A 50,675-nucleotide genomic window follows, 5' to 3' on the forward strand; every position below is an offset into this window, starting at 1 on the left:
AACTAAAAATAAAACTCTCTGTCCAGATCGAAAACAGCTCAGGATTAGCCAATCTCAACAGTAAACACGAATTAAATTAGTCATGAAATTATTCAGCGATCTATTTCCCAATCAAATTAATTAATCTAATCTTCTGAATCGAATTAATAATCATTTTTCCTTAAAATTCAACAGCTGAGGGAAGAGAGAGGAAAAAAGTCAGAGAGAGGAGATTTTACCTCACAAGGTTACCAAATCTAGAGAGAGAAAGGGAGAATATAGATATAATAATAACCAAAAATTGAATACTGTAATTGCTGATTTTTATGTGTGACACAGATATTAGTGGTTCTGTACGTATAATTGTATCTATAGGCGGCGAGGGAAAGAGAGAGAGAGGGTCGCAGTGAGAGAATGCGAAAAAGAGAAGGTTTCGAGGGCTATTTATAGGTAACAATGAGGGCGAAGTTACCGGCTACGGGTGAAGCCGGTGGCCAGATGTTCAATTACTCATCGAGAATTAAGCGGGGGGTGTTTCGGTAATTTCGCAACATGGTAGTGTTACATGCTTTTTGCTAGAGCGGGGTCAATCATGAATTTCGGTGAATTTTCTTTTTTGCTGAGGATAATTTTTTTGTTTATAAAATTATATCATTCTGAAAATTAATTATATTGAGATTTAATTCCGACCAAGAAAAATGATTTTATACGTGGATGGCATATTTTCAATGCAGGTATAAAGAGATTGATTTAAAAATGAGAGAATATGAGTGAAAAAAAGGAGAAAAAGTGGTAATAAAGTTTTCAAAAAATTAAAGGTCAATTTGCCTTTAAATTTTGATTTTGAATATCAGTTTTAACATTAGCTTGTAAATTACTACTATTACAACTAATCAAGATTTAAGCAACGTTGACATAATTTCATGACTTATTTACATGATATTATCAAAAATCAACCAAGATTGCATGACATTTTAAATGAAATACTATTATATTATACTAAAATAAATCATTTCATTTATTTAATTTATATTAAATCATGTTAGCACCAAAATCTTGATTGTCGCAAAATCATAACATATCAATAATTTGATAATTTGCAACGGATTTTAAAAGTGGTATACAAAATGAAAAATTGCTTAAAGTTTAAGAATTTACAAGCAAGAACAAAAATAAGACTAGTTTGGTAGCTCAAACTAAAATGGAGAAAATGAGACAGTTTTTTTGTGGACACAGTGCAAATAATATTTTAATATTTCTTAAATGCGTGAACTTATTTAAATATAATCGACTAAATTTGATTAGAATTTAAACTATATCATAAAATAATAGTATTGTAACATGATTAATTAAAGCAAAATAATAAGCACATTTGCATATATTTCTAAATGGTTTTAACTCCATTAATATGTCATGGTATCGCTGTATCGCATATCTTGGTCATCGAAATTATACATAGTAACTTTTATTAAAGAAATATCCTGTATTATTCATAATATGACAAAGCAGTGATAAAAAGTAAGTAGTGGTAAGGTTTAATTTATTTTTATTAAATGTTTGGCCGATTGGTTTTGTGTTTAGGAAACATGTTATCATTTGTGCATTTACCTGCGTTAACAGTTTTACCAATACGCCAATTAGACGACTTATAGTTATCAGTATATTCATTAATAAAATATTATCATGATTAAGAATCATGAGTAGAATAATTATGTTAGTAAATATAATTATATAGCTATTGGTACCTAAGGCTAAAATTATAAACATTGACAGAAATTTGATACTATTTCTTATAAATTTAAAATTTGGTTGAAAATTTTATTAGCTTGTGGAGTGCGGTCACTATTTGCCGTACAAAATATTATTATTTTCTAATACTACTATATTCTACAATCTACATTCATGCTATCCATTAATTGGTATATGCATGTGTTAAAAGTTATTATCGTTTAAATTATGAATGCAAAATTAAGTGTGCCATATTATAAAATCAAATTAGCTTTGACCAGTAATTAAGCTAAATTTAATTAGACTAACATTATTATACTACTATATCGTTAAATACAAATATACTAATATTGAGTTTATTCTTTTGGAGAGATTTAATATTATAATTCTATCTACCCGAATAAATTCCCCCGCGTTGAAAATGCATCATCCACATTCGATAGATTCAAAGCCTTTAATATCTGATTTTTTTTTTTAGTCAAATGAATGTAATGAATAATGACGGATTTCTAATCTAATTAGTCCATATAAATTTTAGTTTAACTAATTTAATAAAACTATATGAGCATTACAAATTTGTTATCTAATACTATCAATAAAATGAAAATAATCAGATTTAAGGTATAATAGCCAAAATTAATTACTCCGTATTTTATAAATATATTGTAATTTTTAATATTGATAAACTTGTTTTTATGTCACTTTTTATTCACATATTCTTTGTAAATTTTTATTATATTTCACTTACATACAACAAATTAAATTTTGGTATATGATATATTCATACTAATTGAGTTTAAGGTTATGATTTTAACATTTTAATAATTTCATAATTTCAATTTCAATATCTTTAAATTTCTTATTTTGGAACGTTAAAGATTGAACTTCGATCAAAAAAATAATCACATGTTCTTAATTAAGTCACCTGTTTAATATTTTAAAGATATATAGTATATTTTCTGTTTATAAAATATTAGAATTTTTAAATCAGTAAAACAAAATTTCATAACACAAATAATAATGTTGTTCAAATCACAATGTTAATAGAGAATTCTTTATCTTCTACCACCAAATACCTATACCCTTCTTCTATCACCACTGAACCATCTATTTTGGCTGTGGTCAGATGCTCACATGGATTCAACACGAACTCGATTTCATCTCTCTGTCTCGGATCTAAGCTCACGCCTCGAATCCCACCAACTGCTTCATAGGCCTTCCTCGCCTGTCCTTTCGTGCCTAGCAAAGAGAAGAACCGTGTGCCTCCCCTATCGACCCAGTGTTCTCGACTCCTACATGAGCCGAGAACTTGAGCATTTCACAGTTGTCCGCTCCAATTTGGCAACGGACAAGGCTCTGATCGAACTTGAATTCGAACTCAAACTTTCATCCATGGCGTGGAAGCGCCCGTGAGATGGTTCAACCTGATGGTGTTGGGAGTCGACTGCTTGAATTCGTAGTAGTAGGTAGTGTAGCTTAGCCCGTACCGAACTCAAACACCTTTGGCCCTTTGTAGAATCGGTAAGTGCTCCTGGATAGCCCGACTTTAGATCTGACCTCATCCTCATGTCCGTCATTGGTACGTTAACGAAATTCTTCGGGTACCAAGTCATAGGTAACTTCCCACCTGCAAAATCAGAGACGAAGAAATTTTCTCAGTCCTCTCGATGAGTGTCCAAGTAAGTACATGGAAACACACATATCTTGAAACATTTCCAATAGTGGAAATATTGCATAAAATCTCGTCGAAAAGGATCAAGTAAGTAAACACAAAACTTAAAGACAAAAAGGATAATTTCTCACCAGGATTGTGCTCCCCAAATATGATCTGAGACAATGCAACCCTCCAGCTTCTCCTGGATAGCCAGCCCAAAGAATGCTGCCGATTTTCGGGTCATTTTTCGCAAAACCAACGTCGACGGGTCCACCGCAGATCAGCACAAGGACGACGGGCTTCTTGGCAGCAGCAGCAACAGCCGTGATGAGGGTCTGCTGCTGTCCCGGGAGGCCTAACTCGACGCGATCATGATCCTCCTTCTCCTGATTCTGGTCCAGCCCCATCACTAAACGACGTAGTCCATCTCCTTTGGGTGCAGCCACTGCGCTGCTAGTCGAGGCCGTGGCGCAGTCAGCGTTACTAGCAGCCCTGTACAAACAGGGTGTTGTGTACATAACCTTTTAGGGCTGTAACAACATCCACATTCTTGCAGGAGGGCCATCATAGTCCCCACGCAGCATGTAGGGATTGCCGCATTGTGGCCCATGACAGCCAAGGACCGTGTTTCAACTTGGACAGAGGAGCAGGTTGGCATCGTTCTTCAACAGAACAATGCCGTTCTCGCAGCCTCAAGGGCTAGGTCTTGGTGAGCCTGGCTACATACATCGCTCGGCCAATGTTTCCGTACAGGCTGCGGCTCGGGAAGCCCTCGAACAGCCTAGCCGCATCCGGATCTCGAAGAGGTTGTTGAGGGCTCGGTTTACTTGGGATTCAACCACTTTTTTCTGCTGAATTGCTGATTTGGTGTATTTCTTCAAGTATAAGCCACAGTTCACATCCATGCCTGCAGTTTTTTAGTTAGATCTCATATTTTAGTAATGGAAACAAAATGTGTAATGGAATTTACAACAAGAGCACATTATTAGAATCAAGATCAGAACATCATCAGCAATGCATTTTAGTTTATAATATAACATACAAAGTGACACGCAACAACTAATTTTGGGTAAAGTTTTGATAAATCTATTCCACCAATTAAAATACCTCACAACTATTTCACCATTACCCTAAAAATGGAGTAACATGGACAGTTTATAACTTTTTGTTTAGGTTTTTTTTTTCTGGGGCCACCAAGCAAGATTCTGGTAATTATGATCACAATCACAAGTAGGTGAAAATAGGCTCATTCAAATTTCTATTTGAAATGTTACAGCTGGTATGAACATTCACTGGTAGACAATATAAATAAAGTTTAAAATGTAAAACAAAAGGCCCACAAACCATATAATTCAATGTATTACATATCTAAATTAAATATGCAATTCTCAGTAGCTTAATTTTGAATCAAAACTATGCATATCCTAAAAACGAAGGAAAAGGGGTACAATCGTACCAGCCTTGAGTGCAAGTGCCACAGCATCTTCAGGTGTACGTACATACTTGTGTTTTTCATAGATGGTAGAAACCGCATCACAATCAGACACTATGTACCTGATAAAAAAACACAAGTATGCATATAAACAAATTTCAGTAATAATTGTAAGGGCTCGTCGATGCACACCTGAACTCAACATTAGTATGCTATTAGACGATTTGGACCAAGCCCTCAAACGACACTAAGAAGAGATGAAGTAAAATAATTTACCCATGGAAACCCCACTGCCCGCGGGCAGTTTTGGTGAGAGGTTGCGGTCAGCACAGTTTGGGACTCCATTCACACTGTTGTAAGCACACATTATTCCACTGGCCTTGGCTTCTAGCACACAACTTTTGAAAGGTGGCTGATACGTGTCTGCCAAATCTTGTTGTGTCACCTATATGGGTATATTGATTTTTCATTTACAATGGCAAAATATAAGTGGATTCAAGCAAATAAGATAAATTTGTGAGGTTCTAAATATACACAAAATAAAACAAGTTTCCGTGATAGTGGATTTATTTTATCAACTTATTAGTCACGCCCATAAATATAGGAGTATGTTTCTCATGAAAATAATACTGACCAAATCAATTCTTCAAATTTTTCCTTGACTGAGAAAGATATTTGATGGTTTTGTGCAAATGTAACCAACAAAATCAAGTCTAGCTAAACAATTAAACATGACACGTATCCAACATATTTCAAATTGTACAGTTTCACAATAAAACAGGAAGAAGTTAAATTAAAATTAATTTTTTTTTACTAAAAACCAATAAAATACTTATAAATATGCAATTATAGTTTTTCCTACAATTTTGATAGAACATAATTTTACTCCACGATTTATGCGACACATCTCCTACGTCATTGAGCGCATTAACTAATCTTGAATAGTGGGTCATAGCAAATTTTAGTAAGAAAAGATTTGTCACATGATCAACGTAGACCGTGATTAGTGGACTATGGTTCACCAAATTAAATTCTATTGATTAGAAATTGAAATAAAATCTCTTGGAAAAACCGAGACGTAAGACCTGTGTATACTACTACTAATATTCTTACTTTATTGATGTATCAAGACAAGCACGCTGCCTAACAAAAGCATACAACTTTATTAACCAAACAAGGAGACAGCTTCAATAAAGGGCCTATGACATATGTACCACCAATTATTTTCTAACTCTACTATTGGGAATGCATCTAAATAGAAAATTCCTAGAGGAAGAACTTTACTTAAAGAGTACTACTCCTTGCGAAACTTGCAAAATTATTAGTACTACTACTTTTAAATCAAGAATTTGATACATTCAAAAGCAACAAAATCTGACAGATGCTCACATTCACATAGTCACATTTTTTAATATATGGTGTACTAATCTCTTAATAACATAATTTGCGTTACTACAAATTGCTGACTAGGTAGATGAATTGACACGCTACTACAGATTCCAAAAAAACTAGAGTCAAAATTGGGGTTAAATTATCATATCCATACACATTTTTTTATTTTGGAACATTAATACTTATTGAACTATTATCAAATCTAGAACGGATAATTTTTTTACAAATAATTCGACACATAAAATTTGAAAGGCCAAATTGCAAAATCATGATCAAATTCTAGTTAATCTAGCAAATTAAAAAAATAACTAATCATATCATAACGTGACATTTTTCTAACTGTCTCATAACGAATATTTCCGGTATGTAAGTGTTTGAATTTAAAGATAGCACATACGAATATAAATCTGTTTGGCACATTATATATATGATTAGTTATTTGGAATAGAGAAATTACCTTGGCATCAAATTCCATGCGATCAACACTCTTCCAATTGTCCAAATCATAGGCAGTGAAGTGTTTACAGCAAGCGGATGCCAGAAGATGACCATTTTGCCCCCCTCGTATTTATCACCCTGAAAACCTCTAACGTGCGCCACTGCGTATTTTGCAACGACCGTTGGATCTTCGCCAGGTGTCTCCTGGCCTCTCCCCCACCGTGGATCCCTAAATATGTTTATGTTTGGCGTCCAGAATGTCATCCCTTGCACTTGCCCCTCATTGTACATTCCCTCGCCTCTCTCCCAATCGCCTACACCATATAACCAATAATTTAACCTCATATTATGATTGATTTCACTAAATTTGTGAGACATTATACCATAATTAGAGCAATTGCTTTTGCAATGATTAACATTTATGACTCATTATGATAATGTCACTATAATTTACCAATGAGCATATTTCGAAGATTTGAATGAATTGAATATTACGGAATATAGTATAATGCGATTATCTACCGACAACAGAAAACAAGAGGAATGGCGAAAAAGTTACATACAAATATTAAATTCGGAAAACAAAATAATGGAGTAGATAAAAATTAATTAATTATACACTCGATTAACGAATTTTGACCGTACCTGACCAATGCGGTACCAAAGGCGTGAATCGAAGGTGGATGCGGCGAGGATAACTGGGGGAAGCTGGTGGCGCCTTTGATTGCGCCGCCGTAAGTGACGCCGCGGCCGTAGCCGGAGACGCCGTGCAGCGCCTCGGACCACCACTGGTACGCGGGGATGCCGAGCCGCGGAATGGCGGCGGACGAATCAACCAGCTGCGAAATCTTCTCGTCTAATGTCAGCCGCGAAACTAGGTCGCGAGCTCGCTGCGCAATCGGCAGAGATTTCTGGCAGAACTTGAACGATTTGGTTTTAGGATCGGCTGAATCGCACGAGAACGGCGGCGGAGCTGAATCGCCGCCGCGCGGGAGGCGGAGGAGGAGGAGGTATGCGGCGAGAAAATAGAAATGGAGCTTCATTGTGAGTGAGTATTGATTCGAGGGAAAGATAAAGTCGGTATTTAAAGGAGTAAAGTTGTTGAGTGAAAAATAAAATATTTTATTTATGCATTGCGAAAAGTTATTTTATTATTTAAATTTGGAAATGTTTTATCGATGGATACACTTTCTTATGCTTTCAGGTTTCTACTATGATAAGCAAACAGAAATTTTAGAAGTCACGTATCCAGCATTAATCATTTTATTTATTACTTGATATATTACTAATTATTATTAACTGACCAATAGTCTAATGTGGCAATTTCGTTGATTTGTGGACTAGGATTTCTGTAAAATACATAATTACATATTTGAAAAAATCTTAATAAAATTATATGAATTGATGGCCATATAATTAGAATCTCTAACTTGTCAGGATAAAAATACTTAGTACTAATTATTAAAACAATCACACGTCCTATACTTAAATGAGTAATGCTTTTGTAGGTATAATGTGATGACCAACAAGAACATAATAGTAACTACATATACTCCTTCCGTCCCAAGATAAGTGACCTACTTCTTTGGGCTGAGATTTAAGGAATGATATTTAAATAAGTTAAAGTGAGAGAGTAAAGTATGAGAGAGGGAAAAGTAGAGGAGAGAAGAGAGAATAAAGTAGGTGGAGAATAAAGTAAGAGAGATGACTTTTTGCTAAAAATAGAAATATGTCACTTATAGTAGGGCACCCAAATGAATCTAGTCACTTATCTTTGGGACGATTGAGATTAAATAAGTGTAGTTATCAGTGCTGTAGCATTTTTCCATAATAAACCTTGCGTATTGAAATCTTTTTACTGCTTACATTTTATGTTACTACTCCTACTATTTAGTTTCAATACAATCTTTTTACTTTTTACAGTTTTAAAATGAATCTAACGATAAAATCAATAACCCTTTCGCCTATTCTTTACCAACAAATTTAAATGTGGTTTGGTTTGGACACATCTGGGTAGTCGGAAAAATTTATAAAATTAGAATATTTGAAAAAACATTTTATAAAATTATATGATGGCCATATAATTAGAATCTCTAACTTGTCAGGATAAAATACTTAGTACTACTAATTATTAAAACATCACATGTTCTAATATTTAAATTCCAATACCAATATTAATGCACGTATTTATGAATGGGGTATGCCGTACAATAATGATAACCATATGTACACATTAACATTATTGATATCAAATACTATCAAAATCCAATTCTGTGACGTATAAAATACAAGATCATTATAATATATACAAAGTACAATTAAATGAGTTTTAATTTTATATGAATTGAACGCATATCTTTGATTAATTAAATTGAAATGAAGTCACAGATAAATTTTAGTCATTTCCAATTTCATCATATTAATATGGCAATCAAACTAGTTACATAAATCACCACCATTAATTATCGTTCAAACTACAATTAATTATTCTCAACATGATAATTGATCACACGTTTATAGTAATAGAAAACTCTTGATCTCCCACAACCAAGAAATGCAGCCCTAATTCAATCACCATCACTCCATCTTCATCAGCACTAGCAAAATGTTGACATGGATCCACTTCAAACTCAACATCTTCCCTCTCATTCCCCTCCAACCTCACTGTCGAACCCGATCAACTGTTTGATCGGACCATCAACCGACCCTGATCCCTCCCTAACAAAAAGCAGCACGGGATGCTTCCGACCATGCTCCCTTCATTCACGACACCAACTAGAGCCGAAAACCTCGCCTTATGACAAGAATCCAATCCGATATCCGAAACCCTAAAAAACCCCTAGTTTTTTCTCAAGCTTGCTATTATTCTCAGTGGGTGATGATGTCTTCAAATTGAGCTTGCTTTGGCTAACCGAGGCGAACTTGTATGTATAGTTTGAGTAGCTAAGGCCGTATCCGAATTCAAACACTTTCTCACCTTGGTAGAATCTATAGGTGCGCCCCGGGTAGCCTGATTCGTGGTCGGGCCTCATCCTCATATTCGACATGGGTATTTTAGTAAAATCTTGTGGATACCACGTCATGGGGAGCCGTCCACCTGCAGTGAAACATGAGATGTAACATAGGAGGTCGAGGAAGATGGATCAAGGGCATGGGTGGGCGAAGACCCCTCAAAATCACATATTCATTTCTCCCCTACCCATCACTACTAAAAAAGGGCTTTTTAAATATATCCCCTATGCTTTAAAAAATATTTTCAATTTAATTTTCCCAACTAAAATTAAGGAATGCAAATAAAAGCTTCCTAGAAAAACAAATGGCTTAAAATCAACCGGATTTGGGGTCTATTACTACGGCTTAAGTTGAGGACACAATTGTCCATTAACAGGCATGTGCCCTCTCAGAGAGCGGTATGCCAGCGGACTTTTTATACATTATTTTATCTTTAAATCTTTGTATTCTTCTTCTATCATTGTACTCAGTATTTTAATCTATGTTATTTTTTCTAAATAAAAAATTAAAATAATAATATACGAAAAATTGTGAAATAAGTTATGGCAATTGCAGGTGCTATTGCTGGAATCTATAATCTGACGTGACAAAGAAAAAATTGGTTCTATCGAATTTTGGGGCGGTTTTTATGTTCAGCATTGTGGATGCCGTTAGGGACACTTTTCTTTGCACCCTTAATTTTGGCTATTTAAAAAAAAATCAACACAAGTAACTGCGCGACTAATTTTGCATCGACAAACCCTAAAGATGTATCGTTAATCAGGCCCAAATCCGTTGGTAAACGAAACATACCTGGATTATGATGACCAAAGATAATCTCCGCCACCGCTCTCCCTCCTCCCTCACCGGGATACCCAGCCCACAAAATCCCCCAATCCTCTCATCATCTCTCGCAAACGAAACATCCACCCCTCCACCACACATCACCACCACCACAACCGGCCTCCTCGCCGCCGCCGCCACCCTCTCCAGCAGCACCACCTGCTCCCTCGGCAGCTCCAAACCCTCCCTGTCCATTTCCTCGCTCTCATCCCCCTGACTCAGCCCCACCACCACAACCACGTGGTCCGCCGATCCCGCCACTCCCTCCGCCCCATCGTAGTCGCACCCGGCCGGATCACAGCCGCGATGAAACACCGTCTCCTTACGTATCTCGTGAGGCCCTGGAGTGGGGTGATGGGGCGCAGGGCGGGCCGGCGTAGTTTCCGACTAGGGTTTCGGGGTTGTTGGCGTTGGGGCCGATGACGGCGAGGGTTTTGGTGGAAGAGGTGGACAGGGGAGGAGGTTTTGGGAGTTTTTGAGGAGCACGATGCCGTCGCGTGCGGCGGTGAGAGCGAGGTGTTGGTGGGCGGAGGTGCATACGACGTCGTTGTGGCGGAGGTTGGTGTAGGGTTGGGTTTTGGGGCTTCCGTCGAAGAGGCCGAGCCTCATTCGGACGGAGAAAGAGGTTGTGGAGGGCTCTGTCGATGTCGGATTCCGATAGCTTGCCCTTTTCGACGGCTGATTTTGCGTGGTCGGATATGTAGGAGCCGCAGTTGAGGTCCATCCCTGTGTTTTTTGAAGGAAGAAGAAACCATGTGAAATGGTCATCATTTCATCATCTTTTTTTTTTTAATAATTATACTAGTATTATGTGTTAGGATGGAAAATTAAAGTTTTTCACAATAGATAATGGATGATGATATACGGAAATTAATGGTAATAAATGATTGTTTTTCTTATTTAATTGTGTGTGAGTGAAAAAAGTGGTGAAATTGTAGTCTAACTTAGTAGGAGTATATTTTAGTTTGATATGAGTTAGCATAAAACTCATTCCCCAATCATTAAAGTTGAGACTACTAATTGGGATAGATCAAAATGACAATTGAAACTTTTAAGTTCTATATATAAAAAATAGCTAATTAATTTTGAAAAGATATTTGAGTCAATATTTGTGTACTTATTTTTTTCTTAAATTGTAAAAAGAATAATTTTCATGCGAAAATCAAAGGTTCATGCAATTGTGTGAACTGAATGACTACTTAAGATTGAAAAAGTTGCCAATCACTTGAACTTATAATTTTCGCATGAGTCTTCAACTTGATCATATTTTAAATTACTAGTAGAGGCAACTTATAATTTTCGCTTCTAATTGATCAAAAAAAAAACGGTTAAATAAGTTGCCCGATTTTTTACCATTTTTAGAAAAATATACTATATCTAATCTAGAGAACATATACTACCATTTTCTTCATAGAGAACATAACCAGAAAATATGAATGAAAAAAGAGGATAATTAAACTACTCACCGGCTTTGAGAACTGCGGCAAGGCGTCTTCATGTGAGTCTGTATAGTTCTGCTTCTCATGAATGAGCGAAACCGCGTCACAATCTGAGACTATATAGCCATCAAATCCCCATTCTTAGCGAGCTGTCTCGGTCAGAAGATGTCGATCAGCGCCTGGGACGCCATTGACGAGATTGTAAGCACACATTATCCACTGGCTTTCCCCTCTTGGATGCAGCTTTTGAATGGTGGCTGGAATGTATCTGCCATATCTTGCTTTGTAACCTTCATAAACAAAAAAAGAAGATTTAATATATATGGTAAAAATAAATTTGAATTAAATTTAAAAGTTGGTGTGAGAGAGTTAATTACTTGGGCATTGAAGGTGAAACGATGGACTCCCCTTCCAATGATCCAAATCATAGGCAGTGAGATGCTTGCAGCAAGCGAGAGCGAAGCGGCCGTCATCCGGAGACGCCGCGCCTTGAGGCCTCGCACAAACGCCACAGCGTACCTGCTCGCGACCAGGGGGTCCTCTCCTGGGTCTCCTGGCCCGCCCCACCTCGGGTCGCGGAAGATGTTGATGTTTGGTGACCACATTGTCATGCCTGTGGCCTCCCTGCATTGTATATCGCTCTGCCCTCTTCTCAGTTGCCTTCAAATTGCATAATAAAATATAGAGTTAATATCTATTTAAATATGGAAGTTTGGTTAAATTCTGGTATGTCCCATGAAGTTTAAAATTAAAATATTAAATCATGACATTTCAAATTTTCTTAATTGTCACATCTATATATAAAATATGTCTTTAAATGATAACAAAATGACGTATTTGATTAAAATATATTTTCTTTTTGTTTTCCTTTTTTGCCTTATTTTAATAAAAAAATGTAAGAACATCATAAAAGGACGTCGACATTTTGTATATAAAAGGGACAATTGAGAAAAACTGTAACTTATGATTTAATATTTCAATTTTATACATCGTGACAGAACCATAATCTAACACTAATACTACAAGTCTGCAAGAAAATAAAAAATTTTGTATACATGATTTTAGTTTGTTCTATAAAGATTACTAAAAGCATATTAATTAATTTTTTCAATCATGTTTAAGTCCTTTGAATAAAGTACTATAATATGCACAGATAGTGACTAATCAATCACTGCTTTTGGACAATATAATATATACAAACAAATACCTTTACTAGAGTACGATAAATATCATGTTGAAATAAGCTAAATAATTACCTTATCACGAGACAAAATATTCAGAGAAAAGATTCCACATCACATGATCATTGTCGTTATATATGGTATAGTGAATAAAAAAAATAATATTAATTAATCAAATTAACCTTACATTAAAAAATGAGTAATTTGTACCAACCTTAGCTATTTTGTACCAAAGTTGAGGCATCAAAGGTAGCCGAAGTGAGTATGACTTGAGGGAAACTGGTGGCGGCCCGGATCGTCCGTTGAACGGAAGCCGTTTTCGACTCGCCGCCATGGCGACGCATGCAGCGCCTCCGACCACCACTCGTGTAGGGATGCCGAGCCGGGGATGGCAGCGGCCTTGTTCACGAGCTGGCCGATCTTCTCGTCGAGGTGAGGCGCCCGACTAGGTCTCGGGCGCGCCTCTCGACGGGGAGACGGGCGTCGCAGAAGGGGAGGAGGCGGTGGATGGGGTGGTGGTGGGGCTGCATGAGAATGGTGGGAGGGTTTGGGAGAGAGGTTGTTGAATGTTAGTATGAGAGAGATTGTGATTGCTAGTGTGAGAGGAATGATGTAGTGGATGAGATGTCTCATGTTTTGATTAGGAATTTTTGGGAGAAATGTGAATTTTTGAGGAGAGGCTAAGTTTGTGAATAGAGGGTGTTTGATTATGAGGAGATTAGTATAGTGAGATTTTGTGTGTAGTAGGTAGTTTTGTGTGTGTGTGTGTGTGAAGAGAGAGAAGCAAATGCTACGAGGATTTATAGAAAAATTTCAAAATGTGGTAATTATATTAGAGCATTTCACACCGTTCAAATAACATCCACATCACATTTTATTTCAATAGTATTCATCATCAAGCTGCATAAAAGTCTTGAACACAATTGACAATTCTTTAATTTGTCAAATACTTATGGTAATGGGATGTTCCTCATCTCCTACAACTAAACTCCCATCTCCTGATTCAATCACCATCTCTCCATCCTCATTGGCCCTACTAAAATGCTCACACGGGCTTACCAAAACTCACACTCACCTTCTCTTTAGCATCGGTCCTAACCGTCTGAAACCCGACCAATTGTTTCATCGGACCACCACTGCCACTTTGAGCGCGCCCTCAGAAACAAAAGCACCGGGTGCTTACCCGCCATCTCCCCCTTTATTCTCAACACTAACGATAACGAAACCTTTGCCTTGTCGCATGACCCCGGTCCCAACTCTTGGGCGCGACATACCCTAGGTCGAAGCGGATGATGATGTCTTGAGATCTAGCTTGCTTTGGCTCACGGACACGATCTTGTAAGAATAGGTGGTGTAGCTCAGCCCATACCCGAATTCAAACACTTTTCACCTTTATAGAATCTATAGGTGCGCCCTGGGTAGCCAGACACGGTCAGCCCTCATTCTCATAGGGTCATCGGTATCTTGATGAAATCTTGTGGATACCAAGTCATAGTACCTTCCTCCTAAAACAAGAAATGAAAATTAACTGTTACATACGAGATAACTCACGTATGAATATCTCAACATTAATAACGTTAGTCGATTTGACGCTTCAAGTTTTATTTTTTCACTTTTGTTACCTGGATTATAGCCCACCAAATATGATCTCTGCAACTGCTCTCCCTCCAGACTGGCCAGGATAGCCCGCCCACAAAATGCTTCCTATTTTCGGCTCATTTTTCGAACAAAACATCGACCGGCCCTCCACATAACAACACCAACACAACAGGCTTCAGCCGCCTTGGCAACGTCATGATCAAGCTCTGCTGCTTCCCGGAAGCACCAAATCATCGCGATCAAGATCCTCCTTCTCGCGTTTTTGGTTAGTCCCATCACCAAAACCACGTGATCCGCTGATTTTGCAAGCTCGACCCCGCCTTCTAGATTCTCAAGAGCTCTATCTATGTCAGATACAGACACTGTCCCCTTCAAAACAGCAGATTTTGTATAATTCCCCAAGTATGAACCACAGTTCACATCCATTCCTACATCCAAACACACACACATAACATTAATGTATACATTTTCAAGTGATCAAAACACACACATCACAAACCAGCTTTGAGCACATCAGCAACAGCCTCTTCATCCGATTTTGCATAATGTTGCTGATGAAAGAGAAGCGAAACCGCATCACAATCCGAGGTTATGTACCTAAAAACCGAAACCCCTAACAACGTTAGCTGGTTCAAAAACACACGAAAACAAAAACAAAAACACACAACCAACCCTTCAAATCCCCACTCTCCGCGGGCAGTCTTGGTGAGCAAATTATAATCCGCGCAGTTAGGGACCCGCTCACAAGATTATACGCGCACATTATCCCACTCGCCTTCCTCCTCGATGCAGCCCTTGAACGGGGGCTGGTAAGTATCCGCCAAATCCTGTTTTGTCACCTAAAACAATCCAAACTTCCAATAAATACCACAAAACACATCAAGAACATGGCATGATCAAACAAAATTAGATAGTCCTATTACTTGAGCATTGAAGGTGAATCTGATCATATCCCTCCCAGCGGTCGAGATCATAGGCAGTGAAGTGCTTGCAACACGAGAGACTTGGAGGTGGCCATCTTTGAGGGCTCCGCCCTCAAACGAGTCGCCTTGGAGGCCTCTGACAAACGACGTGCATACTTGGCCGTGAGCAAGGGATCCTCCCCGGGGGTCTCCTGCCCCCTCCCCCATCGCGGATCCCTGAAGATGTTGATGTTTGGCGACCAGAACGTTAGGCCAATCGCCTGCCCCTCGTTGTAGATGGCTCTTGCCTCTTCCGATCACCTTCATATTTGTTATCACTAACATTAACTCAAATATCAACATCATTTGCTTGTAAATGTTTCTCTGTTTTCTTTATTTAACTAGCAAAATTTTATATTAAAACCTTAATAGCGTAGAACTAAAACTGCTGCAAACACACAAACATACCGAATTTCAATTGACAATCAAATGTGTTATTTTTAGCTCAAAATAGATCATCATCAGCATTGTTACAACTTTTGCGTGGCCATAGATTTCTGAACCAAGATTGCATTTTTCATTTAGTTTTACTAATATTTCGTTTTTTTTAGCTCCAAATCTGTTGCTGAGGTATGTTCAACTAGTCTTTTCATGGTTGTTGCATCTGTTTAAATGAAACACTTTATTATCGTAGAATTGAAGAATACTGCAAACACACACACACACATATCCTTTTTTGAACTAAAAATCATTTTTATTACAGAAATATTTCCATTTTAACTCTATTAACTAAAAATAAAACAGTTTTTATTTTTAATTGAAGTTCTTAAAACAAGGAGTGATGGAAGGTAAAAGTAGTGCAGACACAATCACACCAAAATCCAATCTTTGACTATTCTTTAATCAAAAAATCAATGCCCCCACTGATTAATTTGGCATTACATGAGAAAAACGAATCTAAATCCACCCAATCCTCTATTTCTGCACTTAAAATATCCACAAACAACTTCTGCAAAAATCAAGAATCTCATCTTGCTAAAATAAAAAACTTCCTCGATTTGTACCATGATTTGAAAAATCCTTATCCAAGCCTAAACTAATCTAAAATTCAATCTTTCCCAGATCCCACGTCTCATTTTCCATCATTCTACCAAAAAAAAAATTCTTGAAAATGTAGCTAACCTTTGCAATCCGATACCAGAGATCGGCATCGAAGGTGGAGGCCGTGAGAATGACCTGAGGGAAGCTGGTGGCGGCCTCGATGACCCGTCGAACTTGACCCCGTTCTCGACTCCGTGGCGACGGCCACCCATGCAGCGCCTCCGACCACCACTGGTAGTAGGGGACGCCGAGGCGGGGGATGGCCGCGGCCTTGTTGACGAGCTGCGAGATCTTCTCGTCAACGTCAGCCGCGAGATCAGGTCGCGGGCCCGCTCCCTGACCGGCAAGCCCGCGTCACAGAACGGGGATGAGGATGAGGACGAGGACGAAGACGAACTCCCGCATGAAAATGGCGGGAGTTTGGATTTGGATAGATGTGTGGCATCGATTGACAAAGTGGTGGAACATGTGATAGAAATTACAAGAACTAAGATATGGATAATGTGCCTCATTTTTTTGAAATTTTGTATGGTTTTGATGAAAATTATTGGAGGAGAAATGAGGCCGCCATATAGTAGTGACATAGTAACATGCGATGGTAGGGGCACTATCTTTATATTGGGACAAAATTGAACTAGTTGGGACCGTTGGGTTGGAGTTTCTCTCCCACTAATTATTTTTGTATAGGTTATAATTAAAAATGAATATCTATGTAGTGATTTGAGGTGCTGTATTGCTTTCTTGGTATTTGTAATTTGTTATATTTAAAGAAAAATAGGAGGTTGGTTAGGTGTGAGGTGTAAAAAACTTAAAATAGAAGAGAGTGCATTTTGGTTCATGGGTATATTAATACTATTTGTGATTTTTGTTCTTTACAAATATCACTACAAGTTTGTGAACATTGATTTAATATCGTCGATAGAACTTTTTGCATTTTCTTAAAGTAAAATATTCTCCATGAAGGTTATTTATGTTTTTTTTATAAGAGAAAATTTGTCAATTTGGTTCATTCATTTATGTTCAAGCTAAGTATGTGCTGTGACAAGCAATTATTTATCATATAATTTAACGACTTATGTTGAGAAAATACAATAAAAATCAATGAACCAAGTGCAATCGAAGTGGTGGTTATATATAAATAAATCGTATAGTCGGGGCATTTTTGTTAAAAAACCTTACAAATGGAAATGTCCTACCGATGATTATACCAATGTTCATGGACGATATTTTTAAAAAATATGGACCACATATTAGTGTAATATGCAGAGACTAAGTGATTGTTTGTTAATCCTATTTAAGATTGAATTAAGATATTTTCTTATTGTTGATTTTTAGATACTTCATTGATAAAAATCTACTTTTAACTATTTATTACTCTTGTTTGGTGGTGGGGTGGGTGACTGAGTGTGTGGTGAGAGTTTGGGAAGCTTCGTTTAGTGATTATGAATTTACAAATATCATTAGTAAAAATCCTAATTTATACAGTTTACTATTAAATGAAGTTATCTCCTCATAACAATCTTTGTGCGTTTACAATGTAATATAGTAGTAGCAATTTTCGGTGTGTTAAAATTATTATATAATGAGCTCACTAATTCCTAGCTAGTTTTATTTTCTTCTTTTGCTAATTTTCATTGCATTATTTCTAAAATGTGGTCACACTATAGGAAAGAAAAAAGAGGTAAGAGGTGTATGCGCACATTCTTTTCCGTTATGTATATTTCAACATTAGCTTAAAAGTCATTTTCTCATTATTAGTTTTAGGTTACTCAATTTTATTTTATTTTCACTTCTTAACGTGAGATAGAAAATTAGCTTTAGATAACATTTATTCACTTTTTATTTTTTTGTGTAAAAATTTCGGTCTCGTGTGGGCCGCCTTCAATTTCCCTTTGGCCCAATTGGCTTAGGAGTTGATAGCGTAATATGGGCCGATCATGTAAATTCGGCCCACAACCCACCTTTAATTAAAGAAAGGAATCCGCCTAGTAAAACCTGTCATGGGCCAAGCCTACAACTATATTGCAAAAACAGAGGAGAAGAAATGAAGTACTAACATATTTTATGTCACATATCTTTATTAGATAAATTTCTTAAATAGAGTATGTGTCCTTTAGGTTAGGATTAAAAGAAAATTTTACTCCATTTGTGCCGGTTCAAATGAGAAATTTCTATTTTGGCAATAAATTCATCACACCATTTCTTTTTGGTAATAATAAGTTATTATTGCCAAAAAGAAATGCTGTGATAAATTTATTGGATGAGAAATTAATATTTATATTGTTATACACAAAAATTTGATACCAAGATTATTGGAGGATAAAGGAATATCTATGTTTGTGTAAGCCACGTTTAAATTTTGTTTTTCTTAATTGACCTAAGCATTAAATTTCAAACGTTAATATCGACATTAAATTTTCGAATAACTGAATAATATGGACATGAAATTGTGAGTTTTGGGAAGTTTAATTAAAGTATGGTTTGTATCACTGAGCGTTTTTGGATGGGCATTAAATTTCAGACATCAATGTGAATATTCAAGTTTCGAATAATGTGAACATGAGATTATTAATAACGGGATGCCTAAGTAATTATATCAAAATTTTAAGATAAGGAGAATGGTTTGTATAAAAATAGTTTGTATCACTACTCTAAGCTTTGTTCCCTAAATTGTTTTTGCTAGAGGCCCAGAAAAATAACTTTGTTGCACACATGGGAGAATGGGAGTTAGGGAAGTTGGAATCGGTTATTCCATTGGAGGAGGAAGTTGTTTGCTTGGGAAGAGGAGCTGTTTCGGAGAATTCATGTCAGCCGTTAATTGCATTTCTTTGACGGAAAATACGGGGGATATGAGAGTTTGGTCTTGGCTTCCTTCGAAGTCTTTCTCAGTCTCTAATTTTGTTTTGCAGGTTACAAAACTTATAGCGGACAATGAACCAGCTACATATCATGGACGAAGCTTGTCCCGCCTAAAGCTCTACTACAAGTGTGGTTTATTCTCCAAGGGGGATTAAACACCAAAGCTCGGTTATTCGAATTTGGCGTATGTGGAGTTGAAGATGATCGATGTGTTTTATTGAAAGAAGACCCATAGACTATTGAACATCTCTTCTTCAGTTGCAAGATGTCAAGCAGCTTATGGTAGCATTGTTGTAATCGATGTAATATCTCCTTTTGCCTTTTCAATCGGCCAAGAGCTTGCCTTTTATCTTGGCTAGGTACTCCTTTCAGTAAGATTGAGAAGCAACTGTGGATTTTTCTTTTCTATGTCATTTTCTAGTCAGTTTGGGATCTTCGCAACAAAATCATCTTTCAAGACTTCAAACCCAATTGGGAGTTTGAGAAGAAATTTGTGTTTTGGTGACTTGGAACTTGGATAAGAGGATGGTGTCAGGAGTTTTTATTCTCGCCTAGACAAATAATGAAAGATTTTAATAATATTAGAACTTTTTTATCATTTAAAATAAAATAGTCTGCATTATAATTAGTCAGAATAATTAAGCCCTTCGATTCGAGATATGATATATAATTCATAAAATTGTTTAGTATAAAAATCAAGAACAAAATTCAAGTTGGATATTTTAGGTCGATTCGGCTGAAAACATTATAATTACCAGTCAAAGTCGTGTGAAGTCTGTGGACCAAATAACGATCGGATTAAATGGATTTATTCATTTATACAACAATTAGCAGTTAAATTTGGACAAAATGGAAGTCACTACCCATTAGAAAATTCTTATCCACTAATAAATAGACTACGTACGAAGTACAAACAAGCCGAGAAGGAGAATTTAGAAATACAAAAGAGAACAATATTTTTATGAAAAAAGCGAAGTGGATATGTTCAATAAAACTCTTTTCAAACTTTATAGTTTTTCATAATACTCAATGGCCATACCTCTTTATCGTATTTTTGAATTGATTAGTCAGAAAATTGAAGACATCATCACGTTACCAATTTTAATTTCTAACTTAATTGCAGACAAAAGTCTGAATCAGAAGTTAGAAAATGAAAACAATACATGCGGCTAATTTCAACCTCATTCCATACCAATTGGACATTACTTACAAAATAGCCGTCAAAGAAGAGTTATTTTGCATATTTTATGTGATCACTATTTTTTATTTTTAAAAAAATGCTCACGTCAAAATTACGGTGAGTAAAATAATAACGATAAACAAAACTCATCTCGTTAGATTGAAAAAGAAGAGGTGCAAACAAGCAATGACGGACGCAGAAATTGAAACTTGTGGGGTCGAATATAATTAATAGTATAATATATATATACATATAATATTTAATTTATTGTTTAAAAATATGACTCTCTTCACTTCTAATTTGAAATCGTTTATTTTTCAGCTACAATTGAAATCGTTTATTTTTCAGCTACAACTGTATGATACGTGAGTTGAATTAAATAACATAACCTAATTCCCATTTTAAAATAATAGAGTATTAATTAATAATAATATATGGTTTTATAAAACCTTAGAATATAAGGTGATTCTAAGGTCTGCTTATTGTTTTTAACTTTTAATAATAATAAAATGAGACTCCGCGAAAATATATAAATGATAAAATAATTTCTTATTTTTGGATGGAGATTGTAGAATTTTAGTTGTTTATCTTTTAACTTAAATATGTATTGATAAAACACTTTTAAATAATCATTTGATGATTTATCATAAATTAGAATAAAATAAAATAGAATGGAACTATTGTTTATAAAATGATATTATAAACATAACTATACTTAATTAATCTATAATCAAATCTACCACTTATTTAATAGAGGAAGCCCACAAACTTATGGCCCATATCATTAATAAGCAAAGAAGTAGAAACATGTCTTCTTCTTCCTCAGTGAGAATCTGAATTCGGTTCTTCTTCCCGGCTTCCCCTCCCTATGACCTTCCCAATGATTTTCTCCATCACTCCTTTTATTTTCCAGCAAACTCTACTGCGTGAGGTCAAGACAAAGTTGCATGGGGTCGGAAGGTGAAGTTGCAGAGGGTCGGAGGTCTATGAATGAACTTTTCGGCGACGCTCTCGTCGGACGACGGTGGGGTCGGTCGACCCCACCCGACCCCACCTGGGTCCGTCAGTGCAAACAAGACACATAACATATAGCTAGTCAATTTCCACCAACATCAAACAACAAATAAACAACAACTCGACACATAAGAACAAGAACCAAAACCAAACGTGATAGAACATTAACCAAACACTACATAAAGGCATGACTAGAAGCAACCAGCAAAACGAAACTACAAGAATTCTTTCAAAGTAACTATAGCCAAAACATCAAGAAAAGCAAAACGGCAAACTCGCACCCAACAAAATAAGCAACATACCCGAATCAACTAAGTGATTTGTATTCTATTTTGGAACGTTCCAAATTAATTCGTATTCCTGTTTAAAAAGTACTAAGTGAGTCATTTTTCTAAAGGCGCATCATATAGACTTAAATCCAAGATATTTGATCTCGATGATTAATAATAATGGAATATTACGTAATCGCTCTCATCCAAGTGAATTACTCACATAGGTAGCAAAAATTAAGATGGCGTGATCGTAGGTGATTAATAATAGTAGTAATCAATATAATTAAATATTTCCATATCATGGCATCATCTATTCGATAATGGAACGGGGAAAATTCAAAAGATAAAGAGATGATAAGATATTTTTTTCAGTTGGAAAGGGTGATTATTCAATTATGTTATGGTTAATGGCCTCTGCCAAAATTAATTAAATACTATTTTTCATTGAATATTTGATTGAGATTAGGCCGGTATATACGCTGTTATTCGAAAAGCATGATTGACTACTTGATTGAAGCCGCTGAAAAAGTTGATTATTATGCTCTTAACCATTTGGAAAAGTTATGTATATTTGGATAATTTTCTATTATAAATATATTTTTCGACGTTTGCAATAAAAAGTGGAGTAATATAGAACATTTCGAGGTTTGTCAAATTTGAGGTAAATTTGAGTGTTGATTTTAAGAAAATCTTAAGAGTGTCCACTGTAGGGGAGCTGCGGCCGGGCCACGGGAGAGCCGCAAGCCGCGGCTCCCTATAGTGCGGGGGGTGGGCAGCCGCGGGGTGGGGGTGGACGTGGGCGCGTCACGATCGTGGCCTGGCCGCGGCGCTTGGGCACGAGCCGCCGGGGGTGGACATGGGCGCGTCACGATCGTGGCCCGGCCGCGGCGCTTGGGCACGAGCCGCGGCTCTCCCTTTTCAGAATTTTTTTTTTTTTTTTTTTAATTTTTGAAATTTTTTCTATTTATACCTAAAATTCATAGCTTATTTTTACTCTACACTCACACACAATTTACCCTATTTCCTTCAATTTGAATTTTTGTGTAATGCAAGGCGGAGACGATCCCGGTTATGGAGATTCGGGACAGGGGGGCTTTCCACCCCACCAACGCTGGGGATCGAGTCCCACCCCTCCTCCATCCCAGATGTGGAGTCCGCCATCGCCGGCGCCGTGGCTACAAACACCCCAAAACCGGGGCAGTCCTCGGCCTATCAGCAGAGATATGCGGGTCGTACCCAACCAGGGACGGACGACTATCGACCCAACATGGATGCGATTAACTTCCCGTCTCAATTTCAATCCTCCCCATTTCAGAGCAGTCATTCTCCGCTTGATGAATCTGATAGATTCACATGGGAACAATTGATGGGGTCGCTTGATACCCCGACGCCGACGCCCGGTCGTGTAGAGACGGGGAGAGGAGGCGGTGGAAGAAGCGGCGGTGGCGGCGGCGGGCGAAGTGGCGGCGGGAATGGCGGGCGAAGGGGCGGCGGGCGTGGCGGAGGATCCGCGCGAGGTGGCGGCGACGGCAATTAATTAAATAAAATAAAATAAAATACTCTCTGATTGTCATTAATTAAACTATGTTTGGTCTGATTTGATTAAGTAGAAATGAAAAATTAAATATTAAATTCTTTTTTACCTTAATTTAAAATTTACTTTTTTGTGGGTATTTTGTCGGGCCAAAAAACTTTATGCTCGATAACTGAGGCCCAAATCAATGCAAGTATGATACTACTCCAATTCATGTGTTATATTGATTTTTTCCATCTTGATTTTAAAGTATCAAATAATTGGGTCATTATTTAATAACAAATTACTTTTTTTGTTAAAATTAAAGGTTGTTAACCGTGAATGGGGAGAACGGGACCTCAATCTTTAATTACACAAAGAAGATTTAACCGATTAAATATTCTTGAAAAGACATTGGATATGTTAAATTCAAACTTTATAAATGTGTTGAGTCAATAATTTAGATTCAAATATAGAATATAAATTCGTTGGATCCGAAAGGTGACTCATCATTTAGACTGAAGCCTCATAGGATGAGAGCTAATTTCGGTTGAGTCAAGAAATTCAGTTGGTATTTAATCGATACAAGTGTTAATTTTGGATTCTATATATCATACATCAAATCAACCAACCCATGTGAATAGCCTTTAATTGAAAATGTCTACACATTTATGACACTTGAAGGAAAATACACGTGGTATTCGATTGTTTGAGTTGAGATATAGAGAGGTGTTCAATCTCAATCCTTTACAACTGTAGGATACTAATAACTTATTTATTCATCATTTGTCCTATTATAAGTCTAGGCACTTAACGGCTCGTTTTGTAGCTGGAATATTCCATGATAGTGAACCTAGGATAAAATTTCGGGCCTAAAGCAGGATAGAACTTGGATTAGGTTTTTATATTAGTATTGTTTTGTAGCATGGATAATTTTCCAGAAATATTGATTATTTTGAATGTCATCAACAATTCAAAAATCGACGAATACTTCCAGAATCGAAAATCTATGTATTGAAGATGAGTTTGAGTCCAAAATCAAGAATCTAATTCCAAAATTGAGAGTTTCATGATCTGAATAAATAGAAATCGATACCACATCGACACCAAACCTAGAAATTCATCCATAATTTGATAAAACAAAAAAAAAAACCAAAATACAAAAATCGGAAGAACAAATATGCCCCAAACATACAGAAATCCACTACAAGAAGACTAAATTGCAGAAATTATTATGAATTTGGATCTAGATTTACAGCAAGTACTCCACCAATCCCTCCCCTGCAATGTTTTCCAGCATAATACAGAGGGCGTAGAGTCCGAAACCAAACGACGCCGGGCGCCGCCACTATCGCTAGGTGGCGAACGACGGTGGCCATGGAATAGAGGTCCAAGGTTCATGGAATAGATGTTGACGGAGAGGAGTGCTCAAGAGACAGAACAAATATGGTTTGTTGATGGCAGAGAGAGAGTGGAGTGGAAGAAATTGAAGGCGCTGATGGCAGAGGAGAGAGAGATTGGAGGGGAAAAAATTGAAAGGTAAAGAGGAAACCTATTAAAACAGTGAATAATCCAACAATTTTTGGTGGACTTTTTTCCCAAGAGTAACAGTGGAATTTGGCACTGTTTACGCCGGGCCTAGATAAAATTCGATAGGCCCGTCGGGCTTTCCCAAAAATTATCCATAGTACAAAACATAGGTTTAGAATAGATTAAATGCCCCAATCCATACCTAACCCACGTACAAAACAGGCCCTAAAAGTATCTTTGTTATACTACATTTATAGGGTACATTTATAGGGTATATCTTTGTTATACTACATTTATAGGGTACATTTATAGGGTAGTGATAAAATGTAAACTTATATATTGTACAAACTTAAAACTCTCCAATACAGTTTAAATACAATATCAACACAGTGTAAAATTTCAAGATTTTAATGTCAACATAGTATCAACACAATATCAACACAGTATCAATCATTGACTACCATTGAAATTCTGTTGACATTTTCCTGTTGATGCTTTTTTATGATCTGTTGACATTTTCCAATGGTCCAGATCATAATTTTGAGTTTGTACAATATTTAGAGTTTTCATTTGATCACATCTCTACATTTATAAGTGTGTTATAATTGCAATTTTGTGTAATTCAAGTGAAAGACATAATATTTTAATTCAGGACAACCTATCAAAAATTAGGATAATTTACACAACCAACCACATTGTCGAATGGGTTGTTCACAAATTAGGATGAATGCAGTCGAACCATATGGGGGAGGCGAGGAACCGGTGGTGGGCTGAGAGACAAAGTTTCCGGCTATCAAAAGAGGAAGAGGAAGAGAGAATAGAAAAGAAGAGGTAGGCCAAAATGATTTTCGGGTTTTATTTTACTGTGTTTTGATTTTATACTTAACATTTTTAATTAATATGGCTATTTAGATTTCTATATATTTACTTTTTAGTATGGAATTTTTGAATTGGGAAGTATAGATTTGGAATCCGGTTCCGAATTCAGATATTTACTGATACAAACAAATGAATTTGAATTAAGGGGTTTATTAATTACAAATCCAACCCCCAAATTACATGGTATATCAAATACACACAAAAGAAAGAACTTCATACTTATGAATTATTCTATCTCACCATTTTTTTTAGTGGTGGGATGATTGATGATTACACCTATTGACACCAATTTTATGAGATATTTCAAAATAGGGAAACATATATTGGATTATGTTGGTAACCATGCTTGGGATATTCGACAATCCATGTTGGGGTATAGGGCTCATCAACTAGCACTAGTAGCCCACTTTTTTTGGTTTTATTGTAACATATACACTTGGCATCTTCCTTTCGATATGTTCTTGTTGTAGGTCCAAATATTAATAATTACCTTTTTAAAAAAAATAAAATGAAAGTATATATAATGCATGAGATTTGTTATGCTGCGCGTGACTTGCTGAGCGACGGGTGAGCGCCCCTCTCATTTTCTATTTTTTTTCCCTCTCAATTTCTATTTTCTTATGTGTATATTCGTATCTCTTCCACGTTTTTTCTCTCTGCACATCTGCCACTTTGTAAATTTCTCTCCACCTCTCTTCCATGTTTCTTCTTCTTGGTGAGTTTTAAATATTAGTGTTACACTTGAAAGTTATACAAAAAGGATAAACACAGATGATGATTGCATAAAAGAGAAGAAAAAAAATAGATCTAATTTGATTGCAAGTCCCGTCAATGGAAGGCGTAATTTATTGGGGATGAAGCCCAATATTAAAAATCACAATCTCAGCTATGTCACCAAACACTTCCCTTGCTTTCACAGCATATCCAAAGTGAGCACATTGGAAATTGCAGAGTGGAACCATATATAAATGGTGATATGATTTAGATTTAATATGATTTAGATTTTTAAGTCATAAATTGAAATATCCAAAAACGATTTTAAGCTTTGGAATTCCAATTCGGGGGATGGAGATGGAATCGTGCAAATAGGTGGATTTTGATCATCATAGAAATAGAGAATTGGCAAGATGGAAGAGGCACACATTCATACAGAATTGTAAATAGGCAAGGAGGAAGAGAATCACTCAATATAAGCAGTAACAATTGAATTTCGAGATCTTTTTCATGGACAGTTAATTTAAGAATGGCAGAGAAATAGAAAAACAGAGAAGGGAGAATTTCACGGAACAAGAAAAAGAGATGTGAGGTGACGTGGAAGAAAGCGGGCGCTCAAGTGCCGCTCAGGAGGAGTCGCGCAGCATATCTTTTCTCTATAATGCATATCCCAGTGGAAACAATAATGATTTAAAATGTTTTTTTTCTTGCACGTGAAACATATACTCAATAGTAGTATTTTGTAGCATTATATTGTATTTGGATTATTCTATTTTACCATGATTACAAAAAAAATAAAAATTTAATACTAGTTGTTAATACTATATATCTTATTCATACTCTATAGAAGGAAGAATGGTCTTAATAGTGTTGATAATATCCAATATAATTTTCACTAGCCAATTCTTATTTATTGTTTCGACTTGCCAATTGTTATTTATTGTTTCCCTTCTATCGTACGTTGGATTTTTGGTCTGGTTATTTACTTGTTTTTTAATAATTAACTAGTATGAATTGTGTCATGTTGTTTGGTTTGTTGAATAATATTTTCTCTAATTTTTTTACCTTTGCTCATCTCAATGGATTTCATGAGCTTTTTTTACCTATAAAAATGTAAATTATGGATATAATTATGAATTTAGTAAGACATGTGTCACAAAATATGCATAGCTAGTAATCTTTTATAAGGAACTTTAAAAAAAAAACAAATTAAAAGAGTTCTAATGTAAATATAGGAATATTTATTATACATTACTAAACTATTCATGGAATTTGAAATTTGTATGGACAATAATAATATATCTGCGCTATCTTAGTGCAATTGATTAATTGAATGCAACCCTAAATTTAATGTGACACTATTCACCACCACTATGTATTATCTTAGCCTTTTTAGGCTACCAAAGACCGTGGCAAAGCGTATTATCCAGATGCAGCGAAGGTTTTTCTGGGGAAAGAAAGTAGGATCAAAAGGGGGATGTTTAATTGCATGGGATGTGATTCAAAAACCAATTGAGCAAGGCGGGCTCGGGGTCGGAGACATTCATGTTAAGAACGCCGCCTTGTTATTCAAGTGGTGGTGGAAATTCGCGGATAACAAACGACCCCTGTGGAAGAGAATAGTGAGCTCCAACCATTGTACAAATAATACTGGGGACCTACACGAGCATAGGGCACATGATTCTGTGAGCTTATGGGATCAAATTCTGGACTTTTCTAAATGTGGCAGTAAAGTGCAAGAAGTGGCTAAGAAAGGGATATAAATCAAGGTTGGCAATGGGGCTTCTACAAGGTTTTGGCTTGATAAGTGGACTGAGGGAGATATACTTAAGAGGATGTTCCCGAGACTGTTCTCGATCTCTACGCAACAACATGGCCTCATTGGAGATATGGGCACTTGGGAGAATGGCCAGTGGGTGTGGAAGTTTACTTGGAGAAGAAACTTGTTTGTTTGGGAGGAACTTATGATCGAAAGTCACTACTTAGCCATGGGTCATATGTCCGTGATTGAGAACGAACGCGATAAAAGTTTTTGGGTGTTCGACAAATCCAAGGTCTTTTCTGTTTCTAATTTTTGTGTGCAGGTTGCTCGTATGATGGGAAATGACAACAATCAGTTTCTACATGGAAGGTTGGCGTGGAGTAAAGTCTCCACCACGTGCGCAACTCTTGGTGTGGTTTATCTTTCAGGGAAGACTCAATACAAAAGACAGATTGTTCCTTTTTGGGTTCCCTGGAGTTGAAGATAATTTATGTGCTTTTTGCAAAGAGGAACCAGAGACGATTGATCATGTCATTTTTGGATGCAGGTGCTCATGTAGCCTTTGGTATTTTGGTTGCAGTTGTTGCCTTGTTGCAATCTTTCCATATGCCTGCCCAAAGACCCAATTTCATGCTTTCATAGCTGGATGGGCGCACCTTTCTTCAAGTTTGACAGAAAGCTTTGGACCTCTCTCTTCTATGCGATAGCATGGTCCATTTGGTGGCTTAGGAACAAAGTTATCTTTGAGAAGATGGTCCCGTATTGGGAAATGGAGAAAAGGTTACTACTTTTGAGACTAGGGGAGTGGATCAAAGGGTGGTGTCCAAACTTTCCCTTCCTACCAGAGCAAATGTACGAGGAGTTGGTCAAGATTAGAAGATGGTCGGGCTACATGCTTAGGACCAAGAATGCAATAAAAGATCATTGAGGAGGTGACCTTCTTCTTTCACTCTTCTTGTTGTTTAGTGCTTTGTTGTGCGGGCATGCGTGTGGTTAGCGTTTGTGTGCTTTTTTGAGGTCCGTGTGCCTATGTTTGGTTGGTTGTTGGTTTAGCTTTGGCTTTTGACTTCTGATACATTGGACTGTGTTGTTTTTATTTTCATGCTCACTGTTTCTTGATTGAGCCTTTTGATTATAAAAAAAAAAAAAAAAAAAAAAAAAAAACCATCACTGTGGGTGAAATCACATGAAATAGCCAATGATTAAGATGACAGAATAATGTTGGTCCAATTATTGAGATTAATATATAAGAGAATATATTATTTTTTAGTGTGGCATTGATTTAGTGCAATATTCGGCATTGATTTAGTGCAATATTCGGCTAGCTTGAATATATACTTTAGAAATTAAAATTCTAATTTTAGTCTGAGTATGGTTTTTTATATGGATAGATCAATTTTATATGGTTTTAATTTCGTGATTAGACAAACTCGACTAAATCAGATTTAGAGTACGACGTTGTTTTTTTTTATTAAATGTAGAGTAATGTATTTCTTTTACATTCAATAATTTGCTAGGTCTCCTTAAAAAGATACTATATGTCCTAAAATGAGAGACAATTTTAGAACTAAAATTATAAATTTGTTGAAAAAATGAAACTTAGGCAAAAAGAAAATGATAAAATGTGTTCACAAATCACAATTATTTATCGATAGCAAAGTACTAAGTATCTTATATGTGATGTATATTCAAAACTTAAAATTGTTAGTTGCACGTATATTTGTTTTCAAGGTTTTAATTGGACTTGGTCTCAAAAAGCTTTTGAGAATAAAAAAGGTGCACTTTAGTAATTAAATAGTAGTAGTACAATTACATCTAAAAAATAAGTATCGTGCAAACTTTCCTTTTGCATAACAATAAAATAATACACACTACTATGTTTAAATAACATATAGTGACGTGATTTGGTACAATGAAAACCTAGAACTGCTTTTGTGCTAATCAAACACTTTAATTATTACTAATATTAAATATAATTAAAAATTGGAGGACATCAAATCAGTCACACAAAAATCTACGCTGTTGCGATATCGTCATTTAATATTACTAGTCTCATTATTTATGGTTCATTACAAAAGTGGAATAATGATTTAAATACTGAGAGATAGTATAAAGAGATTTTCTGTGAGAAATATAGAGATATTTTAAAAACATAAAGTATGCTATATTAAATGAGATGATCTAAAAAGAATTATGTGTCATAAAGTAATTAGTATGCCGACCTTTATAAAAAAAACCATGTATAAAATATGCTGACTTTTATAGAATATCCATTAAAGTTCATTGTATTTGACTACGTCTACGTGCATTGCTAATGAATAAAAAAAAATCTTTTTTTCAAAATAAGAGCATCATATATTCTTTATATCTTTTACAGGCATATTCAGATTTTCACTTTGTATCTTTCTTGTTTTTGAAGCAAAGGTTATTCTTAGTCATTTATTACTACTTTTAAATGTATTCTAAGTAAGTATTTGTTCTATAAAATTCAAAAGGATCACAGTTTTTGAAGCAAAGGTTATTCTTAGTCATTTATTACTACTTTTAAATGTATTCTAAGTAAGTATTTGTTCTATAAAATTCAAAAGGATCACATTTGCCCTATGATTATTTTTCAATGTCATAATTCTAGAATTATATTCAGAGTTTCAGATCTGTCACTCAAACCAAAATCTATTTAATTTTACCAAAATATTGCCATCCTTTAGGAATATAATATATGTACATATATGATGTGAATTTAGCATTTTATAAGTATATTTTAAACAAGAGTAGTGATTTAGAGACATAATGTCTCCAAACCATAATAACATTGTGACTAATTTACCCTAACATTAAAGTATTAAATAGATATATACCTAAATAAGGAAAATTTAACCAAATTAATTATTCTTATCTAAATGCATATATGTTAATTGAAGATAAACTTAATCATGCAACTAGAGTAATGAATTTAAAATTTTTTCAATCAAAACCATTCTTGTCGTGTAAATTTTTAAAACAATTAATTAAAAAATCAGTAATTTAGATTACCAGTATTAATTAACACACTACATAACTAAATTATTATATTTAATTATAAAATAATTTGATTACTTAAATAGCATCATATGCTTTTTCAAATAGATTTTACGTTGTGCTATTCTTTCATAACTTATTTTTTTCCTTAAATTTTCTGAAACATTTTGTCAATATAGTAACAATGAAATCATTCATTTAATAGTATATGAAAAAATATGTAAAAAATTAAACATTTATCTTATTCAAATTGGTTTATATAGTAAAATAATATACTATTTTTTCATTATCTTTTCAATTTTTTTGTTATTTTTCTTTGCTTTAACTAAATTTAATATTTTTTATTTAATTAAGCTAGGGCGTCTAATATTTTAATATAACTATTTAGTTTTAAAATATTAAATAGATGAGTTAAGAAAATACAATTAATTTTTATTCAGATTCAAATCTATCGTTTTAAATGTTAAAAATCAAAGAAATTATTAATTTAATACAAAAATAATTGGATGAATCTACTTTTCTCATTTTAGATTATTTTAATATACCACATGTCAACTACTACTAATTGATTAATAATTAAAAGTAATAAAAATCATAAACTCTGCTAATATTATAAGATAGTGCGGAGTATTATTTGTTTAGAGTTAGGAATTCTAATATTTGCAAAAAAAAGAGTGAGGGAATATTAAATATGTAGCTTTAAAATGTTAAATATATAAGTTAAGAACATGCGATTATTTATTGATCAATGTTAAACATAATCTTTCAAAAATTATAAATTAAAGAAATTATAATTTTGTAAAATAAAGAATTAAACTTAAAATCATAAACACTAGACTCAATTAGCATTCGTACACCATGTATCAAATTTAATTTATTGCATGTTATAGTTAAATATTTTAATATATTTAAAATATGAAATAAATGATATAAGAACATATGATTTTATCGAGGTTCAACTATAATGGTCCAAGATTTAAGAATTTAAAAAATCAAAAAAAAAAAAAAATTAGAACTAGAGAATTCTTAAAATCAAAACCATATACTCACTTAATTAGTAGTATTAATATATAATATAGTATTATCAAATTTTAATGTGTTGGGTGTTATATTAAAGTGAGCTAAAAAATTTATTATTTTTTAAAGATTATTGTGGATAAAAAGTGATTAAAAGAATAAGTTTATCAATATTGAAGATTATAGTATTATAATTACAAAGTAATTATTTTTTGTCGTATGTTATAGTAACTCTAAGTATTTACAGTTAAAAAATATTAGATAACTAATTATTTATATTTTATAGCGCTAATTATTTGTTAAAAATTATTTAAATTCACATTTATAAAGACTAATTCATTAAGAAGTCTGAAATTATTTGTTTGCTGATAAATCTTATTTTATTTGTAGACAAAATGTACACTAAATATATAAAGCTAATAAAATTAATATTTAAAATTTTAAAGAAATATCTTTAAGTAAATGCATTAAAATGGGCATATATAAAAAAAGTTATCAAATCATGTTTTAAACAATTAGATAATTGCAACATGTTATTAAATGCATGCATCATCTATGCATAATCAAAATTTATATCCTTAAATAGGTGTATTTAGTAAACAAATTAATGTAGGGGTAATAAAGTACATATACAAAATATAAATTTAATTAAAAATATGATATAATATATACTTACCATTTTAAGCATTATGGCTTGGAGACATTATGTCTCCAAAACATTTTCCTTTAAACAATTTCTATATTATGGGCCGGGGTTATTTTGTCAATATAAATATAGCTTATGTGTTCCCATATAAACCGGGAGTTGTCTGATATAAATTACTAGTATAGTATATTTAATAAAACCGACCATTGACTTAAAAATTGTAGCACTCCTATGAAACAATGATAAATTTCCACAATTCATTTTATATTATTATGGAAACTAAGTGGACTTTTATACCTAGGAAATTTCGCTACGCTTCTAGTTAGTTAGACAAGGCCAACAAATTCAAACTAACTTTATTCAACATTTGTTTAACCTTACTAAAATTTCATATGTTAAGGACACCTTACACATAAAATTCAGACATTAATCTGACTCTTAATCAATTTCATATACAAGTATTAATACTTTTTAATTCTTGTTTTGTTCAAACTTCTTGTTTTTTAAATGGTTTCTGATTTTTTGCTATGATTCATAAGCATTATATCCATAGATTCTAAAATTATAATTTGTGGAAGTTAGTATATATGGAAAAAGATGCCAAATTTTGGAATTATTGATATCGCTAGTAACGGATTTAAATGACAATATTTACAGTTAAAGTTTGGCGTATTTTTGTTATTCTTTCCACGATGAAAGGAGGGAATAAAAGTCAAGAATTTGAAAAATATTGCGGCAAAATTATTAACTTAGACAAATAAATTAAGAACACTAAATTGTCCCTTCCCCAACTATTCCTTATATGTGGGAAGAAAAATAGTACTGATCCAACAACGGTTTTTTTTCTTTTCAACTATGGAAGATTTTAAAAAAATTGAAATATAACTTTCTATTGTATTCATTCTCATATTTTACTCTCTTTATTCACATTCAATAAATTAAATTTCATATTGAAAAAGAAATGGGTCATTTTGAGGAAAAAGAGAGGTAGGAATATACTATAATTTAAGGAAAAAGAGAAAAGAAAAAGAAAAATCCATGAAATGCCCCGCGGGTTACGGAAAGTTGACGTGAAACGAGGCCGTCATTCACCGCAGTTAAGGAAACGTTGACGGTTAACGCCGTTAGTGTTGAAAATCCAATATGCAGTTGTGATGATATTAATGGTGCGTTAGCCACGTGTTCAGCTCAATGCCACTGTTGCTCCGCCGTGACGACACGTGGAGCTTTGCGTATCGCAGCTGGTCACTAGATGTACCACTTAAAATACAGTTTATTGTTCAACTAAATCATGGTATGGCTAAATTATGAGTATTTTCTTTTCAGTTTTATTTGCTGTATACTTGTAAATGTGTAGAGTATTCTGGTGTTGCCACCTGTCAGTATTTTTGGCACACACACTCACACACATTGATTATTCATAAGATTGTGGACATTAAGTTCAATAAAATTACAAGTCATTATGAATAATATGTATAACAAAAAAAACAAGAAAAGAAATTCTAAAAATTAAGAAAAATAGTAGCAAACAGTACCAAATTTGCCAGCAAACACGCATCAAAGGGAGAATGAACATACTCGTGAAGCCACATTTATTGTACTACTAATTATGTCATCAAATCAGCAGTCTAAGTACATGGAAAAACACATGAAAGTAAAATTATACTCTAATAGTGAGGTAATTAATCTAATTTCTATATTGTGCACATTTGAGATCAAATATTCATCTCTTCAAAGTTGACGCAACCGACAAGAGTTAATCGGACATGAATAAGAATTTATGTGATAATTTCAATTGCATGTGGCTCATAAGTTAACGAGTTAATGGCACAATAGTAAAAATTAACAAATTAGATAGTACTCCCTCCGTCCCGGCTAAGATGACACATTGCTTAGCCGGCACGAGGTTTTAGGAGTTATTGGTTAAAGTGTTTAATTGGAGAGAGAGAAGGTGGGTGTAAGTATTAAAGTAGAGAGATAAAGAAAGATGAATATTTTAATAGGAGTGAGAAAAAGTGGTTGAGTGTATTAATTGGAGAGAGAAAGTTACCAAAAAAGGAATTGTGTCATCTTAGCTGGGACAAACTAAAAAGGAAAACATGTCATTTTAAGCGGGACGGAGGGATACAATAATAAAATACTGAAAGCAAGCGTAGAGAGATTCACATATGCACAAATAAAGAATAAAAATAGCAAATAACACTGAATGCAAGAAGACTCGCACCCCAATGTCCAATATATCTTCACAAAAAAAGCAGCTACACATCACAAACAAGTCATGAAAGCAAATAAATTCACACCCAAAGGCCAAAATACCAAAACATGATTATCTATAAAGTGAAAGAACTAACATATCAGATATCCTTTAGCCATTTTTAATATTATAGGCAAGATAATCCAAAATCGTAGCATGAGATAAGATGAGAGAATAAATTAAAGGTTTTTCTTTTTTGTATAAAAAGATGAACGGTTGATGGAGATAGAGAATATGAATATGCTATCTTTTCAAACTCAATTGACGGATATCCAATGCCAAATAAGAAAGAAATGATGCATACTGTGATTATTGGAAGAAAAAGCACATTCTTTGAAAGAGTTATTAGATCGATCAATATGAAATTATGCTCAAAAATGGACTATATTATTCGAGACATTAACTTTTATTTGACGGTTAATATATGTTTAGTGAACGAATTATATAAAACCACCAATAAAACATTGTAACTTAATTGTAGTATAACTCTTCTTCTTTTTCAAATATGAACTTGAATTTTCTCTAGCAAGTAAATGAAAAATCATTATTGATATTTTTTATTAAAATTATATACCCCTCACTAAAATATATGGCGAGACTAATTTAATTTTCAAGTGACGATTTTTTATGGTATGACAAAATTAAAACTTTTTGCTAAATTTTAGATTGGAAAACGAGAAATGTACATGGAGTGTCATTTTTCAAATAAGCTAAGTAATTTGGATTTAGCACTTGTTGATTTTAACTTGGATTTTATTAACCGAAGGAATCACATCTTTAATTATTTCGTCCTTTTTTTCCTTTTTTCCCCCCACCTTTTTTATGATTGAAATTATGAATTGAACTTGGAGTTGGAAAATTGCTATTGGTTATTTCATGTCCATAGCTAAAGGTGTGAATGTAGTGCTGTGTTTGATGAAGATAGTGATTTTAAGTATTTTTTTTAATAAAGAAAATGGTTAATATTTTGTTAATTATATTGTATTGGAATGTTTTTTTTTATAGGAAGATAAAGAGATTCTACGGTTGAATTTACTTTTGGGCTAAGTAATTTGAATGTCCCTATCATTCATTTATTTATCTTATTTTAAAATTTTGCAGTAATTAAATATAAATGCTACATTTACCTAATTCTCCTAACTCCATATATCTCATATAGAAAATACTTCATTTCTTTGCATATCAACCAATTAAAGAGCGTATCACAAATTGCCTCGTATTTGAAAATGGACACATCTTTTGTTTCCATTAGCTGCATTTCTTTTTCCTCAATGAAAAAGAAAAAAATATATGCTAAATCTTTTCAATAAAGAAAAATAAAAAGGCCCCACAATACCAAAACCGACGTAGAGAAATAAATATACTAAATCTTATCAATGAAGAAAAATTACAGGCCCCCACAAATCACAATGCAAACCGACTTATTCATATTATTTTCAACCTGATTATTGATTAATTAATGGGATAAATTATGTAAAAATATCCCCCCAAAATGAGTAAATCTAGATAATAAGTTTCTAGAGTAGATGGAATATCTTAAAATAATGATATACCTACCACTAATTGCCTTTCACTTTGAAAAAGCTTATTAACTTGTTTGATTTATTAAAATATTTGAACACTAAATTTCTCTCTTTCTTTGTTTGTGAAGACACGGAGAGACATCTTGGTTTTGGACTTTTGGTATACTTTTGAAATTAATGTTTGTGAAGACATGAAGAGACATTTTGGTTTTGGTACACTTTTGCAATTTATTATGGTAAAAAGTACTAAAAATTACTAATATACACTCTTTCAAGTTTAGTATCTAATCTTTTAGTTTATTGGTAAAATTTAATCATATAACCTCTCTCTCAAGTTTAGTATGTAATCCTTTTATTTTATGCCAATCTACCACATACCAAATTTCAGTCAAATTACATTGCGTGGTCGGCTGAAATAAAACACACGAAATCTCCATTAATTCGTAGTGAGGATAGTAAATTTTCCAATTGGTTTCGCAAAGTAGTTGACGGAGAAATCTAACGGCGGGTTAAACAGAGACGTTTTCCGTTAGCGGAGGCCACACCTTCTCACGCTGAGTTTCCATTTTCCATTCTTCTTTTAAATTTTGTGGGCCCAAAAGCATAGCTCCTGTTCTGGGCCCCACGGTAGAACTCAGTCGAAGTTTCATGCTCGTTATAAGTATAACGAAGAACTCTCCGTTTCTCACTTCTCTGCAAGCGCGCGCACACACTTTTCTCTCTCTCAAATCTCATCTAGCTCATTTTCTCCCTAACATTTTCGAAATCAAATCTGACTGCACTCTTTAGCAGTATCGAAGCTCGAGAAATCTCACTGAATTCGATTGATTCCAATTTCTCAGTCTGTGTTGTTCTCCTGCCCTTTTTTTCGTTCGATTTCTGACTGTTCGTCCACGGAAGCGTTTCGAGGTATTTTATTTTGCATACCTGATTTAGCTATTTCTGGTTAGTTTTAAATACAGTACGATTCTCGTCAGGTAGAATTCATTGTTACGTCTTCTGTTCATGATCGCGGATTTCATGTGCGAATAGTTATACACTTATAACTCAATCAGATTTGGAAAGGAATTAATTAAAAACTCAATTTGTGTGTGAGTGTGTGAATATTTTAAGTGTAATTTCTGTACCTTTTTGCATGAATAGTTGATCTTATTTACGTTTGTTTATGGCAAATTGGCAATTGTTTCTTATGCTTTTTAAATCCGGTCGAGTTTTTAATTATTCACGGAGTACTACGATTCCTTAACCACCGGACTCGCGTTCGGCCGTTTTTGGCAGCTGATGTCTCTGTTTATGTATCATATTGATTGATTTGATTGAGTTTGGTTTGTTTGTGCTTATTTGCACGTTTTTATCTCCGGGTGGGTTTATTAGTCCTTAAACCTTCGTTGTTGAGAAATTCCTTAACGAGTTTCTCATCGAGGTCTCTTTCTGTTTCGGTTGTGTTCTGTTTTATAGTGAAAATCAATGGAGCAATTTCCCAACCACGAGCTCGAGTATATTGTCGACGATTACTACGACATAACTGATTTCGAGGATGACAACGATTCTCCGAGGATCGGAAGTAGTTCCATGGATGGTGACTCATCTGACTCCGATTTTGAGGACGATTTTGAGCTGGTAATAATCCGTTTTGTTGAAAGTTTTATAAGAAGCGTCATATCAAATTGTTCCTTTCAGCTGAGAAAAGGTTTCTTTTGGTTTCATTATTGATTTGGAAATCATGTTACAGAACAATCCAATGACTGATACATCAGCTTTAGAAGTCAAGAAAGGCAAGGATATTCAAGGAATTCCATGGGGAAGGCTCAATTTTACTAGAGAGGAGTACCGTGAATCCCGTTTGAAGCAATACAAGAATTATGAGTGTCTGTCGCTCAGCCGTGAAGATCTTGAGAAGGTATATGATGTTTTGATTTTATGTATTGGACTGCTATTATTTGGAGTAATGGTTATAACTCTAGTTGTCCATATTGATTTGCAACCATAATAAGAGGTTGTTCTCTTTGCTGGTCTATTGCTAAGATTGTGTATTCTCTCCATCACAGGAGTGCCAAAAAGTGGAGAAAGGCCACAACTTCTACGATTTCCAGTTCAATACAAGGATGGTCAAATCCACAATCGTCCATTTTCAGGGATAGTTTTCTGTCTTTTTTCTTCTTTTAAATTCATCTTGTGACTGTGGTTTTTCAATCCACCCCGCAACTGTGTGTCTGATTTTACTAAGTTAATTAGATCCACTGGATTTGTTTTTTGCTTGTTTTTTTTTTTTTTGGTCTTTTGTATCAACATATTACTCCCCTTTTTGTTGGTATCTTTCCTGGCTTTTTGAAGGCTGGATTGGCTCTCAATGAACTACTGTGTAATTGTTTGTTGTAGCAGTAGTAGTTTTCTCTTAGCCCTTCCACGGATCACTCTGTTTCCATAGTGACTCTGAGGGTTGTTGAAGTCCAAGTCGTGAATTTCTTTGGTTTTTTTTTTGCTTTTTTTTTCCACAGCAAAAGTTTGTTTGGGTAGATCCACATTCATGACCTGTTGCATTTAATTATTGTTGTTAGACGCATCTGCATCTTGCATCTAAGTTCCAGTGTCATTTTCTAATTAACGTGTTTGTTCTCAACACTTATGTGATGTAAGCAGCAAAATAGTTGATTGTTTGAAGTGGTTCTCAATATGGCATATTTACTGTAGATTTTTTTTGTTTCACATAGGTTTTTTTGTTGGTTGGTTCTTAAAAAGAGTTCATAGATACTCCTTACCAAAGTTCCTTTACCATCAAATTTGCTGTGAACTAACATTACTTGTGTATGTAAGTTTAGTTTGGTTTAGATTTTATCTTTTTGCCTTGCCCTGGTCACTAACATTGGCCGGGCCTGTTTTACTGAATCATTTCTGTGCAGATGTAAACATGTTACCGAGACTCATGAATAAATTTTATAGTAGAAGATCTGTTATAGCAAATGGAGGTGCCATATTGAGTGATTGTTACCACACCAGGTTTTTGAAACCACTTTTTTTCTTGAAACCTCTTAGGTGAGATATAATTTTCTTTACATGACTGGAACTTGGCAACGTGGTGGCTTCAAAACAATTTTTTTTTTTTGATGTTACCCTGAAATTGCGACTTCACAATTTTTAGCATTCCTTACATTGCTTTTGTTTTTCTAGTTTTTGACACTTCATAGGTGACCATGGCATTCTAACTCAACTGTAGTTTGTTGATGATCTCGCTTTAGAGGATGGGTTTTCTTGTGCTGTCGTGTATTTTATTCTTTTAATGTTTTCATTTTCTCTTAGTTAACCATGTAATTAAATAACTGGTGATTGATGTTCTTAAAAGGGATTTGTGCATTTGTAGAGTTATCTAGTTAACGAATTTCTGTCATTCAGACTAGACTACTTCACTAAGTATTCTGATTAGACTAACATATATCTCAACTGCCTTATAATTTAACCCGTCCGGGGATTCTACTTCTTCATTTCAGCCTTAAAAACAGCATTGCAGTTTTATCTGGAGCTGGCATAAAAAACCGTTCCATATGGTATGAGGGGGGATTAATTTAAAATTTTAAAAGGTAGTATTGTGTGGGGTTTATCAGGACTGGTTATACGTCCTTTTAATTGCTGGTCAGCTTTTTTTTTAGTTATTTCTCTGCTTTCCCAAATTCTGGATACCCACCAGTGATTGAACACGGCACCCGAGCATTTTTTCCCTTTATCGGGTGTACTTTTTTACAACTGCACCGTGTTTAGTCTTGGCATTATTTGTTTTCCCTTAGGAATCTCATTGCACATGGACTGCTGACTCTCAATTTTTTGACCTTACTAGTCTCTATTTGAGATAATAGGTTTATTTTCTAGTTGTATACCATTGTTAATGTTGTTTTAACTGTAAACTATTCTTTGCGTTAATCTTTTTGTCCCTTTGGTGTGTTTTCATCTGGGCCCCCTCTGTTCGGTCATTCATTCTCCATACTTATGGGGTTCCACAGTTCATTATTTCAATTAATTGTTCATATTTTTTTTTTCTTTCCCTAAATGCGTATAGACTACTTTGCATTTGTTCTGGCTTCTAACAGTGGGTGTTGTATCTTATTTGGGTCTCTATCTGTTAAAACTTTTTAGTGAACCTTGGTGCTCTAGGACCAACTTTGTGTCCATTTCTATTTGTAAATTCTTGAAGGGGGTATGATGTCCCCGTTGTTTTGTTTGGACATTATGTTGCAAAACTAACAAAACGCATTTGCTTGGTTTCTATATAGGATAATGACTTGATTGTGTAGAAACCAGCTCTTCAACTGTTGATGCACATCCATGGGGTAATCTTTTTTTCCCTTGAATTCTTAATTATTTACTTGTCGATGTAACCTTGTGTATCTCTTTAAATTGTTTTGCCTATCTGATGAATATTGTGCATGTTTCCTTGATTTGCATAGAAGAATTAGGACTACGGTTGTGAATGCCTACTAACAGCTTGTGTTCTCACCATTTCAGCTGAGGAACCTACTATGGGCAACCTCAAAGCACGACGTTTATCTGACCCAAAATTACTCTGTGATGCACTGGTCATCAATGCTCGGGAAAAGAGTCAGAAGTACTTAATGTTGCTCGGCCTGTTGTACCAACCCTGGTGAGTTCCATCTCCTAGCATCTTATCATGTACCTTAAAATTACTACGGGTTTGGCGTTTGACATACTAGTTCTGTTGACAGAACTCCCCTGGATCTATGGCTCAGACTGTTTCAGAGTTCAAATAAGCACCATGACCGTGAAGGACAACCTAATGGTGGCCGGTGGTTTCCAAGGAGAGGTTATGTGCAAGGTAATTTTGTTACTCCTTTCGCCAATTAATGTTGGTCCCGAGTCACACAAGCTCACTTTTTGTTAACATGTATGATTATGTGGATGCAGTATCTAAACCAACCTGGGGTTGCCTTCTGCACTAAAGTAGCCACAGATGAAAAGCTATCACCAACTCTGTCGACGTTTATAACAACCCCAGTGGCGCATGAGGGTTATCACTGCGAACAATGATGCCCAAGTGAGGGTTTTGGATGGGAACTTCAAGTGCCTGAATCGCTTCACGTTCCCGTGGTCTGTTAATGTAAGTGAAGGTCATACTTCCTAAAATATGCCACTGTCTTTCGACCTCATACTTCGTTGGTTCGACTGCAGCATCTCCCGAGCCCGGAGGGGAAGTTGCTTGCAGTTCTTGGTGACACCCCCAAAATTTTACTAGAACGCTAAATGGGAAACGTTTCGCAAACCCAACAGTGTGACTTTATGATACAATAGTCGAAAGCTCATGTTCTTAGCACTAAATCTGCAGGTTGTAAACAACCAAAAGGGCATCTGGACTACTCATTTGCGTGGCCTGGCACCCAGAGGGCTTTTGGCCACAGGGAACCAAGCCCGACGTGCGGGCTGTGGGACGGGGAAACCTATCCGAGTCCGTGCAGGTGCTAAAGGGAAGGATGGGTGCTATCGGGCCACCCGGGTTTTAAATCAGCGGTGGGTTCATGGCCATGGCTGAGCCAGCCGACTTCGTGCATTTTTGAACGAAATGGGACTATGCAGCAGGGCAGGAGATCGACCTGTTTGGTGAAATACCGGCATCTCCTTCAGGGTCGAGCCTTGTTTGTGGGCGTTTCGGACCGGACATACGGCAGTTTGTTGGAGTTCAATAGGAGAATTTTTGACATCCCTTAACGCTTTTTAGTTCTAAAAAGATGAGATCGTAGCCTTTTGGTCTGAATGGTTGGTTTCTGTGATATTTATTATGCAGAAAAAAAAATGAATAGAAATTTTGCAGATGTAAATTGTTGTTGGTGCTTGTTCTGTAAATGAGAACATTTTGTGGCTTGTGTATATATTAATGAAATTGTGTTTTCTTTTCTCTTGTTTAGTTTATTTAGTTTGGCAACATAATTGATCTTAAATTTTCGAATGTTGAGCAAGTAATGTATCAGAACATTCCTATCAATATTACAAGTTCGTCAACCTTATCTTTTTTTCGAATTACAATTTTTGCTCTTTGATTCGAAGTTCTCTTTCCAATTTATATGCTCACTTTGACAAATGATAAGTTTTTTGTCATCACATTTTACAAGATGTTAGTTTTTGAGGTTAGCAAAAGACTCCAAAGTCGAAGTGGCTATATACCTAATTGTGGAAAGATCATGTGTCATCCGAACTGGCGATTGGCGACGACCTAGTGACATTTTTCACTGTGTTCGACCCACGAATTACGTTTCCTAAATTTGTGATTTAGCAGATAAAGTAATTACATAGTTAGAGGAGGCGTATAAACTGCATTAGCTATATGGATTATTCAAGTAATTAGATGGTATTTTGGACTTGTATTTACATTCACGAAGCTGTGATATCGAAAATATTCGTAAGATAAGTGGTTCAAAACTTCAAATCAAATGCATAAAAAAAAGTACTTTAAGACGGAATATTACTTTACTATAGATGATCTAAGGGTAGTTGAAGATGATATGAAATTACTGTAATTTAAAACTAAAAAAGTTGAATTAAAATTAGTTGGATCATATTTGTAGCAACTCAAACACAATAAAAAGACTTCCGTGCTGATTCATTTCACCATAAATATTGACATATTTTTATTGGTCGTGACCATACGTGGTAGTGACATAGGTACTATGTTTCCTGCCGACATATGATATTATTTTATTAAAGATAATTTACAAAAAGAAGTAATATTAATTGATTTTTCGAAGTAGAAAGAATTATTGAGCCCTTTCCAAAGAGGTTTTATTGTCTGGCCCCTACATATTTCGTGGGTAAGATAACTTTCAGTCAAATGTGTACATCCCAATTTATTGCTATGACAAAAGAAATTTATAATTTTTTAAAATTAGAAGTAGCATGTTATTATGAAAAAATTATTCGTATACTAATATATCGTCCGATCACACATTCAATTTTTTCTAGTCGCACGAGAAATGAAATGTGAAAACAATCTAATGTTTGGCAGCTCTTTGATTTTACTACTCTAGTGTGTATTGCTACAAACAATATTCTTCTCAAATTCAAGAAAATGCTGATGTGGTTCAATTTTCAAGATTTAATACTTTTTAGTATTTTTTGACTTATTATATAATTATTTCATTATTTGATATGATTTCACTCTCGAATCAAAAATCATAGAAAAGCTTCTGATTGTACGTGAAATAGGTCCATGAAAGGAAAACAAGACACTCACCAAAATGTGTGTTTCTAACTAAATTTAACTTTAATATTACATTATTGTTTAAATAAACTATGTAAATAGTTGAGACAACGTTATGCAAGCAATTTGATTTGCATAAAGTGAGATTAATATCCACTACAAAGTATACAATTTTCAACATTACCTAACACAATTTCGTGTGGGATATATATTTACACACAATTAGCAACGAGTTATTAAAAAGAAGCTGCTTTGAACAATTTTTCATGAATACTTACTTCAATAGCCATGAAAATGACACAAGCCAAATTGTAGTGTCCCCTACCACACAACACTTACTACTCATTCATTTATAGCAAAATATGGAAACGTGTAAATATTTAAATCTACGTGTGACTTCCGAGTCATAAGATCGCTTTCAAGTCATAATACGCGGATCAAAGATTTAGAGGGAGAGAATTTGACCTGAACCGTTGAATCCCGAGTTTGATTAAATTTAGAATCTTAAAGTGTTCTTTTCCCAATATATAATGTGCTTATTTTTTTACCATTTACGACCTGCGATATAGTAAATTGCACAATGACGACTATTTTAGTTTATGTATATAGAAATTGCCCTAAATGATCTAAAAACGGTTATTTCCGGTAATCAAGATTAAAAGTGAGAATATGTGTATTGTAATGTTAGCATTATAATGACAATCACAATATGTAGGTTACCATACTCCATACTTAATCAAAGACAAATATTATGATGCCAAAAATGGGCCTTTTTCCATCTATTTTTTTCCAACTTAAAACTCATTAAAATACTACTCTTCTCTTTATAGCATTGATTTCTTGTCTTTGTTTTTTTGTTAGTTGTATTGAATGGCTGTATTTCTTAACCATACACTATCGATAAAATGCATGCACCTTTCATATTAAAAGGCTCACTTTTCAATGAACATAACGTAAGATAATCAATATACAGCGAGCAAAATCTTTTTAACCCCCTTTCACGATAAGAATATAATAAATAATTTTTATTTAATATTTAAAATGTGACTTGTGAGTGATCTTCACATCATGAAAATGGACTTCTCAATATATGAAGTGAATTTTGAAAAAAAAAAATTATTTTTCATTAACTTTTCGAATAATAAAATCAGCATCATATTATAGTAATTGTTTTTTACTACACCACTCGTAATTTTGTCAAGGAAGTTGCGTGTACATTTAATGTTTTGATGTAGTGTTAGCCCTACATTAATTTGACTAAATAAATAGAATTAGTCTGTATAATTAGTTAATTGCAAGGTATGCAAACATCAACCATATCACATGCATTGTCGTGTAAAAGACAAATTATGGTTCAAACCATTCTAGCAAACAGTGACGTGATCAGAAACTTCTGGTGAAAATGACTACACAATGAAATGTTACACTCCTACTATTTCATTTTTTTAATTCAAACCCCTCAATTTTGACTTATTATCTAGAAATTCAGTTAAATACATTTTGGAACGTAAAGGAAAAGGGGGAAAGGAAATTTGGCACTAATTAGGATTACTTGTTTGTATACCTTTTTTTATTCCTTCAAATAGAAAAAAAGGTGCAAATAAGTGATCCATAAATTTGATGCAAATAGGAATAGGATTAAAAAAATTATACTATGTGATAATTAATTAAGACAACCAATACACAACTATACACACGCTTTATTATGTCTTGATCTCGAAGTCCAATGAAACAAAATATTAACAACTTGTTGGAGCATTATTTATGTGAATTGGTAAGAGTGAAGCACGATTTTTAATTCACCAAGGCCAGTACCATTTGCTTGCATGTAAATAAATATTTTTGTTTCTTAAATAACCTAAATACACCACAAGAAATGAATCACAGATTCACAAGCTACGTAAACCACCATTTTCCCTCAACTAACAATTTTGGCAATAATTGGTAGTAGTATTATATATAGGAGTAGTACTAATACTTTAGTGATGCTTTTAGTGATGCTAAAATTGTAATAAAAATACGTTTAGACGACAGCATATTTCGTGAAATGTTCGCATTTGTGTATCACGTTACATTACGGGTCTTTTCCACCTTATATGATCAATTATTTATATTCATATTCAAATTGTAAGAAAATAGTTCATGAAATCCTTTTATAATAATGGCCCACGTGATTGACAAAATTAGGGCAATAATACTGTTTTTCGGGGTGGATTTAATTGGAATCGATCGGTTATCATGTAATCGGTCTGAGATTCTATTCGACCCTGAATGGTAGTAGTATTTTTTATTGGTTATTTATTATGCATTCCAACAAAAAGAATGGGTAACGATATTTTTAATGTTATTAATGATGTTAATTTGTGTGTTTAATTATAACATCAACGCTTCATAAAATGTTTTCCAAATTAAAATTAAGGGATACAAATAAAAACGTCCTAAAAACGCAAAAGGTTAAGATAATTTGCCATCAACTTAAAGAAGCTTTCTTTTGCGTCCTCAGTTATGGTTATTTATAAAAATTTCAAACACTAGTAATTGCATCTCAACTTTTATATCCTTAATTGGTACTGATAACTGATAAACCAATAAAAAAATTACTCCTAATTTAATTATAATAGTATTTTTTATTAAACCAAACTCGGGTAGGGTTCGGCTTCCTTGATAAAATAGTATCAAGATACAATCAAGAATTAAATTGTAAGATTATTTTAATTAAAGAGGATTGACTATGAATAATTATCACATGACTATACATCTAAGACTCAATCTCATATTTAAACATGGAATATAATCTTACAAACCAAACACTCTCTTAAAGTTCCAAAGTCATGCGCGGTTAGGTTTCACAGTCATGCGCGGTTAGAACATAATACTCCTATAAAATATGGATTCAAGGAACTGCAGTATATATTTATAGTTTGACAATAAAATATGGACTCGAATAATAATCTTCGAAGAAATGTGTCATTCATTAGTCATCTCCTTTTATATTTCACTCCTTGTAATGAATGCGTACCATTGGCCCATTTCTAAGTAAATGCTGTCAGAAATATATTACTAATTGCATTAATTTATAAGTATTAAAATAATTTGATATGAAGATTTGGGTAGATACATACAACGCATTGGAAAATTAGCATGACTATAATAATTCGAAAGTCAAACGAGGGGTTTTGAAGACATGCCATGGCTTTTGTGTCTGAAATTCCTTAATTTTCAGTCAACTACCCAAACCGTTTATTCTATTGCAAGAATCACAACTTTATTAGTAAGCTATGGACAATGATAAATATATAGAAATTGTAGTAGTACATACTTAATTAAATTTTTAAAAATATTTTACATTTTTAAAATTGATTTATATGTCAATATTTTACATTGAAAATGAACGAATAACAACTTAATCAGTGAAACATTTTTTTTCAATCTACGAGTCAAAATTCAGTCACCACATATATATACAAACTAAATAAATGCATTTTGTATTACAAAAATGCATCCGTTTATTGTAATTGGATAAGAGATACTCCCTTCGTCCGCCATTTGGAGTCTCATTTATAAGCAGCATGGATTTTAAGAAATGTTAAAAAAAAATGGATGAAAAAAATTAGTGAAATAAGAGTCCTACTTGTATATATTAGTTTTAAATAAAATGTGAGTGGATTGAGTTAGTGGAAGGTGAGCTCCTATTACCATTTACGGTAAAAGTGAGCCGAGACTCTTATTTATGGACGGACTAAAACGAAAAAACAGAACTTCTATTCGCAAACAAAAGGAATAATAACATACAAAGACAAGTATTTTGAATTAGTTTTCCAATTCTAAAAGTTATGAAAACTTTTATTTGATCATTTCGCGTAAATCTATTACGCAGGAGTACTCCATAAAACAATATCTGTTGGGTGTATATAAATATATTTATAGCTTATTGAAAATAACAATTAATAAGAATCCCTCGATAATAAGACAGTGAGTGGCGCCGCAAAATAGAGATTGTGTCCCCACACGTGACACCCACGTGTTCCGCGCATTTCCTCACGCTATACTTCTCCGTAGTTTCCGCCCAAAGCCGAACCATGGTTTCAACCAACCAACTACTTCTAACCATGGTTAGTTGCTTACCAACAACTAACTTACCATTCCTCGCTAATAATTTCATTTTCCATTTATTGTTTTCGGAAGTACGGGTATGTTATAGCATCTCCAATGGGAGAGGTAAATGGAGAGGTAAACTAATATAACTACCATATTTACCTTTTCTCATAAAAAATTATTCTCCAATGGAAGAGGTATTTGAGAAGGTATTATACATTTTCCCATGTTGAAGAGGTATCTTTACCACATTTGCCTTCTTTTCATGAAAAACCATTCTCCAATGGAGAATGTATTTGAAAAGGTATCACACACTTTATGAATTTTTAAATGCATTTCGTACTATTATTTTATGTTTACAAAATCATTTACCTTCCTATATATCTTTTTTCTTTGGAGTATATTTCTTTTTAGAAGGGTATATTTCACTTTTTGAGGAAGTATATAGATGATATACCTTTTCTATATACCTTCTCCCCTTGGAGATGCTCTTATGGTTCGATCTTTGAAGTGTTTTAATAATGAATTAGGACCGTTTTTTTCATAATTAAAATAGTATATTGAATTTGTAGATGATTTTAATTTTGGTAAGCAACCAAAGTATCCGCGTCATAAAACTGAATTAACTCATCGAATGCTAAATCAACGACATTTGATTCAAGTTTTCGATGTTAAATATTGACAGTTGGCCAAAATTATAAAGATACTTATTCAAAGTTCAAACCATCTATAGTTCTATTTTTTTTTTCTATTTTCATACATTAAGCAATCAATTAATTTTTTTTTCTATCTATCTTATTTTATTAATTTTATATTTAAACTCGTGCGGTTCTCTGTTAAAGATATTTTCCTAGCGCGGAGAATTATTTCATAAAGGCCATATTTAGTAGAGTACAAAAATAACATTTTTATTCAAAGAATCCATCTTTAAATGAGTTATTTATCTTACCAACCGTTACTAAGTTGATGATATCTATCAGTATGCTCTAAGAAGTGATAAGAGGTTTCAGTTTAGATTATACTATTAAGTACTCTAATTTATCGTTGGAATATTCAATGCTAGCTATATGGAGTAATAAATACTACATATATACATACATGGCCGCTCCAATTCTTATCTCAAGAATCAAATTATTTAATGCAGTTTTCTTTCTGAACCGTTACTAAGTTGATGATATCTATCAGTATGCTCTAAGAAGTGATAAGAGGTTTCAGTTTAGATTATACTATTAAGTACTCTAATTTATCGTTGGAATATTCAATGCTAGCTATATGGAGTAATAAATACTACATATATACATACATGGCCGCTCCAATTCTTATCTCAAGAATCAAATTATTTAATGCAGTTTTCTTTCTGAACCGTTACTAAGTTGATGATATCTATCAGTATGCTCTAAGAAGTGATAAGAGGTTTCAGTTTAGATTATACTATTAAGAACTCTAATTTATCGTTGGAATATTCAATGCTAGCCATATGGAGTAATAAATACTACATATATACATACATGGCAGCTCCAATTCTTATCTCAAGAATCAAATTATTTAATGCAGTTTTCTTTCTGAACCGTTACTAAGTTGATGATATCTATCAGTATGCTCTAAGAAGTGATAAGAGGTTTCAGTTTAGATTATACTATTAAGTACTCTAATTTATCGTTGGAATATTCAATGCTAACTATATGGAGTAATAAATACTATATATATATATACATGGCAGCTCCAATTCTTATCTCAAGAATCAAATTATTTAATGCAGTTTTCTTTCTGAACCGTTTTTTACTTCTAACTCGTCATTTTATTTTGTACTGTATAAAAAAAATAGATACTATCAAACAAAATGTCCAAACGCCAAATTTTGTTTGCAATTACAACTATCAAAATCTCACATGCCACACACTGAATTTGGGGAAGGGAGCCCTAATATCATTATCATATATGCATAAGTATTTTATATTTTTATTGTATATATATCGCTCATGCAATTCTAAATTCAATTTGTATTTTACTTTTATGTCTACAACTAGAAATAACTCATATATTATGTGACACAAACATTCGATGAAATAAACTCCATCAGTAAATTAATATGACTATATGAGTGAGTATATTAATGTTAGACATACATTAATAAAATATTTCAATTTTTTTGGCCAATCAAACACATAAAGACACTAATTTTGACATTTATTTAACAACAACGAATTACAGATTGAATAAATTAATTAATACCATGATGAGCCAACTAATTTGGATTGCTCACGGTCGTGACATAAAATTGAAAATACTTTATAATATAGCATAATAATTAATTAATTATAATAATAATAACAGCACTTCAGAAAATGACTCTTCTATATTAATCATTATTATCTATAAAAATCAAACACATTGTTAATTAGTTGAGCTTAATCCCCCTCGAATATACTTTAAAGTTAATAAACATTTTTAAAAACATTTCAATGTCACCAACTATTATAGATATCTTATTATATGATTTGACTTAATTAAAATATGAGCATTTT

At 34.1% G+C, this 50,675-nt stretch overlaps 3 pseudogenes; 1 reads left to right on the forward strand and 2 right to left on the reverse strand.

Moving 5' to 3' along the window:
- Positions 1-2,694: 2,694 nt before the first annotated feature.
- LOC125199109 lies at positions 2,695-7,666 on the reverse strand (annotated as a pseudogene).
- Positions 7,667-9,451: 1,785 nt separating this feature from the next.
- LOC125199111 lies at positions 9,452-17,191 on the reverse strand (annotated as a pseudogene).
- Positions 17,192-37,531: 20,340 nt separating this feature from the next.
- Positions 37,532-42,569, forward strand: LOC125199112 (annotated as a pseudogene).
- Positions 42,570-50,675: the final 8,106 nt, after the last annotated feature.

This window comes from Salvia hispanica, unplaced genomic scaffold (assembly GCF_023119035.1).
Source record: "Salvia hispanica cultivar TCC Black 2014 unplaced genomic scaffold, UniMelb_Shisp_WGS_1.0 HiC_scaffold_38, whole genome shotgun sequence".
Classification (NCBI taxonomy): Eukaryota; Viridiplantae; Streptophyta; class Magnoliopsida; order Lamiales; family Lamiaceae; genus Salvia; species Salvia hispanica.